At 38.6% G+C, this 72089-nt stretch overlaps 1 long non-coding RNA gene across 4 annotated transcripts; it reads left to right on the plus strand.

Annotated features, from left to right (window-relative positions):
- Nucleotides 1–26741: 26741 nt before the first annotated feature.
- LOC150060014 (uncharacterized) lies at nt 26742–52126 on the plus strand. 4 transcript variants are annotated; one of them, XR_016536422.1, is made up of 7 exons: nt 26748–26821; nt 33919–34030; nt 35618–35699; nt 36881–37104; nt 37783–38056; nt 39179–39349; nt 51222–52126. It is a non-coding gene; the product is annotated as an uncharacterized LOC150060014 (long non-coding RNA). The 4 variants fall into 4 exon arrangements; XR_016536424.1 differs by having other exon boundaries at nt 36881–37076; XR_016536425.1 differs by lacking the exon at nt 33919–34030.
- Nucleotides 52127–72089: the final 19963 nt, after the last annotated feature.

Below are 72089 nucleotides of genomic sequence, written 5' to 3' on the forward strand. Positions count from 1 at the left end.
ACTCTGTAGCTTTTGAAATTACAAATATATAGAGTGTGTGGCTTACTCATAGTAAAAAATATCATATAGCCTGGCAATATGACTTGCAAATAAGCCTGTTAGAAGAATTATCAGGTGTACACTAAGAAAAACATGTGAAACCTGAAAACTGTAGATGGCAGAAATTATCATTTCATATGGACTGCAAAAGAGGTTGGAAGATAGGTAACCTTATTGATGTTAATTCTTATTAGTATCTAAAATGTGAAGTTTTATTACTAGTAATATCTAAAGTATTAAGTTTTAGCCTCACTCTCTGTCTTTCTGTCTGTTTCTCTGTGTCTGTGTCTGTCTCTGTGTCTCTGTCTCTCTCTCTCTGTCTCTGTCTCTCTGTCTCTCTCTGTCTGTCTCTCTGTCTCTCTCTGTCTGTCTCTCTGTCTCTCTCTGTCTGTCTCTCTGTCTCTCTGTCTGTCTCTCTCTCTCTCTCTCTCTCTCTCTCTCTCTCTCTCTCTCTCTCTCTCTCTCTCTCTCTCTCTCTCTCTCTCTCCATATTAAGCCCCAATACAAGGGGCTTTGTTTACTTGTATTAGGGGATTGATGTCAGAGTTTCAACTTTCTAGTCAAGCATTCTACCATAAAAGCCACCCCAAAAACATCTGTTTCCCAATTGGGGAAATTTTAGAGCATTGTCTTCCTATCTCAATTTCCTGAGTAGTTGAGATTATACACATTCACCATCATGTCCATTTGGATTTTTGGTTTTGTTGGTGTTTGGTGTTACTAGGGATTAAACTCAGAACTTGCTATACAGTTGCTCTACCATCCAAGCCACATCTCTGGTCATTTTGCCTCAGTGAACTCTTTTTTAAATTAACATTAAATTCAAGTATTTTTTCCAAAAGTATTTCAATGTATAAATTTATGAGTACACTATCTCTTAAACAATGTCACCCTTCCCATGTTTTTCCTTCCATGGTCTATGTCAACCCCACCTTTCCCCACGTTACCAGCTTCCATTTTCAAGGACATAACTCTGATTTATCTTTCTGGGCTAATTCAATTCCTAGGAGCACCAAAACTAGGCAAGATCATATTAACATGCTTAGAGTATACTGAATTTCTTTTAGAATAAAATAATCAAATTAAGCTTCAGTAAGAGTTAAAATTTATAATGCATCCAATATAATAGAACATGCATCCATCTGGAACATGTTTTGAAATTTTTAATGAGTTTTAAACAAAATGCTCAACTTTAAAAAGTTCAGTGAAAATGGCTGAAGAGTTCCAGCTGTCATTTAGATTTAGCTATGTAATATCATGTATCCACATACAACAAACAAGCTAATATTCATGTATTTTTTTAATCAGTTCTGGGACTTGAATTTTCCCAAAGGCTAATGTTCTACCATTTGAGCCACAGCACCACTTCCAGCATTTTCTGTGTATGTGGTACCAAGGAATTGAACCCCAGGGCTTCATGCATGCTAGGCAAGCACTCTATCACTAAGGCCCCACTCCTGGCCCCAATACTGATGCATTTTAGGGGGCTGGAAAGGTTGGAAGACTCTACGGGGGGGGGGAAGGAAGATGGTGCCGAGACAATAGGGATGCTGCCTAGCTTTCTGTGACAAAAAGAGAGAACCAGGGAGTCCCACGAGCCAACTATCTAAAGAAATCCACAACAACAAACTCAAAAAGCAACGGAGAAGGACTCAAACTGGAAAAGAAATCCAGATAAAGCTCACATCCAACTTTCTCAAAGAATTCAGAACGCGAGGACCCCTCCCCCACCTCTCGCAGCCGGATCCAAGCCACGAAAGCCACTGAAAGCCGCGAAAAGCGGCAGCTGGCACCAGACCAAGCCGCGAAAAGCAGCTTGAGCGGGTGCCGGCTCCAAGAGGGGAAAGTGGCGGCAGGCACTAATCCACAAAAAGCGGCGGCAGTGGAGGGCGCCAGGCTGGGAGCCCAACAGCTGCAGAAACCAGCACAGAACCGCGCCATGGAACGGCGGAAGCAGCTGAACCCAGACGCGGAACCAGAACAGCAAGCAGCAGAACCCAGACGCAGAACACAGGCGTCGGCGGAGACCCGAGGGGAGTGAAAGACTCCCCACCACCATGGAGCACCCGCAGACGGATGCAGAGGCATGAGTAATACAGCGCGTCCCCAAACACATCAGGAAAGCGGAGCGGGTGTCAAGCAATAGAACTTAACTCAGACCCCAACACCCCGCCCGAGAAAGACTGGCGGGAGCAGGGGGGCAAGGAATTTAGAATCCTGTCCCTTCCCTCAACAGCCCCCTCCCTCAGGCCATTGACTGGAGATTGACAAGCGGGCTACCCATAAGACCCAGCACCCCACCAAGGGAGGCGGGGCTGTCCCAACTCCCACCCTCCCAACGGGTTCAACCCCCAGCCCTCTGACTGGAGACTGACAAGCAGGTGGACCCTAAGACTCAGCACCCCACCAGGGAAGGCGGAGCTGTCCCAGCTCCCACCCGCCCACCAGGCTCCTCTCCCAGGCCACTGGATCTGGAGAGTGGAGGGCGTTGGGACCCTGCCTTACAACAGTGGTTAGGGGGTGCGAGTAAATAGGAGCCTGCATCTGCTCCCCCTCAATTCTTGAGCGGGGCATCCTCCAGCTGGCATTCCTGAGCAAGACAGCACCGAGGGGCCCCCTACAGTCACAGACTCTGACAAAGCAGTGGAAACACAGCAGGGATCTGAAGGGCCCACCAGCAGCCAAGCTCCCCTTCTGAGAACCAAAAAGGCTCAGCTCTGCCCTTGGAGCCCACGTCCCCTGCTGGGCCCCGCCCCTGGGAACAGAGGGGTCTCCTGCTGGTCCTGCTGAGAGCTCCTGAAACTCTCAATCCCCAGACCCTTGGCTTGGGGCCACCCCTGGAAGCAGCACAGGAAAACGTCCGCCAACCGCGCTCAGACAGAAGCTCGCAGATCCATCCCATGGTCCACTGTGAGGCCACTGGTTGGGCTAAGAGCTAGTTGTGCAGAAACACATAAGTTTTATTCTAATACTTTCCAAACTTTGTACTCAAATACTCTACCTACTTACCCCCTGACCTCTCTCATTCTATTTTTCTATCTCTGGACCTCTGCTCGTCTTTCAACCCTTATACTGCATGGATCTACACTTGATGGCTGTTGAGCAACACTGTATATCTAGGTGTTTAATTATTCTCTAGGCTCAGAGGGACTTAAAGACAATAGAGATTGGATTGAGAGGCTTATTGTTTGGGGTATAAATCGCTTATCAGTGGATTATTAGACTGGTCGGTAACTGCAAAAAAGAAAGAGTGATGACACCAATCAAAACTTGTGAACATCTAGAGTCTGCCAGCTACAGAGGTCTAGGTTGGTTATATCTGAAAAACTATAATCATGTTTAATATTAATCTTGCTCCCATTTTCAAATGGGCAGAACAAGAAACTCAAGAAAAATGTCAAATCAAGAAACAACATCCCCCACCCCCCTCACCCAATGTAAACAGCCAATGGAACAGTCACTGGCAAACCTAGAGGAGAGTCTTCCAAGTGCTGTACAAATGCAATTGATAAACATCATTAATGAAAAATGTGAAAATATAAAGAAAGAGATAAGGGAGGAAGACATAGCTGAACAAGAGGAAATCATAAACAAGGCGATAAGTGAAAAAGAAGAAGCCATAAAGGAGGCCATAATAAAGGTTTTTCAAAGAAAGATGGATGAATTCATAGAATCCACAAATCAAAAGGTGACCGAACTCCAGCAAATGTTCAAAGAAAATAAAGCTACTGAGCTAACCACTCAAATGGAAATCAAGGAGCTAAAGAAATCCATACATGATCTAAAAGAAGAGATGCAAGGCATCAAAAATGAGCAATTAGAAGCAAGGGAGATGAAAAATTAAGTAGATAGCTTTGATAGCAGGTTAGACAATGCAGAGGAGAGAATTTCTGGGGCTGAAGATAATTTAGTTATTATAGAGAAAGAACAGAAAATGAATCAATCCAAATCTAGGAAAAATGAGAGAGCGCTTCAGGAGGTCCAAGATACAATTAGGAAGCCTAATTTAAGGCTAATTGGTATTGAGGAGGGTCTGGAGAAAGAGGTCAATGGTATTGGAAATATACTTCAGGGAATCATCTCAGAGAATTTCCCAAATATCCAGAAGGGCATACCCATCCAGATACAAGAAGCTTTTAGAACCCCAAACAGACCTGACCAGAAAAGAACATCCAACCGCCACGTCGTAATCCGAACTGGATCAGTAGAAACCAAAGAAAGGATCCTAAAGGCAGCCAGGGAAAAGGGTTCAGTAACCTATAAAGGAAAACCAATCAGAATAACCCCAGATTACTCAGCAGAGACCATGCAAGCAAGAAGTGACTGGAAGCATATATGTCATGCCCTTAAGTCAAATAACTACCAACCAAGAATACTGTACCCAGCTAAGCTCTCATTCATAACTGAGGGAACAATAAAAACATTCCATTCCAGGGAAAAGCTGCAACAATATGTCCCAACAAAACCAACACTACAGAGAATTCTGAAAGATGTTCTATACATAGAAAACCAAAATAAATGCAATATAGGGAAAGAAATGGCACCTAAACAGCATACCATCTAAGGACCACAAGAACTGTCAAGACACAGGCCCAAAAAAAAGCTTTTAAAAATGGTAGGACCTAATAAATATCTCTCAATCCTAACTCTCAATATCAATGGACTTAACTCTCCAATTAAACGGCATAGGCTGTCTAGTTGGATCAAAATGCAAGAACCATCGTTCTGCTGTCCTCAAGAGACACATCTTACCCAAAAAAACAAGCATCTTTTGAAAGTGAGAGGTTGGAATAAACTCTATCAAGCTAACGGCCCCCCAAAACAGGCTGGAGTTGCCATCCTTGTATCAGATAAAATAGACTTCAAACCAAAATTAGTAAGAAAAGACAAAGAAAGTTACTACATACTACTAAAGGGATCTTTCCTCCAGGAAGACATAACGATCCTAAATATTTACACACCCAATCCCGGAGCTCCAAACTTCATCAAGCAAACTTTACTTACACTGAAACCATGCATAGATCGAAACACAGTGATCGTCGGTGACTTTAACACACCACTCTCAGCTATGGACAGATCAACAAGGCAAAAACTCAACAGAGAAACCTTAGAACTGAACAACTATATAGACCAACTAGATCTAACAGACATCTGCAGAATATTCCACCCAGCAACAACACAATATACATTTTTCTCAACAGCACATGGAACATTTTACAAAATAGATCACATCTTAGGCCATGAAACAAACCTGGACAGACTCAGAAACACTGAAATTATTCCATGCACACTCTCAGACCACAAGGCATCAAACTGGAACTGAACACACATCTCCACCAACGAAAATCCTGTAACTCATGGAGACTGAACAACACATTGTTGAATCACCAATGGGTCATCGAAGAGATCAGAACAGAAATCCAACAGTTTATGAAATTTAACAGGAAGGAGCACACAAAATACCAACTCCTTTGGGACACAGCAAAGGCAGTACTCAGAGGAAAATTTACAGAGCTGAGTGCCTACAACAAGAAGTTGGAAAAATTGCAAACCGACAAGTTAATGTCTCACCTTAAGCTCCTGGAAAAAGAGCAACAAACCACCCTAATCCCAGTAGAAGACAGCAAATTATTAAAATCAAAGCAGAATTAAATGATTTGGAATCCAAAAAAACTATAGAAAGAATCAACAAAACAAGGAGTTGGTTCTTTGAAAGAATTAACAAAATTGACAAGCCCTTAGCAAATCTTACCAAAAAAAGAAGAGAGCATATTGAAATAAACAAAATCGCAGATGAAAATGGTAATATTACGACAGAAATTACCAAGATCCGGAATATCATGAGGGAATACTTCTCTAACCTTTACGCCAACAAATTTGAGAATCTAGATGAAATGGATGAATTCCTAGCCAATATTAACATACCCACACTGAACCAAGAAGAACTAAGCCAACTCAACAGGCCTATTTCAAGCTCTGAAATAGAAATGGCAATTAGAGAACTTCCACCTAAGAAAAGCCCAGGGCCAGATGGATTCACAGCTGAATTCTATAAGTTCTTCAAAGCAGAGCTCACACCAATACTCCTCAAGCTCTTCAACGAAATTGAAAATGAAGGTTCCTTACCAAACTCATTCTATGAAGCCAGTATAACCCTCATCCCCAAACCAGACAGAGATTTATCAAAGAAAGAGAACTATAGACCTATATCTTTGATGAACATCGATGCAAAACTTCTCAACAGAATACTGGCCAATCATCTACAACAACTCATCAAAAAAATTATACATTATGATCAAACTGGATTCATCACGGGGAGGCAAAGCTGGTTCAACATACACAAATCAATTAATATAATTCAACACATCAACAGGAGCAAGGACAAAAATCACATGATTGTCTCAATAGACGCGGAAAAGGCATTTGACAAGATCCAACACCCCTTTATGTTAAAAGCTCTGGAAAAACTAGGAATCCATGGAACATTCCTCAATGTAATAAAGGCTGTGTATGAGAAACCTACTGCCTAGTATTACACTTAATGGTGAAAATCTCAAGCCATTCCCTCTAAAATCAGGAACGAGACAAGGATGCCCACTCTCTCCACTCCTCTTTAACATAGTACTAGAATTTCTAGCCAGTGCAATAAGGCAATAAGCAAGCATATAGGGGATCCAAGTAGGGAAAGAGGAAATAAAAAATTATCCCTCTTTGCAGATGACATGATTCTGTATTTAAAGAATCCTATAGAGGGGCCGGGAGTTTGGCCTAGTGGTTAAAGTGCTTGCCTAGCATGCATGAAGACCCAGGTTCGATTCCTCGGTACCACATACATAGAAAAAAGCCGGAAGTGATGCTGAGGCTCAAGTGGTAGAGCTCTAGCCTTGAGAAAGTCCAAGGACAGTGCTCAGGCATTGTGCTCAAGCCGAGGACTGGCAAAAAAAAAAAAGAATCCTATAGACTCTACTCCCAAGCTCCTTGAGCTGATTCAAAGCTTTGGAAGAGTAGCAGGCTATAAAATCAACCCTCAAAAATCAACTGCCTTCCTTTACGCCAACAGTGAGAGGAACGAGGCAATAATCAGGAAAGAAACTCCTTTCACAATAGCCTCAAAGAAAATAAAGTACCTAGGAATTAGCTTAACTAAGAATGTAAAGGACCTTTTTGATGAAAACTTTAAAACCCTCAAAAAGGAAATTAAAGCAGAACTAAGGAAATGGAAAAACCTCCCATGCTCCTGGATTGGAAGAATCAACATTGTGAAAATGACAATCTTGCCAAGAGCTATCTACAAATTCAATGCAATACCCATCAACATCCCAATGTCATTCTTTAAAGAAATAGAAGAGGCAATCCAAAATTTCATATGGAATAATAAAAGACCCCGTATAGCAAAAACACTTCTTAGCAGAAAGAACAGTGCCGGAGGAATTTCAATTCCAAACTTTAGACTCTATTACAGAGCTATAATTCTCAAAACAGCTTGGTACTGGCACAGGAACAGGCCTGAAGACCAACGGAATAGAACTGAGGACCCAGATATTAAACCACAGACCTATGGCCACCTAATCTTTGACAAGGGAGCCAAAAAAATAGAATGGAAGAAAGACAGCCTCTTCAACAAGTTGTGCTGGCAGAACTGGTTAAGCACCTGCAGAAAACTAAAGGTGGATCCTTCTTTGTCACCTTGCACTAGAATTAACTCCAAATGGATCAAAGACCTGGAGGTAAAAGCTGACACACTGAAAACTTTACAGGAAGGAATAGGAGATACACTAGGCCTCCTTGGCACAGGTCAAAACTTTCTTAATAAGGACCAAGAATTACAACAAATCAGAGAAAGGCTAGATAAGTGGGACTGCATTAAACTGCAGAGCTTTTGTATGGCAAAGGACATAGCTAGTAAACTAATCAGGAAGCCTACAGAGTGGGAGAAGATCTTCACCAACCAAACAATGGACAAAGGCCTCATATCTAAAATATATCAACAACTCAAACAATTGAATCACTCCAAAACTAACCTCCAAAGTAACAACCATCCCATTAAAAAATGGGCCAAAGACTTAAAGAGAGTCTTCTGTGAAGAAGAAACAAAAATGACCTATAGACACATGAAGAAATGCTCAACATCTCTGGTCATAAAAGAAATGCAAATCAAAACAACTCTAAGATTCCACCTCACTCCAGTTAGAATGGCCAGGATCAGGAAAATGAATGACAACAGATGCTGGAGGGGATGTGACCAGGAAGGATCACTACTACACTGTTGGTGGGAGTGCAAACTCGTTCAACCACTATGGAAAGCAGTGTGGCAGTGCCTCAAAAGGCTAAACATAGAACTCCCCTATGACCCAGCAATTCCACTACTTGGCATTTACCCAACCATCCAGAAACAAGGACATACTAAACACACTAGCACAACAATGTTCATTGCAGCACTATTCACCATAGCAAAGATATGGAACCAACCTAGATGTCCCTCAGTTGATGAGTGGATCAACAAGTTGTGGTATTTGTACACAATGGAATTCTATGCTGCTGTCAGAAAGAATGACATCGCCCTAAATGTTAGGAAATGGAAAGACTTAGAAAAAATCATATTAAGTGAAGTAAGCCAGACTCAAAGGAATTTAGGCTCAATGGTTTCACTCATTCGTCATAATCAGTAGAAACCTTGGGCTCTACTAGCAGAGATTTGCAACAGAGCAAAATCTTGATACATAAGGCCATATAATGTGAAGCTAATTGAAAGGACCTCCAAGATATTGAAACAAAAGCCATATAATGAATGATTGTTGTCCTTAATGTACTATGTTGTCTCTCATCTCCTTTGCTGTCCCTTTGTTATCTCATATTGGTATAGTATCTCACTTTGTTATCTGATATATTGAATTTATTTGTATTTGGATATTTGAAGTTTGATAGGGAAGGGGGGAAAACCAAGACGGGTGGAGGGTGTGTGGGGGGGGAGGGAAATGTGTACCAAGACATGTGAAAGGGTATCAATGTATGTGAATTAATGCTCCTTCTGTCTGGCAAATATCATGTAACCCTTTTACTAATTACAATAAAAAAAAAGACTGTACAGGGTGGTCACGGCCAACGGCTTGTTTGGTTTTGAACCTGACAGTGTGTGTGTAAGCACACATAGGTACAAACTTTGTACTGGTAGAGAAGGATCTTACAAAAAAGGGAATCAATTGGTATCCAGTTAAGGTTCTTCTAATGCCTTCCACTCAATCCTCAATCAACTTTATCTTAGTATAAAGTTTTCAGAGTTTAATTTTAAATTTTATTAAAGTCAATTTAATTTGATAGAAAATGTATTAAATCTGAAGCCTGTAAATCACTTAGCCCAAAGACAAATTAAATTAGTCAAGATACACAGAAGCAGAAATCCAAGGAGAAGCATGCAGGAGAATGAACATGGAAGCCCCAGAGTGCATCTAAGGAATGTGAAGGTCTGACAGGAGCTTGCTTGCTTGCTTTCTGTTGTCTGTCTCTCTGTGTGTCTATTTCTCTTTGCACTTGCTGGACAGATGGTCCACCACTTGACCCAGACCTCCAGCACAACTTCTTTCCCTTTTCCTTTATTGGTATTTTGGAGTAGCGATAACAGATCTCTTCTTCCCCAAATGGTTTCAAACTTTACTCCTCTGGATCTCAGACCTCAGTAGTTAAAATTACAACTGTGATCTTGAGACATTCAAGTTATTTAGATTTTCAATGGTAGCAGTGTCAAGATGGTGTTGGTATTCTATATCTGAGTACAGCAGCATCTGTCTAATAGATCAGCCAATGCCAGGACCATGGCATCCTCCCCTTCAGAGGGAGAGAGGAGAATTATAATCAGAACTTTAACATGTTTGGAGTCCCATTTAATTGGAGCTCTGTATAGAGTAAAGCATACCTCATTGAAGAACTCAAGATTAGGACATTATTACTAAGTACAATATGCTAGAAAATGTTCAAGAAGAAAGAACCTTGTAGGTCTGAACCTCATTAATTCTAAGCCATACTCTTCATTATTGGCTATATTTTTCTATTTTCAGTCAATGCTCTTTATCACTAAAGTGATAGAAAGATGCAGAACTTTCTAATCATTGTTGGGATGAGGTGCATATTTAGATAATTACCCAAATCAAAGTTTTTCTGAACCTCTGGTAAACAAATGCTTCTTTTTAATTAAGAATGACAGGTTTACCTAAGAACCATCATATAAGAAAAACCTATTGTTTTAAGCTGTATTTTATTCTGTAGCTCATAAGTATAATTGGAGCTATAAGCTCTGTTTGTCTATTCATATGTTGTATAGTTTCCTAATATTGTAATTTAGAATTGTTCATTATTGTTTTTTCTTCACTGTTAAATCAATGACATACAATTATTTCTTTGTTTGTTTAGGACAGAGGTGGGGCTCGAACTCTGTGCCCCCAGCTCCTGCTTAGCTCCTCCATTCAAGTCTGACACTACCTCTTGAGCCAACAGCTACTTGCTGTCAAATTGCAATTAGAATTTGAAAGATGTTCCACACCTAGGCCCTCAGATCTCAACCTCCTGATTAGCTGGGATGACAGGCCCATTTCTGCCAGTGCCACATGATATTTAAATTTTATACAGTTTGCTTTGGTTCTCCTCTTTTACAGTGGCTCAGAGGCACAGAAATAAAGCTTCTGTTTTGGGTTTGTTTCATCTTTCTAAAGCTCCTATAAAGTGTCCAACTAAAAACAACATTTAAAATTCATCTACTTTAACTCTACCATCTGCTTTATCCCTATTTTCCATTCCCATCTTCTAGTTAAATCTTTAAAGAGAAAAAAAAAGAAAAACATCTTCAGCAAGAATGACTTATGCAAACTCACACTGAAAAACTGTAAATCTCTAATTAGAATTCTGTATGAGTATAATTTGCATCAGGGTAGCATAAAAGAATTTAAGTTTCCGTGGCAGCAATAGAAAATTTAAATTAAATCATTATCTTTAAACCCCCTTTCCCACCTCTATCTCTGCCAAATACCCCATCCAAATGTACTCACTATTTTAAACAGATCATGTCATTCTTAACCAAAGTTTCAGCATCAACTTCCTTCTACTCTTCTTATTTTTTTTCTGAGTATGCATTCATTCATTCATTTATTTTTATTGAAAGGGTGATGAGCAAGGTTTTTAAATTACATAAATGAGGCTATGAGTGCATTTGTTTTTGAAATTTAATTTTATTGTTCTTAATTAACTAATTTAGTTTTGTTATTATTTAATATTATTTTTATTACTTCTTGAGCACTGTTACCCATTCCCATGTTTTTCTCCCACTTTCCTTCCAGTGCCCCTCCCACACCTTCCCAAGCTCATTTCCAACATATTGTCTTATTTCTTCCTTTGTCCTTTCTCTCATCATCTTGTTTTTCCTCTTCCCTTCCATAATTCAAATAAACAAATGAATATATATATATATATATATATACACAATGCACCAGATGCCAGCGTCAGAAACAATGGCAACAAGGGATAAACCGTAAAGGAAAAAAGTAGAGGAAAGACATAACTGCACATAGTACTTCAAAAACAACCACAAAGATAAAACTCCTGGTTTCCATATCATGGAGTTCATTCCTCTTGCCATCATCATATATGGCCATATGTACATAGCTTTTGAGCTATGGTGATCCTCCACTAGGAACATCCTAGACATACTAATTGTTACAGTTGAGGGAAAGAATTGAGTTTATGTTATTTGGGTCTGGATTACTTCACTTAATATGATTTTTTTCCAAGTCTTTCCATTTCCTTACAAATGAGGTGATGCTGTTCTTTCTGACTGCAACATAGAATTCCATTGTGTATAAATACCACATCTTATTGATCCATTCATCTATTGAGGGGCATCTGGGGTGGTTCCATATCTTTGCTATGATAAATAGTGCTGCAAAAAATCATTGTGTTAGTGGCTTTAGTATGTCCTTTTTTCTGGACATTTGGGTAAATGCAAAGGAGTGGGATTGCTGAGTCATAGGGGAACTCTATGTTTAGCCTTTTGAGGAACTGCCATAGTGCTTTCCAGAGTGGCTGAATGAGTTTACACTCCCACCAACAGAGTAGTATGGCTCCCTCCTGGCCACATCCCCACCAGCATCTGTTGTTATGGTCATTCTAACTGTAGTTTCTATTTGAATATAATTATTACCTGTTATAGATAATAGAGTTTAGCTATATGAGAATGAAACAGAGAGACAAAGACAGAAAGAGAGAGTGAGTGAGAGAGAGAGAGAGAGAGAGAGAGAGAGAGAGAGAGAGACAGAGAGAGACAGAGAGACAGAGAGAGAGAGACAGAGACAGAGAGACAGAGACAGAGACAGAGACAGAGAAGCTCTATTGTTGTTATCATTAAGGAACAGCTTATTTTCGCTTAGAAGCAATAAGAGCAATTCTAAGGTTGAATGGTCTGCAGTACTCCAGACTGAGGAGGAGGCCAGGGACCCTGAGTGGGAACTGAGAGGCTGGGATGCCCTGTGGTGGTTTGTGTGTTCCACTGGAGATAGAGGCTTGACTCAGAATGCAGGATCATCACACCAGCTTGGCTGTTCTTTAAGAATGGATACTTCTCAGGCGAAAACAGCAGAGGCTTCAGGCTCTAAAGGTTTTTCAGATCTTCTTTTAATTCTAAGCAATAATGGGAATTTAATAATAGACACAATTTATTGCATTTAAAGTAAGTTTTCAAGAAAGAATGAAAGACTACATCAGAAAACAGAATAACTTTGGGAATATTGTAAGGTATCTATTCTCCCAGGGAAAACGCATGTAGAATTTTAATCAAAATTTTAAGAAAGGGAATGAAATGTTTCCTACTAAGCACAGATTCCATCTGTTTATATATGTTTATATATCATATATGTATTTATTCTCTATTATTAAAATAGTTAATGTATATATTTAAATGATGGTACTTAATTATGTGGCCTTCTAAGTCAATAATGATTTTAGCATGGTCAACTTTGGGAATTGTGATAATGGCTCTGTTTTGATTATTTCAAGTTCCTATTTCAGACAAGTAGAGTGGTTTCCTTGCTCCTCCCACAATGTGTCATGTCGTTCAGTCCTGGGCCTCCGTGGGTTAGCTCACAGTGAGAACCTCTAACAGAACAGCAGTCCAGCAGAATAATGGTGGTTGAGCCTGGAATAGAGTGTTACCTGCAATCCTACACTTGCAATTTGAAGCAGGAGCACTTCACCTCCAGTTAACCACCCAAAGCCAGAGGTCCTGCTTTGGCACAACTGGTAGAGCTTTAAGTAGAAAAGGCTACATGACAGAATCCAGGCCCCAAATTTAAACCCCAGTGATGCTACAAAAATATTTTTACAACACTGAGAATTTAAATGGTTGAGATAGATTGATAACATTGTTTTTTTTCTTGTTTCTTTGTGGCAGAAAAACAAAGAAGCACTATGAGAGGAAAGAAGGAAAACATGAGAAGAGCAAGCCCTCTAGAATAGCTGTGGGGCCTGTAGAAGGTAAAGACTTGGAACGGTAATTCCTCTGAATTTTCTATGATGAGGAAAAGCGTAATAGCAATGAAATTAATTATTATAACTAATAATATATTGTAGATCAAATAGCAAGTACAGCAAACACTATTAACTATAATTATAATACAATATTATCATAATTATCAGTAGTATACTTATATAGTTATAAATGTTATATAATTTTATGTTTTTCATATATAGAATATAGTGCATTATATATTATGCATAGTATTATATATTATTATACTTATAATATTAATAATTAATAATATGAATTTCATTGGTTGTAATTAATATCATAACATAGTATTGTTTTGCCAATTGCTTTAGTCACAGAATGGCTGGAGACATTACTTGTTTTCTACATGTTGAAGTTTTCAAGATACCTAAGGTAATAAGTCATGCAGTCACAGACCATCACCTTATAATTTAGTATAGTCAATTGATCATCCACACATGAGTATTTCTACATCAGTTCACATTTTCCCTGTAAGGAAACTTGGAAATCAATTAAATACAGTACCTTCATGTAAAGTGTAAAGCATTCAGCAATTTAGGAGCACCTCGTACCCGGACTTTATGCAAACACACGTTTCTATTGAAAAATTTAAAAATATATATTTTAAAAATAATTGGTTTAAAGTAGAAGATACATCTTCCAGAATGTATCACTCAAAAACATTATAAAATCTCTCTCATTGATTAACATGTATGAATGTGTACATACACATATATATGTATACCACATACATGTGATATCTTAGGGATAGTACTATAACCTAAAACATAAATTCTCTCTTATTAACAGTTTGTAGTTATTACCTTTAGTGATTTTTTTTTATTTTCAGCAAGGGCACATCACGTTGAATATTTTTCCCTTTTTTAACCTATGGTTTTCTCCAAATACTACTTTGTATAATTCACAAGATAGAGAAATAGGTTTTTTCCGCAACTGTCTATCCCGTTGTCCTCTAATCATGCCTGGCAGGAGCAAGGAACATTGTCTCAAGCCTCTCATGCTTCCTGCCAGGGAGGAAGAGGTTGGTTTGAGACCAGTGTGGGAGTAGAATGCTTCCAATCTCACCTCCACCAAAAACAGGCTTTGTAAGGCAGTGAGCTCCTGGCACCGCAGCTCCAGGTATGATCCTGGCCTGCCTCAACACAAAAACTAATGAAGGAAAAAGGCAGAAGCATGGCTTAAATGGTTGAACACTCACCCAGCAAGTTCAAATCCCCATAGAGCACAAAAAAGCACAGTTATTATGCAATAGAGATTTTGAAGCTCAGTCTGTGTCAGTGATGTTGCTCTTCAGCTAAGTGTGGGAGAATTACTTTCTGTTAACTATTTATCATTACTACTGTTGTTGCTGTTGGTGTCTTTAGTCCTCCCCTTTTTCTTCTTTCTAGTATTATTAGTCTATGATTGTTGAACATTGTGTTCAGTTCTCATAATTTACATCGAGTTGCCTTTTCCCTAGTGATTTGGACAATGCATTTGATATTTTCTGCTAATTTAATGATGTTCTGACAGATCCATTTCACCATTGCCCAACCTAGAAAACATTTTAAAAATTAAAATTCTGTATTAAATACTGCTTCTTCTCAACTGTCTCATTAAGAAATAATGAGTTCACAGATATGTGTGTAATACCATGCATGTTTATATATATATATATAATATATATATATAAAGATTTTGTTCTTCTGTCAACAATTCATTTGCAATAATTAGTATGGGTGTTTTTTCTAAGCTCTAAAGCCCTTACTTTTATACATAAAAGTTTCTTCTATCTCCTTCTGACTGCTGAAATGAGGTTTCTCCAGAGATATACAAGCCAAAGAAATTACATTTTCCTGATGTTTCAGAAATGTGGAAATTTTGGAAAGTTAATCTTGATAATAACTTGAGTTTCTTTAATTGGTCCCCAGCATATCTCCTTCCCTCATTAGCAGACGAGACGGCGCTCACTTACAGCATCATGAGGGCCAGGATCCCTGAGATGTGGGCTCTCCTTGACGTGCAGTGGAGAGCAACTTCATTATTCAAAGGCCTTTGAAGTTTCTCATCAGCTGTTCTGTCCAGAGAGCAGCACATCACACACATGAGGGCTTGTCTCCCCCCTCTTACTTTCTCTGTCTTTCCTTCTATCATCTAGCTCATTACTTTGTATTTGCATGAGAAAAACGCAGTCAGATCCAGCCACTCCAATTCAGGGATGTTTTCTGGAAGCATGGAGTAACCCTCACAATTCTACTACTGCATAGGCAGCTTCTGTTTCTTGTATGCCTCTCCTGTTTGCCGATGAGTGACTTAGAGTTGAATGGAATGTCCCACCAGCAATTAAAGGCACTGACCCCAGAAAGGGAGGTTCCCCCCAGGGACTGTTTATACAGACTCACCCTCACCAGGAAAAGTGACTGTCACTAAACCTTGTGACTCTGCTTGACAGACAATATTTTCATCTCAATAAATGATTGCTGAGTCACTTCCTCCACAAGTTTAACTGAGTATCTCTATCATCTGAACCCTGGATTGTCAGCAATTACTTTGATCTAATGAATAAAAGGTCAGGATTAATTAGAGACACAATTATAGAAATCCCTAAACACTTGAGAATTTTCTTTGAAAAGCTGATTTCCCTTGGTTTTTGTAAAGTCAGGATGGGCCTGCTTTAATCTTTCCTTTCTGATTTGTTTGCTGTAATTTATTTCTTTTTTCATTACCAATTCCTTTCCTTTCCTTTCCTTTCATAGTATTACAGAGATCTGACCTCAGCTCCTGGCTTCCATAGCTGTTGCTCTTCCACTTAAGCAACTCTCCAGTCCAGCTTTTTGCTGATTCTTTGCACAATAGACTCTCACATATATTTTGACAAGGCTGATCAGGAATTGTGACTGTCTGGATGTTGGTCTGTTTCGTATTAAAGCCTCAGCCATGGGCTCCCAGCTTATTACAACTGTTTACTCAGGGCCACAGCTAGTGAGGAAATACTGCTCATAATATGCTGACTTTATAATGTTAGTTTCTATCACAAGAGGCATTTATAGACATGGAATTTGGACATTATTTACAAGCATTGCTCCCTTTTCTTTCCAAAGATCATTATAATTTTAAAATAGGTACAATAATGTATTGCATGTTTTTATTCATTTTGTGATTGTTTTTCTAAGCTTCACATTTGGTAGGCAAGTGTTCTACTATTTGAGAAGTGGGTTTATTATTATTTTTGTCTTCATAGTTTTTCTGGGGGCTGGTCTTAGCCTCCTGTATCAGATCCCTGTGTAGATGAGATTATAAAAAGGTAATATATACATAGGTCAACATAAATATTGGTATTTTCGTTGATGTATTTTAGGAGGGGAGAATCACTAAAGTTTAACCTTTACTGGTCTCAAATCTCAGTCTTCCAACCAATTCTTTTTAGCTGGGATTACAGACATGTGACACCACGCCCAGGAAGGTATTTCAAGAATGACAGGATGAGTGAATAGCTGTTGACACATACCTGTTATCCCAACTGCTTAAGAGGTAGAGATAAACAAAGGACCACATGTAAAGGCCAGCATAGGCACAATGTTGACAAAGTATTTGTAGGACTCTCACCTGAACCCTTATAGGCCAGAAATCAGGAGAACCTATCAGAAAAATATGTTGGTAAGAAGAGGTTTGACTGGTAAAATACTGTTCTATCAGTCAAAATCTTTTTTTTGAAATCATCTCTCAGGCCATCAGGAAACCACAATGAGCATACGAGTACTTGATGTGATAAATCAGTTGATAAAGATGATAGGATTAGTATTCCATTATGTAGTTCACATCCATCAAATGGCATGGCTTGTACACAGCACAAACGAAAGACCTCCTTCTTCAATGGCTGGTATGCAAGCCACGAGTTGTTCCCGTTGTGTGGATGTCCCTCCAGCTCCCTTTGTGGCTTTCATTGCTGTAGACATCCTCTGCCGACAGAGCAGCCTACCGGCCGCCCTGCACCTAACACTCAGCCAGTGACCAAGGGCCAAATGTGTCCCGGGGACTTTCTAAGATGCTCTGGTTAAGTATCTCAACATACCCTGGAGGGATGTCTCTCCCCTGTGCGTATGAGTGAGTATGTATGTGAGTGAGTGCAAATGTGTACCAGTGTGTGTGAGAGTGAAAGAATGTGAATGTGTGAGTGTGTGTGTGTGAAGGTGTGAGTTTGTATGTGTGTGTGAGTGTGTGCGAGTGTGAATGTGTGAGTGTGAGTGTGAGTGAGTACAAGTGTGAGTGTGTGAATGTGTGTGGACCCTCATTCCCTACAACCCCAGGCAGAGGGAGCTTTTCCAGTGCAGTTTGTTAGGTAAGTACAAGATCCTATTAAAAGCTGGGATTCATATAAAACATTAATTTCAAGTATGAATTTTAAAAGAAGTTAAATACCTAAAAGAGACCATTAGCTTTTATGAAATGTATCAATCTTTTATGTACAAAACATAAATTAACCGAGACAGAATTCACATTCGAGCTAAGATCAATATGGAATCTTGGGTAATGTTAGATACGATTGTTCTATTGAAAATTAACAGCAGTGTCAAAAGAGAAGCTACAATGGACTTATTGGATTCAACAAATGTACTTATTTGTTCATAAAAATGACCTTGAATTATAAACAGTCTTTTTATTTCAGTTCACAAAAACAAAAAAAAAAAGTTTTAGAAAGGCAATGAGGATTTGTCTTCATTGACATAGAAATTCAGAGCCCAACATTTTCACAATTTACACGCAAAAGAAAATGTTAGGTTTACTGGAAGGCAATTTACCCAAATAATGTAGCACTATGTGGACAATTTATGAACTATGTCAATCCAATAAATAATTTTCTACAACACTATTATTGAATACCAATTTTTTGAAATGTCCTTCATCTTGCATCTGTTTTCCTAGAGGTTCCTTATCCAGAATTATGCTGATTCTCTCTCAAATACACACACATCCACACACACAAAAAAACAATATAAATGTAATGAATCAACAGGGTGTTGATGACTCCCGCCCTAGCTATTCAAGAGGCCCAAATTTGAGGATCCCAGCTCAGAGATAGCCCAGTCTGGAAAGTATGCAAGACTGAAAGACTGGTATATCCAATTAACCACTAAAAATCTGTAAGTTGCGTTGTGGTTCAAGTGGTAGAGCACCAGTCTGAAGTGGAAAAAGCTAAGTGTGAGTTGAAGACCCTTGGCTCAATCCTTAGAATCAGCATGGGTGCACACATGTACACACACACACACACACACACACACACACACACACACACACACACACACAAAATGAATCAATTAGAAGAGCTAGAGTTCGTATCTTTGTTTCTTCTTTGCATTTTCCCTTGCCTGATAGGTAACTTGCAGCTCTTCAGAGATGAGATCTTAGTTTACTGACAAAGTTGTCCTCTTCTACTTTGTTAGCTTAATTCACTCCATCTATTGACTTGTTTAAAGATTTATTGCAGATTTATCCTACTCAGTGCTATGGAGTGTGAGTGCATTTGTGTGTGTGTGTGTGTGTGTGAGAGAGAGAGAGAGAGAGAGAGAGAGAGAGAGAGAGAGAGAGAGAGAGAGAAAGAGAGAGAGAGAGAGAGAGAGAGAGAGAGGGAGAGAGAGAGGGAAAGAGAGAGAGAGAGAGGGAGAGAGAGAGGGAAAGAGAGAGAGAGGTAGAGAGAGAGGGAAAGAGAGAGAGAGAGAGAGAGAGAGAGAGAGAGAGAGAGAGAGAGAGAGAGAATTTTCACCTAGACATTACAAATGAAAAAGTCCCCCAAAAAAAAGAAAATGTCAAAATCCAAGAAAAGACCTTTCTCACAGCTCTTACTGTCTCAACAGATGGGTCCAATGAAATAACTTGTTCTTAATTGCTCCAATTTTTTTTCTATGTGAGCAGAAAATGTATTGCTGTAACTTAAGAAAAGTAAGAAGAATTCCAGGTCTCTTCCCAAATAGTTTTTACAAACCCAAACTTCCCCTAATGTCACAGTAAGTTCATAGCATCTTCTCTGAATACTGAAAGGTCTAATGACTGCAATTTTCCCAACAGTGTGGGAATATATCCCAAGGAACTTTGCTTTTCTTCCCATGATTTTGTCTCCACACCACTCTATATTTTACAGTCTCAGCGAGGCCAGTCTTGCAAATATATGTGGGGACAGATACAAGCATTCTTGGTCTTGCTGAAGAAGGAATTCAAAAGCAGAGTGCACGGATGATACATATAGCTGTGTTCACCAAAAAAGCACAGCTGGGGATGGTCTGCTTTCAGAGGACACCAGCCTGCTGAGGCCTTGAATTCTCAAGTTCCAGGATTTTATGATCAATGTGCATGTGAATAGGACATACATCAGTTAGCATGTTTTAGGAAAGGAGAACAACCACCTTGCAGAAGGCTGGCTAAGGAGATGACCTTACTTCAAGAGGCAGGAAGAACCAAGATGTCAATTCGTAAGATGATGCATCCAAAAACCAATAGCCATAATTACAGATTAGGAAAGTCTGTGCTTGAGCTTTGGACAGTTTTGTAGGATTTCTGCAAAAATTGACCATGATCAGTAGATTTTCAGGATTAACTGTGGTAGAATGGATCACAGGTCAGTAAAATCCAGGAGATGGGTAAGGTTATCACAGGGTAGTGACAAATTACTGCCTATTTCTTGTGGACCACTGTTGAATCCCCTCCTGTCTTCACCTCAAATTCCCCTGCTAGGGACATTTCAGTGCAACAATCTTTACTGCCACCTCTCATTACTAATGCCCAGTCTTCATTGGCTCATTGAAAATAAACGTGAAGTTTCAGTATCATGACTCCTTGCTTACTGAGATTGCTAAACAGAACTGCTAATTTCCTAATTTTCATTCACGTACATCTTTTTTTCATCCAGACTGCAGGGAAGCAAAGCTTAGTTTCGGTTGTGTCATTCAAGTGCGGAGATGTCTATCAGAGAGCAGTTACTCATCTCTTTCTTTTGTAGAATCATAGATTATCAAATTTGTGGGTCTCAGTATCTTACATCACAAGGATGATTAAAATCCGATAGAGACATCACAGGCTGCCTATGAAAAGGCATTAATGCCATTTATATAGTTTCTTCTTTGGTATCTTCAGTATAAATGTGATGTATTTGAGCTAAGGGGATTAAAAAACCTGAAATAGGTCATATTTCCTTAGTATGCACTCAATATAATTTATTATGGATAATTCTAGATTGTTTATTATCTTCACGTGGTTTCAGTGGGCTGTTCTGTCATTTGTGAACTAGCATGGAGATATAAACCTGACGGTCATCCTTTTAAGGTAGCATTAGGGTGACATGAACTTGGGTGTGGCAGAATACCAGCGTGATGGACATGTTGAACACTGGATTTCTCACAGTCCAAGGACCTGTCCACGTTATTGCTCTTCTTTTTCTTTGCTATGAGTTAGCTGTGCTTCCACCTGCTAGACTCATGAATCATTTATTCACTGAGCTCTTGGAGAAGTGCGAAGGAATGTAGCCTATGCACTGAACAGAACCACATAGCCAGAGCAAGTCTCCAGGATTTCAATTTCTATACTGGTTCATTTCTTTGCCAAATGTCTAACTATAGTAGACTGAACTAATACTCAATGGTGGCTTCAGTGTAATTTAATTTTTTAAATAAATTTAATTAGTATAGTTTTGCACATGACTGTATTTGATTTATGTCTCCGTGTGTTTTAGATTGGAAGCTGGGTGCTGGTGGCTCACGCCTGTAATCCTAGCAACTCAGGAGGCCAAGATCTGAGGATCAAACAGGAAAGTCCATAGGACAGGAAAGTCTATAAGACTCTAATCTCCAATTAATCAGAGACAAAGCTGGAAGTTGCATTATGGCTCAAGTAGTAGAGCACTGCATTGAGCACAAAGAAGCTTAGGGACAGTGCCCAGGCCCCACCCAGTTCAAGCTTCAAGACTGGCATAAAAGAAAAAATGAAATTGCCATAAAATAGTCATATTATTTTTTTAATTCGCTGATAAAATATTTTCAGATGTTGCCAAATAAATAATTGGAGCAGGTTTAATTTTTGAGAGGTAAAATTTTATTATAGGTCATGAAGCAGAAAGCTTATCTCAGAGGACTGAAAGACAAAAAAAATGCTGGGTGCTGGTGGTTCACATCTGTAACCTGAACTATTCAGAAGGCTGAGATGCGAGGATCAACATTCAAAGTCAGCCTGGGCAGGAAATTCTGTGAGACTCTTACCTCCACTTAGCCACCAGAAAGCCAAAAGTGGGACTGTGATTCAAATGATAGAACATCACAAAAAAATTCTTTCAAAAGAAGAAATAAAATTGGTAATTGGAAGAGCACATTATAATGTCATCGATACTTTCCGGAGAGAATGGCCTTTGAGCAGACACATGCAGAATGGCAACGAATTTGAGGGTAGACATGTTCTAAGTAAGTGGACAGTCCTGTATAAAAGCTACATTCAAACAGATGTGTCCTTTTGTCTGAGGCTTGGGGGAAAAGAAAAAGATTAAAACCAACACTTGACAGAAGAGGCCATATTAGAATCAAAATGGGAGGGAAGGACTGTGGCTTTTTCTCTGAACACAATAGGAAAAAATTATAGACTTTAACACAGCAATGAGATACAATGTGGAGAAAAGGCTGAGAAGGAGACAACAGCTCAATAATTGGTTGGAATTCTGATTTTAAATAATGGAAACTTGAATCTCCAGAAACTTTCCTCCATGCACCATAATTAGTTTTCAGGTGTTGGAGTATCCATGGAACCCTGGGTTCTGAAATGAAATCAGTCTAATATTTCCCTTCATTAAGTGCATCTTAACTGTTTCATGGAATTCCAGATCCTGCTTGGAAGGCCTCTGTTGCTGAGCAGTTCTCCTTGATAACACTTTTAGTAGCATTTGACTTGACTGATACAAATTTGACTCCCAGACTTCAAGCTGTATGTTACTTCAATTAATTCTTTTAAAGGCTGTTTTCTTTGACATTGATATTTTGGCATTACCATTTATCAACAATCATGAATTAGTAGATCTGATGTGTCTGTTTGCCAGTGAGTGCTTATTTTATTTAAATGACAGCAGCTCGATTCATAAGATGACTATTCCATTAAACAGTGTTGAAATCAACTAACAATTAGCCTTTTAGACAGAAGACATGATAATTTATTTCATCACGCTCATGAACTAGAGTTCTGCAGCGTTAACAACCTCTAATGACAGAAATGGTTATCGGTTCATTAGACAAATCACACGACCAGAAAAGGAAGCATAGCACAACATTTTTTCCCCTGCCTCAGTGTGATCAGAGACTCATGGAATAATTGCCTCGCTATGTACACCAACCCACAAATCAAACAACACCCATTAAGATATGAACAGATCACCTGCCATAGGGCTCCTGTGCAGTGGTGGAATGTTGGTTTTCAGTGGACGTAAGTCAAGTGCACTTGCACTGATTTGTGTATGTCTACTTATCCTGAGGCTTGAACTTGGGGCCCAGGCTCCATCCCTGAGTTTTTTTGTTCAAGGCTGGTACTCTACCACCTGGGCTACAACTCCACTTCTGGCTTTCAGCTGGTTGATTAGAGATGAGTCTCACAGGCTTTCCTACCAGCCTAGCTTTGACCTCTGAGCCTCAACTTTCAGTCTCCAGAGCAGCAGGCCAGGCATGAGGGCCTATGGTGATACCTCACTGCTCTGCAGTTTCCACACTGTTCGTAATTGATAGCCTGTTACCTCTGACTAGGAAAACATACTGCTGCACACATCTGCTTATTTTTAAACTAACATATTTTTGAGAACTAAAAGCAGCTAAAAAAAGCATATTCTGAATGATGTAATAGCATATTTTTAATTTTTTGAAGAAAAATGGGAGAGGGATAAGAAGTCAAATTGCTTCTGGATCAATCAACTAGGAGCAAATTTTGTTGATTTCATGAATAGTGGTAAAATAAGGATTTTTTTCCAGAACGTGGGGGTATAATATAAACTCCAAAGTATTTGGAGTTGAGCAATTATCATCAAAGCAATCTAAGCACATTTAATCATTACTCCTTCATGAAATCTATGGTCAGAGCTCACTAAATCTAGCTGATGATTGCAAAAATAAATATTATATAACCCTTATATCGGAACATCTAAATTACCCCACTGTTTAATGGGGGAAAACGGCAATGTGGTACTGTTCAAAAGTCACTACATATTTAAATAGAACTACTCACTCATTTGGAATGTCAGAATCAAGCAAGATTCAGCAATCAGAGAAAGCACTTGTGGTTCACATCTGTAATCCTGGCTACTCAGGAGGCTGGGGTCTGAAGACTGCAGCTCAAAACTAGCTCTAGCAGGAAAGTGTGAGAAATGTCATCTTCTATCTACTGCCAATAAACAAGTAGAGCTGTGTCTTCAGTCATGGAGTGCCAGCCTTGAACAAACAAGCTGGCCAGAAATTCAAGCCCCAGTGCTCAAACACACATACATGTTCTTGCATATGCACATGCATGCACACACACACACACACACACACACACGCCCTTATTAGAACAAGTGTTCTTTGTATTCTGTTTCTTTGTAAATATAGTTTTATGTATTACAAGGTTTTTTTATAGTCTAGTTATTGTCACTAAGATCTGATATTGTTCCCTCATAAAATATAACTAAAAGGGAAGTTTAGAATCTAGCTGTTGAGTCTGCATCAGGATGGTGGTACTGATCTTAAGGCAGTAAAATTATTTTAATTAAGTGATTTTTCTACCAACTATATGAAGTGTCTTCCACGCCCAATCAATTCTCTCCAACTTAATTACACAGAAAAGATAGTAATTAACTATAAGTACCCTCTTCAAGGACAACTGGTCTACCACACACAGCCTGCCCAAGAGCTGACAGGAGCTGTGTCATTTTCGTGTCACTATTGATGGCAGTGCCAAGGAGTGGTGGGTTTCAGAATCAGAGGAGTGGTAAAGCTGGCAGAAAGACTTTACCTGACTCAAGACGGAATGAGTCCTGATGGTTAAATGTCACTGTCCAATTATCCATTAGTACAATCTACTCATGTAATTATTACCAAATAAGAAAAGATACTGGGCAACTAGTAAATTTATTTTCTAAAGGAAAATCACTGTCATTAATACTTCTCTTTTCCCTTTGAGAGGAACCACACACTACGAATCTGCCCACAATCTTCTAATTCTACAAAAGCGAAATTCTTAACCAAATATTAACTCTGTTTTTGCTTACCGTAATGCCTGAATTTATTGACTAACAAAAAGTTTACAATATAAATAAATTCTGTTAGCACAAGCTTGCTAAATACTACTGATCTTGCTAGGACTCAGTAAGGCATGTCAAAAACAGCTTCTTGTTTTTCTAGAAGAAAAATAACTTAATGGAAACAATTCTCTAACTTATAGATAAAGCATTATTAGGTAAGAATTTTATTTTAATGTATTTATTTATTTTTTCAACCCAGAGCTGGAACTCAAGGCCTGGGCATGTTCTTTGAGCTTCTTTTGCTCAAGGTTAGCACTCTACCATTTGAGCCACCATGTTGATCCCAGTGCTTTCTGCTTTCTGCTTGCTGGGTAAACATCCTACCACAAAGCCACATTCTAAGCCCCTACCTAAGTATTTTAAAATAGCTATTGTAAATACAGGAAGAGTATGAAGAAAAATAGGTGTGTGTGTGTGTGTGTGTGTGTGTGTGTTTATATTCTTATAATTGAGAAAATATTTCAAAAGAAATGAAATATGTATGAGAATTCTAATTAGTATAGAAAATTTTAAATAAATGCATATAAAGGATCTTAAGGATCCTAATTAGTTTAGAAATGGCAATCTTCTTTCTTATTATCTTTAAGTAGTTGAACAAAGAGATGCCATTTAACAAAGCAATTACAAACACAATGCATCTTGAGGTGTGGAACCCCTTCAAATTCTCATTTCCCTTTGACCCACACATTCCTTTACATTTCTCAATTTTGTGACATATACAGAATTGTGGTACATGAATTGTTCATTGCATTCTCTCTTCCCTTCCCCCCTTCATTGTCTGCAACTCTTCTCTTGGCTCCCACGCTGAAAGTACTCATTTCCTGGTGCTTATTTTGTTGGGTTCTGCCGCAGTCTCTTAAAAATATTGTACTGTTTGAGATTTCCATGGCATCTATTATAATTCCATCAATTCCTTTGGAATTGCTGGCTTACCACCCAGCCGCATTTACTTATACATAAATAGGCACATTCTATGTACTACTAATGAGAGAACTATACAACCTCCTGCTCTGTGTCTGTGTTTCTTCACTTACTCTAATTCTTTCCAAGTCTTTTCATTTCCTTACAAATTGCACAATATCATTCTTTCTAATGGATGAGTTAACATGGCAATACTGCCCAAAGCAATTTACAAACCCAGTGCAATTCCCATCAAAGTCCCAACAACATTCTTAACATTCTTCAGTAAGACAGAGAAGCCAATCTGAAATTTTCTGTGGAATAACCAAAGAGCCAAAACAGCAAGAGCAGCCCTCAGCAGGCAGAGCAAGGCTGGAGGAATAACAATTCCAACTACAAACACTATGACAGAGCCATTCTAAGGGCAACAGCTGGCACAAGAACAAACCTGAGGACAAATAGACAGACAGGAGACCCAGAAATGAGCCCACAGGCCTATAGCCACTTAATATTTGGCTAGGGATCCAAAAACACGGGATGGAAGAAAGAAAGCCTCCTCAACGAAGAGTGCTGGCACAATCGGTTATACACACGCAGAAAACTGAAGTTGGATCCTATGGATCACACCGCACAAGAATAAATTCCAAATGGATCAGAAACCTCAATGTGGGACTGGAAAGGGCTAGGGAGAAGCACAGAGCTCCTGGGCACAGGATGAAACAAATGTTCTAAATAAATTCCCAGAACCCCAGCAACTCAAAGAACAGCTTCATAAGCGGTATTACATCACATTGAAAAGAACCCCTGATCAGTGACTTCTCTAGCTATGTTGAAATGCTAATTTTTCCTCTGGAGGAGGGCGGGAGAGGTCACAGAGTAGGAGGAACGAGGGTGAAGTGGGAGGGCACAGAGTGGGAGGAATGAGGTGAAAAGTGCAGCAGTAGAGCACACTGGACACTGGCAGAAGTGAACTATGCACCCCGTGGGTGGAGATGGGGAGAACTGGGAAAGAATGGGGAACAGATGACACTGAAAGGAGGTATTCTTATTACCTGACATCTATGTGGAAGGTAACCCTGCTGTATATTATCTCTACAACAATAATTGTAAAAGAATTTTAAAAAGAATAATTGCTGATTTTTCCACTGTGTGTGTGTGCGTGTGTGTGTGTTGGGGGTGGGAGTTCAATTCTTCTTTAGAGATACCACCAGTCTGGGCTCTTCCCCTAAGTGAACACCCAATTGTAACAATTTTAGCCACACACACACACACACACACACACACACACACACAACCTAAGAAAATTCACACAGCATGGGACATGCAAGTGTTCAATAATAACATACTACTTTTTAAAAATCATACTAGTATACCATTTACAGACAACTTTGTGAATATACAGACATATGTTAGTGTGGAGTAAGTCAATAGAACAAGATTTTGTAATTACAAAAACTCAACATGCCAGGCTTTCTGGGGAAATGGAGTCAATGACAGGCATATGAATCCACGCCTGCCTACACAATCATAGAAAACAGAGCAGGTGAGCTAGAATTACAAATCATACCTACCACTGCACACAGGTGTGCGGTATATTTTCCACCCGCATGCAATTCAGAGCTTTGCAGATCCCTATTTTGTAACTGTGTGGAAGTTGCCATGAGAACCATCGGGAAAGCAGGAAATTTCAAACCAAAAATTACAGGCTAGACAATGCAGTATGACAGAAAACAGCACATTTTCCCTTTACCATAGATATTTTTTTCTGAGAAAATGGAAGTAAACAGATTGTTGTTTTCATAAGAATTAAGCATTAAATTGAGGAGAATAAGTACATTACAGCTTCGAATTTCAGAAACACAAACTGTGGGAGGTGTGTATATAGAGACAGACAGAGAAAAGGGAAGAGAGAAAGGATAGAGTAAAAGCAGTGTCCTAAAAATGATAACATTTGTTATTGGTGTGTGTTTAATTGTACACATCGATTATATATATAACCCTTTAGGAAATATTACAACTGTGTCTTTGAATCTGAGGCATTATCATTTTCTCATTTTCTCCAATCAAAACAAAAGCCTACACACACACACACATACACACACACACACACACACACACATGCGCGCGTGCGCGCGTAGATGGCTTGATCGTCAGGTATACCTCTGGAGTATTTTTATAGGACAGGTTTCCAAACATAGAATCATGATCTTATACATACATAAACAGACATATTGTAAAATACAGAATGGGCATTTTAACATACTTTAAGTAATGACACTTGTAAAAATGTTACACAGTTCAAAGAATCCAAAATAATCCAGCTAATGTAAGGAATCTAGTGATCCAGAAACAGAATCTGTCCAAGCATTGATTGCAATGTGATTTTTAACAGCATATTACTTTTAAAATGGCTAAAAGTGTTGTTTCAAATATCATTAAATATGCACAAGCACTTGTGTAATCAATCATTATATACTAATTTAACACTTGACCCACACTTCTCCTTTGGCTTTCTGCTGCCTAATTGGAGATAGACTCTTTCAGGCTTTCCTGCCAGGGCTGCCTTCAAAACTCAATCCTTACATCTCAGCTTCCTGAGTACTAGACAGGCACAAGCCACCAGTGCCTGGCTTTATGGTTAATCTTGACTCAACTAATCCGTGTTTATTCTCAGGGTTGGGTTCTTTTGTCTATTGCCCTAAATCTTTTATTGATTGCCCTTTATTTTGCCATGGAAAGCCAACCTTGCTTTCTTAAATTTTAGTTTAAAAAGATATATTAGTCATGACTTAATTCACTTAAACAATTCTAAGGTACATTTTATCACATTATCCAGATGTATAACAAAATTAATTACAGTAAGCTTCATTAAAATGAGACACATTTATAGAATTAAGTTTTAACTGAAGTATGAGTTGAAGCTTAGCTTATGTGCACATCATTATCTCTCATATAGTTTTTTTTTGAATTGGTTTAGTTGAGAAGAAGCCAATGTATGAGTCATATATTTAAACCCAAGTTCTCAAACATTATAGGTTAAAGACATAAGATTTTTCATCATTTAATTTTAGATATCAAAACATAAAAAGCTTTTATGTAGAATCGAACATTGCTACCTGGGATAGGTCCTTAATTCATAATACCTAAATAACTTTTTATGGATATAACCTTTTGATATTGCTTGTCAAATTAGCTTGTAAGGTTTTTAATTTCATGGAGCTATTACACAGTACCCTTAAGATGATAGCCTTTCTCTCCAGCAATGTTCACAACTTCTGAATGCATTTGATAGTTACTAAATACAGTGGTATTAATGGGACAACCTCATATTCAAAGTATGGAGAGCTTAGCATTAAGCTTCATGCTATCCAGCACAGCAGTTATCTTTGCTTTGTTCTATGTTTAGAAAAAAATAGGCTTTTGTAAATGAAGACCAAAGATGCTAATCACAATAACTTAAAATGAGACCAAACCTTAAACTTGCAGATTTTTATCCAATAGATTCCTGCTTCTCTCTTTTCAAAATCAAGATCATCTTCAATCATTTATACAATAGCATAACCTGTAATAACTTCATAAACAGTTTGTTTCCAATTTATATTCCCAAGGTAAACTTTATTTGACTTGATAGAATTTTCAACTGTTGTCTGTTGCTGGTGGCTCACGCCTGTCATCCCAGTTACTCAGGAGTCTGAGACTTGTGGATCATGGTTCAAAGCCAGCCTAATTGTTACAGTATTTCACCTTGTTATCTGATATATTGTATATATGTGTATTTGATTATTTGAAATCGGATAGGGAGGGGGGAAAACAAGATGAGGGGCGGGGATGGGGGGAGGGAAATGGGGACCAAGACATGAGAAAGGGTATCAATGTTTGTGAAGTAATGCACCTTCTGTCTGGTGAATATAATGTAACCCTTCTATTAATTACAATAAAATATATGAAAAAAAGAAAGACTTTGAAACTTTTATCTCCATTTTATCACTAAAAAACAGTAGTGGTGGCTTAAAGTAATACAGCACTATCCTTGGGTAAAAAAATGTTCAGGGATAGTTCCCAGGCCCCAAGTTTAAACCCCACAACCAACACCAACAACACAAAAATAATAACACATTTAAATAGAAATAATATTCACAGATCACCATCATTTATCAAAATACTAAAGTCCCTGTCACTGAATATTTTCAATTTAAAAGCCATTTATCACAGCAACAGTGTCATATAATGCTTATATCTGTATTTACTTTATTACACTAATTGCAATTTCAAAATTCATTTCCTTTTGTAAATAGAAGACATTTATTTTAGAAGGGAGATTATATACATATAACCATATATAATTTTTATTACTTTTAAGTAGTAATAAAAGGGGCTCCAATTCAATATCCAAGTTTGTGAGGACCAGGCATATTGATCAATGTAAGACAGAATGCATTGAAAAGAATTCCTTGGCAGGACAAAATCTCATTCTTGTTGGGGGTCACATGGGTGTGATTGCAATCACGTTCATGGATAATCACTGGCATATGTCAGAGAAATTTTTACTTTCTTACTTAGTAAAGCACATTGGGTCCAAGTCTTTTAAAGAGACTATATTGAGTGGCTCACGCCTGTAATCCTAGCTACTCAATAGGCTGAGATCTGAGGATCATAGTTCAAAGCCAGCCGGGCCACAAAAGGACCTGTGACTCTTATCTCCAGTTAACCACTAGAAAAGGGGAAGTGGGGCTTGGCTCAAGGGTAGGATGGTAGCCTTGAGCTGAAAAGCTCAGGGACAGCACCCAGGCCTGGAATTCAAGCCCCATGATCCACAAAAAGTAATCAATTAATTAATTAATTAAAAAAAATTATATTGTGGGCACAGCACAAATATATCATGAGGCATGTGTGTAGCAGGTATTAAACATAAAATTATTTCTGCAATATCCTCTAGGTATTATTGCTCTATTTGCTCAGGACCTTGTAATTATCAGTGTTTTCTAATTTAGTTATGTTGTAAGAATTTCTTAGATATTTAACATATTATTTCAGTGAGTCATAGGCAAAATGATATTATTTTTTAATATGATATTACTGATGAGTAGCTGTACATGGGGTTTCAACAAGTCTGCTTCTTCAGTGTACCCCTATCCCCTCCATCTTACCCTGCCTCACTCGGGCCCTCAATGTATTTCATTTCACATTCACATGTATACAAAACAAAATCTTTCTTTCTTTCTTTCTTTTTTTTTTTGAGTCCTCGGGCTTGAACTTTGGGCCTGGGCATTGTCCTTGAGCCCTTCAGCTCAAGGCTACTGACCTACTCCTGGAGCCACGGCGCAACTTCTGATTTTCTAGTGGTTAGTTGGAAATAAAGGTCTCAGGGTCTTTAGTGCCAGGGCTGGCTTTGAACCTCAATCCTCAGATTTCAGCCTCCTGAGTAACCAGGATTACAGGTGTGAGCCACCGCGCTCTGCTCAAAGAAATCTTATATACAACAACAAATTAACTTCAGATTTATTTCACCAACTTGAAAATACTTGAGGAATATATACAATATGACCATCACTTAATAAAAAATAAAATTAAAAGTAATAAATCAAAATATCAACACAATAAACTTGCTAAAGTTTAAGATAAACCTAGGAAATGAAAATGGTCTTACATTACATATAAATACTGATATAACATTAAATAATACTTAATTTTTGAGTATTTGCATTATTCCAAATGTCAGGAACAAGAGACATTAGAATGAAATGCAATATATTAGTTCTATCATTTTTCTGAAAAGTTAATCATAGAAACCCAAAGGTTTAAGGTTAATCTGCAATTTTAAACAAACAACAGAAATAATGAAAATAAAATAAATAGCAAAACAGGAAACAACACATGTGCTAAATCATGTAGAAATTAATCTATATGTCATAACCAATCTATTAACTAACGTTAATCGATAACTAATATTTGCTTAAAAATGTCCCAAGTTATAGATTAACGTTAGTTAATAGATTGGTTATGACTTACCTGGTTTTATTACTTGTGTTCTGAGAGTGACAGGAAAGAATGACTGTGGTGTGTGCTGGCGTTGCTCTCCACTCTGGGTTTTGCTTGGCTTTTCCCCTCAAGGATGGTACTCTACTACTTAAACCATAGGTTCAATTCAAGCTTTTTGCTGATTCACTGGCAAAACAAGTCTCTCAGATTTATCTACCCATCCTCTATCCCCAGATCTCAGCCTCTTAGGCAGCTAGGGTTTCCGGCCTAAGGTCCCGAGGCCTGGGTGTCACTTCGTTTTGCAATGTCTATTGACAGAGGTGCAGCCAGGCTACTTGCTCAGTACAGACCCAGGTTCTCCTCTTGGTGAGATGGGGTAAAGGGAGATTTAATGAAGGAGGAAACTCAAACCATCAGAAAAGCATTTCTTGAGAGGTGAGAGAAGAACCAGAGTGGAGCTCTCTTTCCAAGGCCAGGGCTTTGAGTATCTCAGGGCCTCATCTAACGCCTGCCACAAACAGACTAATTTGATGACCTTGAAAAATTGCATTAAATGACTTAAGAGTTTCACAACTACCAGAAAATGGCTTGAATTAATTGCTCTTTAACATCCGTGCTGGCTCTAAACACTTAACCATAATATAGATTTAAAGTAAAATCACTTAGGTTCAGGAGGTTAATTTACATTAATAATACTGTTCATCTCCACTCAATGACATGTTTATATGATTATCTTAAGTGCCATTTGAAGTGCAGGTAAGGAGACTAGAAAAATAACAGTATTTGGGGCTGAATATTATCATGATTTTTGATTTTCTACCTCAATGTTTTCATTTTATGTATTCATATTCAAGATTCAAAAGAGCACTTACCATAATATCACATGGTATATTAATTCTATCACAATTTTACCTCATGCTGAATATTGTGCTACACGCCTACAGTCCCAGCTACTTGAGAGAAAAAGAGAGAAGGATTGTAATATCAGCGAAAGCTCAGCAAAGTTAGGAAAATTCTTTCTCAGAGCAAAAAATAAACTAAGGACAGTCGTGATGGCTCCATTGCTGAAGAGGCTCTGAGTTGAGTCTTAGATACTAAAACAACAAACCCTGTCATGAAATAAATTAACATCCTATCATTCTTGCTTCAGAAGAATGTACTTGTTACTTGTTTCATAAATGGACAACCTAGATCATTATATTAGAACAGAAAATATTTCAAATACCATGTATGACATGGGATACAGTCTAATTTCACAGTTATATTCCAGTTACATTCACTTACATAAAACCTCAGACAAAACTACTAGAAAAATAAGTTAAATACATTGAAATTCTTATTGAAATGAACCTGAAGATACATTTTTAAAGCAAGCCTGAAAGCCACACATTGTACAGACACCACAAGAGCCAAGTTATTCTTACTTTAATAAAACTTTGGTTTCAGAATTGGCTAGGTCATTCTGATAGTCTGACATTAACAAGAACAAATGCAAATAAGAAAACATATCGAATATGTGTCTACTGTTGCCTCAAGAAAAGAAGACAGAATTCACAGCGGCTGAATCACAGTAAGACACTTTCAACATAAAAATACCAGAAAATATAACAATTAGTTTTTTTTTCTCTTTTTATTATTTAAAAGCTGTATTTCATCTTTGAATAGACATACAGAAGCATTTTAATTCACTGTGTGAGTTTATGAGGACATGCATCTTTTTTATTGTTTTGTTATTTTTTTTCTTTTTTATTGTAATTAGTAAAAGGGTTACATGATATTTGCCAGATAGAAGGTGCATTAATTCACATACATTGATACCCTTTCACATGTCTTGGTACCCATTTCCCTCCCCCCCACACCTCCCTCCCGTCTTGGTTTTCCCCCCTTCCCTATCAAATTTCAAATATCCAAATACAAATAAATTCAATATATCAGGTAACAAAGTGAGATACTATACCAATATGAGATAACCAAGGGATAGCAAAGGAGATGAGAGACAACATAGTACATTAAGGACAACAATTTCTTAATCAGTGTCACCCTCACTTCCCCCCCCTCATTGTTCTCACCATCTCTTCCAGCCCTATCCTTCCCTTAGGCTTGCTGGCTCCTTCATGTGTGTTCATTGAGTATCCTGGCTTCATTCCCTTTCCCTCCTCTCTCCATTCCCCTGGCCCTCCCCTTTCAGGGTCCAGACTTCTATATTCATTTGGTTGGTCTATGAGTTTTTCTAATGAATTACACCATTGGAATTCTGATGCAAAAGCTAAAGCTAATACCTCACTTCTGCTACTACAATTGTGAGTATTTGCTTGCAGCCTCACATGTGTTTATTTGAACATTTATATATCATTTATGGCTTCCACATAAGAGATAAAACATATGTCTTTGTTTTGGGGGGCCTAATTTACTTAATAAATTTTTCAGGTCCACCCATTACTTTGAAAATGATACAGCCTTTTTTTTTTCAGTTGGATGAATAAAATTCTATTGGGTATATATACTATATTGTCAGGGCTCTTTTGTCCATTGAGGGGTACCTGGCTGATTCCATACCCTGGCTATGGTAAATAACATCACAATAAACACGGCTATGCTAGTGACTTTACAGTATCTTGCCTTTTGAACTTTTGGAAAAATGCTTAAGTTTGGTACTACTGGATCACAGGGAAGTTCTATGTTTAGCCTGTTGAGGAATTTCCATCCTACTTCCCAGAGTGACTGGACAAGTTTACATTCCCAATAACCATGTCATAGGATTCCCCTTTGGACCCACCTCCACCTGTATCTGTTGTTTGTGTTCATTATGATTGTCCATCTAACTGGGGTTAGCTGGAATCTCAGTGCTGTTTCGATTTCCATTTTCTTCATTGCCCAGTGATGTTGAGCATTTCTTCATGTTTCTATAACCATTTTTACTTCTAGTTTGTGAATTCTCTGTTCAGTTCATTTGCCCAGCAATAATTGGATGTTGATTAATTAAGGGTTTGCTTGTGGAACTGTCAGGCCATGATGTGACTTAGAGCTAGCAAAGGCCTCTCCACTCCTGCAGGCTGTTGCTACTGGTTACGTATGTCTTTGTCATACACATATATCTTAGATGCAATCCCATTTGTCAATTTTCATTTTGAGTTGTTGAGACCCCAAAACTTTCTTCAAAAAGTTCCTGTTGGTTATGCAATATTCTAATAGTTTTCCTATGCCTTTACTTATAGTAAATACTTAAGTATTTAAATTTACATTATTGGGGATTCAAAACAAAATCTTTTGTTTGAAATGATTATTACATGAATGTAATTGTACGTGGCAATTTTAACTATTTTTGTCTTATAAAAAGATACACAGAGACTCCATGGAAAGAAAATAATGTTGTGACTTTAAAGTTCCTACCAAACTTTAAGTTAAAAAAAAGAATAATAAAGTATTATCCAGTCAGAGGTTGATTTTGCAGAGCAAACTCAATTTTAAAAGTTATTTGGATTTTCACCTTATAATGGAAAATATTTTCCTAGTTTGTATTTAAAGTAATATGTTGAAGGATTTGGAGGCAATTTCAAAAAGATAAATTCCAAAAATGGCAGTGATGATATCTTTGAAAAATTTGTATGGACATTTAGATTAGTACTTCAAATGTTGCAAGGATATTTGAGCACATAATTTCCAGGAGGCTTCGTAAACGTTGGTTTCATTGCTTCATATTAAAAAATGTTCCAGAAAACATTTACATGCTTGCTTTTTATAAAAAGGAGTATCTCCCCAAATTAGTAGACATCTCATGTGAAGCAGTAATTATATGTAGAATAGAATAAAAGGATACATTTATGTTTTCCTAACACCATGTTCGAAAAGATGTCAATTTGTATTTCCTGTCTAATCTGTTTTTATAGGCTCTTGAAAACTTTTCTTGTTCTGCTTGGCTTCAAACCAAGAACCTACAGGGCTCAGCATTCTGAGAAGATAAGATTATATGTAAGAGCCACTGCTGTATGGCAAAGATTACATTTCTCGTCTCACGGGAATAGCACTTATCCATCAAGACAGATTCTAGATTTCTTAAAAAAGACATTGTACACTATTTGAACTAAAAATTAGGAACTGATAACCTGTAAAAATATTTTTCTTTCTTCTCAAGCTGTTGAATATTTAATGTGATTTAAAAGTCATGGTCAAAGTTTTAATCTGTTTTATTGTGTTTTTATGAATTCTAATTTGTTAGATGGTTCGTTGATTTCTTTTCCACTACAACAGGTCAATAATGAACACAGAATTTGAAATATTCTGTAGTTGTTTAATGAACATTATGTTGTCCAGATGTAATTGTGTGGTGTTCATGCAGGTGAATTCCCCCCAGAAGTTCGAATTCCCCCAACACTTGTAATGAGGGGAAGATGAGCAAAGGAGAAGCAGCATATCCCCTTATGTAATAAGGACTCAAAAGGCACGATGTATTTGATAGTCCTGTTTAGCTGAAACAAGTTCAGAAACTTTGCTCGGGTTTATTGGCTCATATCTGTCATCCTATCTACTCAGGAGTCTGAGATCTGAAGACCACAATTCAAAGCTAGTCTAGGCACTAAAGTCTGTGAGATTCTTATCTCCAATGAACCACCAGAAAACTGGAAGTGGCGCTGTGGCTCAAATGGTAGAGTGCTAGCCTTGAGCTGAAAAGCTCAGGGAAAGTGCCCAAGCCCCACAATTCAAGGCTCACAACTGACATAAGACAAGAGAGAGAGAGAGAGAGAGAGAGAGAGAGAGAGAGAGAGAGAGAGAGAGAGAGAGAGAGAGAGAGAGAGGGAGGGAGGGAGGGAGGGAGGGAGGGAGGGAGGGAGGGAGGGAGGGAGGGAGGGAGGGAGGAGAGAGAGAGAGAGAGAGAGAGAGAGAGAGAGAGAGAGAGAGAGAGAGAGAGAGAGAAGGAAGGAAGGAAGGAAGGAAGGAAGGAAGGAAGGAAGGAAGGAAGGAAGGCAGGCAAGCAAGCGAGAAGGAAGTCCTTTGTGATGCTTTACTGAGGAAGTGGATGGTGAGTATCTATATTGTTTACATTCATATTATCTTGAAGTGTTTCTTCACAAGTTTCACTTCAACACGTCAATTAATGAGAACAAGGCAATTATCATCAATGTCACGCACCTCCCTCCACCTTGCCCTCACAGGACCCAACTCCCTTTCCACAGGAAGATATGGAATAATTTGCCTGTGAGGATTCAGTAGAAAACACTCGCATGACCACATTCCTCACTGCTCTGTTTGCCTGAGCCAAAGTAAGGAAACAACCCGGACGCCCTTCAGATAACACACAGATTCCAGACAATGGATGAACGTGGAAAGAATTTGGCCCAGAAGACCAAAGTATGTGTGTTTTCTCTCATGCTTTTAGGTAAATCTATCTATCTGTCTGTCTGTCTGTCTATCTATCTATCCATCTATCTACATATATGTTTATATAAGGTCATCTATCATTCTTACTAAAGTATGGTGTATTCAGGGGAGGGTTGTAATGATGTAAGAATTGTAAACAACAAACAGTCTTACAAAATAAATCAGGGGAAGCTGGATTAGAGGATTCTCCTACCATTTTTTTCGGCCTTTTACTTTGCAATCCTCACTTGCATGCAAACTTGCACAGCCTAAATGAGAAAATACCCATGCGGCTATTTCTTGTAGAAGATAAATATATATGCCTACTCCCCTTAGGGTATAAATTTACACTTCTACTCAAAACCTGCTCATCCTCTTTATAACAAGTTGATTATTTTAGAACACTTTAATATAAACTCTTGACCTTTAGAAATCTAGATTTTGGAAAAAATCCCAGATGTGCATACAATTAGTGCCCAATATGGAATGTTTTGTGTTTGCCAGATCACTAATTAAATTCCCGCACACAACGCTTTTTCTTCTTGAAAGACAACATTTAGCAAATGATCTTGTAATTATGCAAACAAGGTATGGCACGAATTTAGCCCTGTGCTGCCTCGGGAGCCGTTGCCTTGCTGCCCAGGCTCTCCACGAGCCCAGGTCTTTCCTAAGTCACCATTTCGGCTCTATTTTCTAGTGTGCTGTATGTTACGGATTTAAAATAGTTATAACCAACAGAGATTCCGAGCTGTCTCGCATGGTGAAGAGAAACGACTGTCTTTGGCCTTTCTTTCCTTTAACGGGCCTGGAGCCTGACTGGACGTGGATGCTGGGCTGGCCAGGACCGAAGCCCAGGGACTGAAGAGAAGGAGGCTGAACGCGCCTCCACCGCGGTTGCCCCCCAAACCCCACGCTTGGCACCGGGCCTGCCCTGGGAGGACAGCGTCAAGCCATGGACTCGTGGAGCGCAGGTATTGTTAGGGGACATCTTCAGCATCGCCTGTTGGAGGAGCTGAATCACGAGAGGACATTGGGGCTGGGGAAGAGGGCTGGGCAGCGGGGGCAGCGGGGGGTTGTGAGGACAAATCAGAGCCCCGACAAACTTCTAGCTGAACAGCTAGACTGAACAGCTAGGGATTGCTAGGCTGCTGGACTGCTGGACTGAGGGACTGACGGACTGATGGACTGCTGGACTGATTCTGTGATCCCACCCCAGTTCTGACAGCAGGCCTTGCCTCAGAAGGGGCTCTTGTGAGAGGGTCAATTCTCCTCATTCCCAGCTCCTCAGAAACCATTCTGGGTCCTATGCCTGCTAACAGGGAGAAGGAATGAGGAAGTCCACAGCTCGGATCCAAACACAGCATCTGGGAAACTCTGGGTATTTAAATTGTGAAAGCCACCTATTACGTTCTTTGAGCCTTGTGAAATAAAGAAGGTGGAAGATGCTACAAGACTGGCAATGCCAGTAGATGGAAGAACTGACAGATGTACAGAGAGACATGCAAATATATATATATATGTATGTATGTGCATATATACATATGTGCATATGTGCATATACATTTAAGGATGCATACATATATACATGTATGCCTAAATGTACATATATGCATATCTATAGAAATACATCAAAATCAACATATATAACTAAGACATAACTTGCAAGATATTTTGATACATTTCTTTTTAATTTAACTATATTGTAAAGGTGATGTACAGAAGGTACACAGTTCCATAAGTCAAGTAATGAGTACATGTCTAGCTGAAAAGTGTTGCCCCCTCCCCCATTTTCTCCTGCTTTCCCTCTGCTCTACCCTCTCCCCCCCCCCCCCCCCGCCCCAAGATGTAAGTATCATGTAAACAGTGTCCCGTGAGTTTGGCTGTTGCACTGGTTCACCCTCATTTCAATGTTTCTGACTCCTCTTCCCTTCCTCAAATGAGATACACTATGCACTTATTGAGCCTTACTAAGCCTCAACATTAAACAAAAATATATTCAGATGCAGAATGTGGAGCTCCTCACAGCACAGTGTTCTGAATGGCGATACTATGTTCTCAGTCATATTTTCAAACTCCCATGGTTCGTGTCCTAGAAGGGGAGATGGGTGTTTGCCTGAGGACCAGGAGATGGGAAGAGATGAGGATGCAGAGACCTTGATCAGTGGCACCAGATTAGAGCCACAGGGGAGAATAAAGTTCTGTGGAGCTGCTGTGTGCCAGGCGCCTGCATAACCAGCAAAGGACTCCATACCTCAAAGGTGGAGGTGAGTATTTTCAGGTTTTCCACTGAAGAGCAGATAGGCCTGGGTGCCCCTGACTCCAGCCTGTAATCCAAGCCACTCCAAATGCTGATCAATGAGGACTAAAGTCTGAGGCCACCTCAAGCAACAGAACCGTCTCTGTGACTGTCATCAGGAAGTATCCAGCAAACAACTGCAAGTGGAGATATGGCTGGATAGATAGAGCACCACCTTGAGTGAAACAAAGCCAAGTGGAAGTGCCAAGCTCTGAGCTCAAACCCCAGCACCAACACAAACATATGAACAAATAAACACATTGCTTTTGCTGCTATTATGCAATCTTTTCACACTTTTGTCATTCCTAATTTTCAAAGGTCTACTGTTATATTACATAAACCACTTACCCAAAGCTGTTGAGTGGAAGTAAAACTCATGACCATTCTAATGAGGAGAAGGCAATTGGCTTTCCTTGCCACTGGAGAAGTTCTTGAGGGACTTCTAATCTACAGAAGCTTCAAAAATGCTGACAAAACCTAAACTGGAGTACAAAGCTAGCCCAAAGGAGGGAAAGAGGCAAGAGAGCAAAAGATGTGCGCTTTTTTATTCGTTGTATGTGAAGAATGCATTAAAGTCAGAGAGAGCTTGAACAAAAGCAAGGCCTGACGGGGTTTTCTATGGCTGGTAGGATATAGGGTGGAAAGCATTGTTCTGATCCTCACAGGGAGGTCACACACTGCAAACACATGTGCAGAATGTACACTGCAAGCCAGACTTAGAAAATGCACTGCCACTTTGCTTTTTAGGGCATTTCCCTGTGTTTCTTCTAATTAGGGATTATATGCCCTTTGCTGTAGAAATATTCTAGGTTACGGTTAGAAATACTGATATTAAGCTCGGCACCAGTGGCTCATACCTATAATTCTAGCTACACAGGAGGGTGAGATCTGATGATCGTGGTTCATAGATAGCCTGGGCCCTAAAGTCGGTGAGACTCTTATTTCCCATTAACCACCAGAGAATCGGTGCTGTGGCTCAAAGTGGTAAAGCGATGATCTTGAGCTGAGGAGCTCAGGGATAGTGCCCAGGCCCAGGAGTGACAAGAAAATGCTGATTATTTTCATAAAGTTAGAAATGCTAGTTGTTTCAATATAATTAGGGTTAGAAATACTGGTTATTTCCATATTTTACGATGTGCTACAGAGTCACCAAACCTTACTGCTTCATAATTAGGCAATTAAAAGTATTCTCTATGCTGACTAGAACAAATCTTATCAAATGAGTCAAGACAACATCAGAGACACAAATGGCACACATTCTTCCTGACATGCAGAAGTTAGTTCTACATCACACTGGGATGTGACAAATTATGCATGATTCTAGATACTCACATAAACTGAGACCAAAGGAGAATAGTCTTAGGTGAGTCAAAGGGGCAATACCAAAGCGCTTCCTCATATTTATATAAAATGATATACGTAATATAACAAACTTCAAAGATACAGAAACAAAGGAATTTTTCTTAATTTGTTTTTCTGATGGCTATGTATTCTTTACCTTGTATGTTGTGTATTCATGCACACATCTGTGGGAGGGAAAGGATCCAAAACCGGAGGAGAAAGGGTAAAAATGTACAGCAGTGGAGTGCACTGGACATGGATGAGTGAAAACTTTACAACTCCTGGGAGGAGATGTGAGTAAGGGAATGGGAGAGAATGAGGGACACATGATACTGTGTGAGAGTAAATGTACTTATTACCTGATGTATGTGAATGTAGCCCTCTGTATAACACCGTTAAACAAAAAAGTGACTTTATTAAAGTATTCTTTCGAACCATTCACATACTGAGGGGCATCAGGGTTGGTTCCACATCTTAGCTATGGTAAATAGTGCTGCGATGTACACTGTTGTGCTAGTGGATTTAGTATGCCATTGTTTCTGGACATTTGGGTAAATGCTCAGGAATGGAATTGCTGGGTCATGGGGCGTTCTATGTTTAGTCTTTTGAGGAACTGCCATACTGTTTTCCATAGTGGTTGAAAGAGTTTGCACTCCCACCAACAGTGTAGTAGTGATCCCTTCTGGCCACATCCCCACCAGCATCTGTTGTTATTAGATTTCTTCATCATGGCCATTCTAACTGGAGTGAGGTGGAATTTCAGAGTTGTTTTGATTTGCATTTCTTTTATGGCCAGAGATGTGGAGCATTTCTTCATGTATCTATAGGCCATTCTTATTTCTTCTTAAGAGAAGTCTCTCTAAGACTTTGGCCCATCTTTTAATAGGATGGTTGTTTCTTTGGAGATTAATTTGGGAGTGATTCAATTTTTTTGAGCTGTTGATATATTTTAGATATGAGGCCTTTGTCTGTTGTATGGTTAGTGAAGATCTTCTCCCACTCTGTGGGCTTTCTATTTAACTTGCCAGCTATGTCCTTTGCCCTACAGAAGCTCTGCAGTTTAATGAAGTCCCATTTGTCCAACCTTTCTTTGATTTGTTATGTTTCTGGACATTTATTAAGAAAGTTTCAGCCTGGGCCAAGGAACCCTAGTATATCTCTTATTTCTTCCTGTAAATTTTTAGACTGTTTGCTTTCTCCTCAAAGACTTTGATCCATTTGGAATTAATTGTGGTGCAGGCAGACACAGAGGGATCCAACTTAATTTTCTACAGTTGTGTAGCCAATTCTACCAGTGTTGACTTTGGTACCTGGTATATTGTATATACATTCATTTTTCATTTGAAATTAGGAAGGGAAGAGGAAAAACATAATGATTGGTAAGAGGTGGGAGGTGACAAAATGGGAGAAAAGCATGGAAAGGTGTATCAATGTACCCCTACCCAATGAATGGAATTATAACCCCTCTATACATCATTCAACAATAAAATAAAATTAGAAAAAAGAATTCCCCATGCTGATGAGTTTGGTTCATACTTGTAATCCCTATTACTTAGAAGGCTAAGATCTGAGAATAAAAACAGAGCTGTGGCTCAATTGACATAATCCGACCTCGAACCAAATGTTAAGGGATAATGCCCAGGTTTGAGTTTAAATCACATACACACACACACACACATAGCAGAAAGAAAAGAAAAAGAAAGAACATAAAGTAGAAAAGAATAAAGAAAAGCACTAAACACTATCAAAAATATTAATTATTACAAAATCTAGAGTGGTTTAAGATTCTTGAAAAATTGATATGTGAATTAAATGAATAAAATATATTTTAATAAAGTCAATGATAATTTTAAAACACTTGTAAATGTTATTGATAAAGAGATCACACAATGAACTTCTCACAAATGAATAATTACTATTATTGAATGAAAACAGAACAAGTAGATGTAGAAATAGTTAAAGGAAAGATAAAAGTGAAATGAACACTTGAATGTATTCAATAGAACAACATGAGTTTCAAATACTTTTAAAACTAAAATCAAAGCTATTACTGATAAGATCTGTTCCCTTAAAACCGCAATGCCACAAAAGGCCTAGAATAGTATCTGTGCATTATTAATGGTCAAAATGAATGCTGCTGAGGCAGGTATTCTTCGCATAAAAAGACAGATTAAAATCAAGGTCAGTGTCACATTTTCTATTATATAATTGGCTAAGATGGAAAAGGAAGCATTGGTATTGCTCTGAGTGTTTGAAAGTGCAGTATTTGATCAGTTAATGATTTGTTTAATTATTTTCATTGGTCCACATACAATTCACTTAAATGTCAAAATGCAGTGTTTATATATATGTATGTTTAAATTTTTTTGCTGTTGCATATCCATCTTTGTGTTCATTACGTTTTATTTGTTTTAAGTTTAATGGATAGCTTCTTTTCTTTTCTTTTTAAATCGTTAATATAAAGTAGTTGTACGAAGTGGCTACCATTCCAGAAGAGAGGTCTTGAGCACAATGCTTTGGATTGTAGGTCTGAGTCACCAGCGCCAAGCATTACTGGTGTCTTCTGTGCAATCAATTATTCTAATTAATTTCTATGTAACTAAAACTTTAATTAACTTTCTAGTTAAAATTGTTAATTAGGAGAATCTTAATCGTAAATGAACATGCACATTAAAAACAGAATTTTACATCTATGCTATATTTATATATGCTTTAAATATTTGGAAATGTACACTTTTGCAGATCTTTATGTGTTTACTGTCCTCAATGATTAAACTGTTGGAATAAATTAGATAGTGCCATGGTGGATCCTAACTAATTCTAACTACTCAGGATGGAGGGAAGTCCTGGAGACTCTTACAACTAAATAACTACCAAAATGCCAGAAGTAACATTGTAGCTCAATAACAGAGTAACAGCCTTGAGGAAAATGGCTTATGAGCAACAGCCCTGAGTTCAAGCTCCAGTACCACCACTCACAACACAGTAAGAAAGAGATTTATCATTATGCTTAGTAGGCTAATGTTATTATCCTGGATGAAGTCGTACACTAAAATTATGAACTCTAAGACACACACACACACACATGTATATATATATATATATATATATATATGAGGCAATGCATTTGTTTTGAAGTTGACTATTTTGAGGATATGAAAGTAGGTTTGTAGAATGTAGAGTTTATTTCAATTACTTTCTGAGTGGTTGTCATGTGTATTAGTAATTGAAATGACTGTAACAGATAGAACACTTGGTATCTTGTGACTGCTCAAAGATCTGAAGAAATAGACTTTGCTATATATCTTAGCCAGCTGTGAGCTATAACAAATGACAAGTTCCTGATTAATAAAATTATAAAAGATTTACAAAAGGAATGCATTTGTTTTATAGTCATTTGCTTTTTAAATCTTTTGTTTTCTCTCTATCTGAAGAGAATATTTCAATTAAAAAAATTATGACATTGATAAAAAGCAAATTTATTGCATGTTATTCTAATTCTTCAATTATTCCCTTTATATTATTTTCCTATCACCTTGGAAAATATTGTTAATAAAAATACATTACTAACAGTGTGTTCGTCCTTGAACATTGACTCTTTTATACAAAAGGAATAATTAAAAATAATATTCATATTACACATTCCCCATGCTCTAAGTACACTATTTTCCCCTATAAAATTCACTGTTTTTTATTTTTAATCAAGAGTTCTTATCATTGTACTAAATTTCCTGCATTTTCTACTTTAATGGCATAGGGTCAGCATGTAGCTGTCCTGACGGCATCAGCTCAAGTTCTTTCCCAGCAATAGCAGCTATTTATTGCAGACTTCATTTTCATTATTAGCTTGAAGGGAACACAGATGAAAATATCAATTTTAAGTGATCAAACTGCAGATAAAAACAATGCCAGAAAACACAGCAAATCTACCTGCAATGCCAGTGGCATTTAGGAAAATAAGCTAAATCAGTAAAATATTACTGAAGAATGGAGCAAGATAAGAAGCTATCTGAATGTAATCATTTAATTGTCCAAAAAAGGTCCCAGACCCAGTAGCAACTGCTATTAGACTCATCCATAGGAGATCTCCTTGATATATCACGTTGACACATTAATAAAGGGAAGCATTGTATGCTGAATTTTATGTTGAAATGTAGATATGGCTTCACAGGAGACTCATTGCAAAGAATGCTTCTGTTTATTTCCCAAACAGCAGTGATTGCTATAAAAATTCTAGTATTTCATTCAGCTTCAGAAATAATTGGATGTTTGCTGTGTTTGTAAAGATGAAGGCAGTTTAGAGAGTACTCAAAAAATTAAACACAGAATGAAACTAAGATCCAGGAATTCCACAATTGGGCATGTATTCAAAAGTGACAAGTTAGGATTCAGTAAAGCCACTTGGACATTCAAGTTCCTGGCTGTTCCATTCACCATAGCCCATGTTGCCTGGGAATATAAGGGAAAGCAGGCATCCTTAGCCTCTCTGGGTCTGGTTACTTCACTTCACATAATATTTCTCAGGTCTTTCCGGAGATTTTTGAAAGAGACTTTGGAGCCCGGTGGACCAGGAAGAAGCATGTAATGGCATCTGTTTTCAACCCACTCCATTTCCCTCTATAATATGGTGCCTTTGTATAAGTAGAGAACGTTCTCTCTGGAGCTTTAGATTTGCCAGGCAGCAGTCTCTCTTAGTTGAGATTTCAAGTAAACTTCTGGCATAGGCAAGAATGATTACACATCCAAATGTACATTTATGTGATCTTTCAAAAATATGCAGCTGCAAACATTCACAGAGTTATATTAGGATTGATCTTTCTGAAGTAGAGGAAAATAGCGCAAAGCACAAGCTCAGCGCACTATTTCCAACTTTTCCAACCTTATTTTACAGTCTGACTTCCAGTGACCAGGAAGATACTTCAATAATCCTGGAGTTAAAAATACATAATTGTGGGGTGATCAAAGGTTGTTATTGTAGTTTAGTTTAATATAAACAATAAAGCATCTCAGATAATCTAATAAATGTGAACTTCTATTTTAATTTTACCAGTTGCAGTTATATGTACTTCTAACGGAGAGGTTAATTATTAAATAGACACACCAAAATTTAAAAAATCTCAGATAATTCTCATTTTAATTTTCAAATATAGAAAGGATGATATAGATCAGAACTCTGGATACATTAACCATCACTTAATTTCTTTATGAATATATTTCAAGCCAAAATTTGTATAGAAATACTAATGAAATATACAAATACTAATGAAATATAGAAACATTAATGAAATGTAGGCTTAATGGGATGGAAAATTAGTCAGAATTATGAACTATTTTAAATAACACACATAATTATAATTTCATATCACAGAATTATAAAGTTCTACTTCAAATGACCTAGTTTTAGTGGTGAAGAACAAGGATAATAGAGTTGTATAAAAATAAATTGCCAATATGCACCTAATGAAAGGGCCTATCAACCTCCTGTAGCCACAGATACTTATGCTACAAATGATAGAAAGATAGTTCATACTTTTTTTCTTGAGACTGGCTTTCTATCTTAAGTTTTAGCTTCCTGGAAGAGGTTCTTTCTGCCCAGCAGGTCTGGGGAAGGGGCAGCCAGGGGCCTAGAGAAGCCTTCATAGTCCTGGCTGCACCAGTGCCCAGAAGAACCCACATGGCCACCAAAGTGCAAAAGCTGCAAAAAGAAGGGGGAGCGAGGCAGCAGAGTGCATGGACAATCCGATAGGACTCCCAGCCCCTTGTTGCTATTTCCAGGCATCTGGTTAGATATGGCCCACCCTCCATATAAATTCTAAAATAAGCATGTTATGGGCTGAGTTGATTTAATAATAATTTGGCAAGCAAAATTATATATGAAAGTTTAATTGCTTGTTTCAGTTATCTGGATATTTTAATAATAAATATCATTGATCATTAAAATTATAAATATAATAAATTATCTGAAGAGATCATGCCTTCTTCCAAAAATATGGCATGCTGCAAAAGAAAAATCCTCACTGAATTTAGGTGGATCATTTTGCTCTAGATAAAATAATGTTCTTCCTCTTTCAAGAAAATGAGAGTAATATAAACCACTCATATTTCCTATGTGAACGGACTTTATAGCATGGCAACAATGTTCTTCTTGAATCTTTTTATTTCCATTTGATCCATCAGTTTTTTCTGCATTCTTGTCTTTTAGTAGGCAATTGCTATAATCTGTAAAATTTAGAAAGAATATTACATCATGACTTATCCTAGATCCAGAAGAATATGACATGGTGAGTTATTCTACAACAGCTACATTGCTCATTCTAGGCAATGAAGAATGCGTTCCACGATGATAAAGATTAGAGCTTTCCTAGTGCTTCCTCCAACACAGGGACCCCCTGCTGTCACAGAAGCTCTCAGCTGTCACGGAGCTTCTCCTTGAGGGACACCCAGAAAAGTACAGGGAGAATCAGGACTTGTAAAGAAATCCAAGTGGTACAAGCACTGTGTTTACATGCGCAATATGTCAATCAAGATATATATATATATATATATATATATATATATGAACAGTAAAGTGTTGGTCACATGTATATCCCAGCAGTAGATAGATAGATAGATAGATAGATAGATAGATAGATACTAAATACCTATGTGTGTGCATGCATACATATACATATATGCATATATAAAGATGCCTCTACATTCAGCACACTTTCTCTAGCCCATGTGTGTGTGCTAAGTAAAACATTACATGAGAAAAATCATTATGTATCCACATGCAGAACATGAATGTGTCTTTTATTGTTTTGAAGGTATCAAGTCAGCTTTTCATTATGTAGACAAAGAAGCAATTTTCAAAGCTTCCAGTGATGTTTGCTAGTAAAGCATTTTCTAACAGAGAAAGGGTGACTACAGGCACACACCAAGACAGCATCTGAGAGCTAGCACTTTCTACAAAGCTAGGATTTAATAATATATGAAATCATACACACAATACATATATCAGTACACACCTTACTGGCAAATATGTACTTTAAATGTTATAGTATACATATACACAGATGTGTAATATATAATATGCATGCATGCATGTATGCACATCAACAGATAACTATATATGTAGATGTGTACACACACAAGTGTGTATCTATATCTATACATATAGATCATCAGCTGTATAGGAATACTATATATATATATATACTGTATTGTTGATATATCAATAAAAATTGTGTATCTATGTCTATATACACACATATATTCTCTATATTTTCTGGATATATATTATTTTTCAAAATGTAAAACTTAAAAGATAACATTAATTCAAATTCTGTTTCCAATGACAGTCTATGCAGGATGCCTGAGGGAGTGCTGCTCAGAGTATTCTCTGCGTGGAACAGGCTCCTAATGCATCTTGAAATGCTATGCTCCACTCTTTAAGGACCAGTGGAGTGCAAATTTCCCCCAGGTAATGTTGTTTCGAAGAATGATGACAGTCCTCACTAACTCCAAGACCAGGATTAAGTAAAAGCTCTCCAGTTTTAGACAAGAGAAAGGTAATTGAAGCATAGTACTTGGGGAAATGGAATAATGGAGACCAAGAGCAAATAACATAGCCTGACGGCCCCGTGGCTGAGCACCCTCTCTAATCAGAATTGATGACTGCATAATTCCATGCACGACTGACCTGGCTTCTTGTCTGCAAGCTCATGTCCTTGGGTCCTTGGTGCCTTAAAGAGATGTGTGTAACAAACATGTGTGTAACAAACGGAAAGAGTGGGTTTGTAGGGCAGGCAAATACTGTCAAATGCATTGTGTACATCAAGACTTGATTACATGGGGAAAATGTGATGGATGAATTTCAAAAGAGCAAATACCAAAAGAAGTGATGGTAATGTGGAATGCTATAAACAAAGAAACTTCTATGTGTGCCGATACTTAGGCTTTTGCTCACATTTTTGTGCTCTTTTTTCATATATTTTTACTGTAATTAATAGAAGAATTACATGATATTTGCCAGATAGATGGTGCATAAATTCCCATACATTGATACACTTTCACATGTCTTGGTCCCCATTTCCCTTCCCCCCACCCCCAACCCTCATCGTGTTTTCCCCCCTTCCCTATCCAATTTCAGATAATCAAATACAAATATATCCAATATATCAGGTAACAAAGTGAGATACTATAACAATATGAGATAACCAAGGGACAGCAAAAGAGATGAGAGATAACATAGTACCTTAAGAACAACAATCATTCATTATATGGCTTATGTTTCTATATCCTAGAGCTCCTTTCATTTAGCATCATACTATATGGCCTTTTGTATCAAGGTTTTACTCTATTACAAATCTCTGCTAGAGAGCCCAAGGTTTCTACTGATTATGACAAATGAGGGAAACCATTGAGACTAAGTTCCTTTGAGTCTGGCTTACTTCACTTAATATGATCTTTTCTAAGTCTTTCCATTTCCTAACAAATGGGGGAATGTCATTCTTTCTGACAGCAGCATAGAATTCCATTGTGTACAAATATCACAACTTGTTGATCCACTCATCAACTGAGGGACGTCGAGGTTGGTTCCATATTTTTGCTATGGTGAATAGTGCTGCAATGAACATTGTTGTAGTGGTGGATGTAGTATGTCCTTGTTTCTGGATAATTGGGTAAATGCCTACTAGTGGAATTGCTGGGTCATAGGGGAGCTCTAGTTTAGTCTTTTGAGGAACTGCCATACTGCTTTCCATAGTAGTTGAACGAGTTTGCACTCCCACCAACAGTACAGTAGTGATCCCTCCTGGCCACATCCCCTCCAGGATCTGTTGTTATTAGTTTTCTTGATCCTGGCCATTCTAACTGGAGTGAGGTGGAATCTTAGTGTTGTTTTGATTTACATTTCTTTTATGACCAGAGATGTTGAGCATTTCTTCATGTGGCTATAGGCCATTTTTGTTTCTTCTTCAGAGAAGACTCTCTTTAAGTCTTTGGTCCATCTTTTAATGGGATGGTTGTTACTTGGGAGATTAGTTTTGGAGTGATTCAATTTTTTGAGCTGTTGATATATTTTAGATATGAGGCCTTCTTCCATTGTATGGTTGATGAATATCTTCTTCCATTCTGTAGGCTTCCTATTTAATTTACTAGCTATGTCCTTTGCCATACAAAAGCTCTGCCGTTTAATGCAGTCCCACTTATCCAGCCTTTCTCTGATTTGTTGTGATTCTTGGTCCTTATTAAGAAAGTTTCAACCTGTGTCAAGGAGATCTAGTGTATCTCCTATTCTTTCTTGTAAAGTTTTCAGTGTGTCAGGTTTTACCTCCAGGTCTCTGATCCATTTGGAGTTAATTCTAGTGCAGGGTTAAAAAGAAGGATCCAACTTTAGTTTTCTGCAGGTGTTTAACCAGTTCTGCCAGCACAACTTGTTGAAGAGGCTATCTTTCTTCCATTCTATATTTTGGCTCCCTTGTCAAAGATTAGGTGGCCATAGGTCTGTGGTTTAATATTTCAGTCTTCAGTTCTATTCCATTGGTCTTCAGGCCTGTTCTTCTGCGAGTACCAAGCTGTTTTGATAATTATAGCTCTGTAATAGAGTCTAAAGTTTGGAATTGAAATTCCTCCAGCGCTGTTCTTTCTGCTAAGAAGTGTTTTTGCTATATGGGATCTTTTATTATTCCATATGAAATTTTAGATTGCCTCTTCTATTTCTTTAAAGAATGACATTGGGATATTGATGGGTATTGCATTGAATTTGTAGAGAGCCCTTGGCAAGATTATCATTTTCACGATATTGATTCTTCCAATCCAGGAGCATGGGAGGTTTTTCCATTTCCTCAGTACTGCTTTAATTTCCTTTTTCAGGATTTTGAAGCTTTCATCTAAAAGGTCCTTTACATTCTTAGTTAAAGTAATTCCTGGGTATTTTATTTTCTTTGAGGCTATTGCAAAAGGAGCTGCTTTCCTGAACGTTGACTCATTCCTATTAATGTTGGCATAGAGGAAGGCAGTTGATTTTTAGGATTAATTTTATACCCTGTTACCCTTCCAAAGTTTGAATCAGCTCAAAGAGCTTGGGAGTAGAGTCTATAGGATTCTTTAAATACAGAATCATGTCATCTGCAAAGAGGGATAGTTTTACTTCCTCTTTCCCTACTTGGATCCCCTTTATGCTTGCTTCTTGCCTTATTGCACTGGCTAGGAATTCTAATACTATGTTAAAGAGGAGTGGAGAGAGTGGGCATCCTTGTCTCGTTCCTGATTTTAGAGGGAATGGCTTTAGCTTTTGGCCATTAAGTATAATACTAGCTGTGGGTTTGTCATACACAGCCTTTATTATATTGAGGAATGTTCCATGGATTCCTAGTTTCTCCAGAGCTTTTAACATAAAGGGGTGTTGGATCTTGTCAAATGCCTTTTCTACATTCATTGAGACAATCATGTGATTTTTGTCCTTGCTCCTGTTGATGTGGTGAATTATATTAATTGATTTGCATATGTTGAACTAGCTTTGTCTCCCTGTGATGAAACCTGTTTGATCTGCGTGAGCCCAGAGCCGACACCCAGCCGTGCATGGAGCTGCCAGCTTCATGGAACCGGAGAATCCAGCAATTTGTATGTACCTCTGAGGAGAACTTTCCACTTCTGCTCCTGGAATGGCATTGGGAGTGAGTCCCTCCTCCACCAGCTGAGAGCAGTGCCATCTTGACTGCTGGCAAGGACCCAGGCCAAAGCAATTGGAGCCTGAAAGGTGTTGCTGACATCGCCATCTTTCTAACTGGCAAAGGATTTCCCAGAGATCCCTTAGCCAGAAATCCGACCCCAGCGCTGCTGAAGTCCATCCCCTGCACCGACCACAGACCTGGTAAACAAAGCCGCCCGCGGATCTTTCAACTTTGTTCTACCCAACAAGTAATCTCATCTGAAAAACCACAAAGCCAAATCACAAGAGAAAAAGACTTTGTGAAGTGTTTAGATCCCGAATTTAGTGGAGACACAAGTTTCCTATCCTGCCCCCCCACCCAAAAAAAGAAACCTGAAGAATACCCATTTTTTATTTTTTTACCCCATTTCATTTGCATTTTTAAATGAATGTTCTTATTTTTCTCTTTGCCATTTAACCTACACTTTTTTTCTAATGTTATGATTCATTCCTTTTTTTTCCTATTTTTCTTTTTTTCTCCTCTCTTTTCCCACAATCCTGCTGTCACTGTGGTCATTCCTAGAAACACAGTGACAGCTCTGGGTACAGTCTGAATAAAAACGATATCCATATTGATACAGTCACCTGCTTTATAAACTCCTGGTTCTCAACCCTAGTATCTCTTGGGTAAGAACTCAGAACAGTGAGGAATCTCCCCCCACCTTTTCTTTCTTTTTTTCTTTTTTTCTTTTTCTTTTTGTTTGTGTGTGTGTGTGTGTATGTGTGTGTGTGTGTGTGTGTGTGTTCTGTTTTCTTTTATTTTGTTAATGTTTTGGTTTTTTTTCCTTTTTTTCTTTCTAAAATTGGTATCATTGAAATCCCCTATATCAACCTCTCTCTTTTCTCTATATATTCTTCTTATTACTCTTGTTATTTTGATAAGTTTTATCTACGTTCATCTAAACTTTCTACACAAATACTCTACCTGTCTATCACCTTAGGTCAGTTATCCTTACATGATACCCCGTTCTTCATTACTATAATATTCTTACACTCCTGTATTATTCTTTTCCTAACTCCCTTGTCGTCTTTCATATTATTTTTCTATCTCTGGTCCTCTGTTCATCCTTCAACTCTTATAATGCATGGATCTACATTTGATGGTTGTTGAGCAAAGCTATGTATCTAGGTGTTCAATTATACTCTAGTTCCAGAGGGACTTAAATACAATAGAGATTGGATTGAGGGGCTTATTGTTTTGGTCATAAATTGGTCATCTGTGATTGTATTAGATTTGTATGTAAGTGTACAAAAAGAAAGAGAGAGTGTTATTACCAATCTAAAAGAGCTAATATCTATTGTCAGCCTAATAAAAAGGTCTAGGTTGGTTATATCTGAAAAATTATGATGTTGTTTAGTATTTATCTTGCTCCCATCCTTAAATGGGCAGGACAAGAAACTCAAGAAAAATATCAAATCAATGAATAGCATCTCCCACCCAACATAAACAGACAATGGAGCAGTCAGTGGCAAATCTAGAGGAGAGCCTTCCAAGTGCTATACAAATGCAACTGATAAACATCCTTAATGGAAAATGTGAAAACATAAAGAAAGAGATAAGGGAGGGAGCCACAGCTAAACAAGAGGAAACCATAAACAAGGTGATATATGAAAAAGGGGAAGCAATAAAGGAGGCCATAATAAATGTTTTTCAAAGAAAAATGGACAAATTCATAGAATCCACAAACAAAAAGGTGACTGAACTCCAACAAATGTCCAAAGAGAATAAAGCTGCTGAGCTAACCACTCAAATGGAAATCAAGGAGCTAAAGAAATTCATACATGATCTAAAACAAGAAATGCAAGGCATCAAAAATGAGCAATTAGAAGCAAGGGAGATGAAGAATAAAGTAGATAGCTTTGATAGCAGCTTAAACAAGGCAGAAGAAAGAATTTCCGGAGTTGAAGACAATTTAGTTGTTACAGAAAAAGAAGAGAAAATGACTCAATTCAAATCTAAGAAATATGAGAAAACACTACAGGAGGTCCAAGATACAATTAGGAAGCCTAATTTAAGGTTAATTGGTATTGAGGAGGGTCTGGAGAAAGAGGCCAATGATATTGGAAATATACTTCAGGGAATCATCTCAGAGAACTTCCCAAATATCCAGAAGGGCAGGCCCATCCAGATACAAGAAGCTTTTAGAACTCCAAACAGACCTGACCAGAAAAGGACATCCCACTGCCACATTATAATCCGAACTGGATCAGTAGAAACCAAAGACAGGATCCTAAAAGCAGCCAGGGTGAAGAGAACAATCACCTATAAAGGCGAACAATCAGAATAACCCCAGATTTCTCAGCAGAGACCATGCAAGCAAGAGATTTAACGATATATGCCATACCCTGAAGTCAAATAACTACCATCCAAGAATACTATACCCAGCTAAGCTCTCATTCATAACTGAGGGAACAATAAAAACATTCCATTCCAAGGAAAAGCGTCAACATTATGTAGCAACAAAACCAAAATTACAGAAAATTCTCAAAGATGTTCTACACATAGAAAACCAACACATGTGTAATAGAGAAAGACATGGCACCTAAAACTCATAACATCTAAGTACCACAAAAACTATCAAGACACAGGCCCTAATGAAAGCTTGTAAAAATTGTAGGAACTAATAAATATTTCTCAATCCTGACTCTCAATATCAATGGACCTAACTCTCCAATTAAATGACATAGATTATCTAGTTGGATCAAAAAACAAGATCCATCACTCTGCTGTGTTCAAGAGACACATCTTAGCCAAAAAAACAAACACCTTTTGAAAATGAGAGGTTGGAATAAACTCTATCAAGCTAACGGCCCCCATAAACAGGCTGGAGTTGCCATCCTCATATCAGATAAAATAGACTTCAAACTAAAATTAGTGAGAAAAGACAAAGAAGGTTACTACATACTACTAAAGGGATTGAACGATCCTAAATATCTACACACTCAATCCTGGAGCTCCGAACTTCATCAAGCTAACTTTCTGGAACCATACACAGTGATTGTTGGTGATTTTAACACACCACTCTCACCTATGGGCAGATCAACAAGGCAAAAACTCAACAGAGAAACCTTAGAACTGAACAAATACATAGACCAACTAGATCTAACAGACATCTTCAGATTATTCCACTCAGCAACAACACAATATACATTTTTTTCAGCAGCACATGGAACATTTTCCAAAATAGACCATATCTTAGGCCATAAAATAAACCTGGACAGATTCAGAAACACTGAAATTATTCCCTGCATGCTCTCAGACCACAAAGGCATCAAATTGTAACTGAACACACATCTCCACCAACGAAAACCCTGTAACTCATGGAGATTGAACAACACATTGTTGAATCACCAATGGATCATCGAAGAGATCAAAACAGAAATCCAACAATTTATGAAATTTAACAAAAAGGAGCACACAAAATATCAGCTCCTTTGGGACACGGCAAAGGCATTACTCAGAGGAAAATTTATAGCTCTGAGTGCCTACAGTAACAAATTGGAAAAATCACAAACCAACAATTTAATGTGTCACCGTAAGCTCTTGGAAAAAGAGCAACAAACCAACCATAATCCCACTTGAAGGAAGCAAATTATTAAAATCAAAGCATAATTAAATGGTTTGGAATCCAAAATAACTATAGATAGAATCAACAAAACAAGGAATTGGTTCTTTGAAAGAATTAACAAAATTGACAAACTCTTAGCAAATCTTACCAAAAAAGAAGGGAGCATACCGAAATAAACAAAATCACAGACGAAAATGGTAAAAATCACGACAGAAATTTCCAAGATCCAGAATATCATGAGGGAATACTTCTCAAACCTTTATGCCAAGAACTTTGAGAATCTAGAAGAAATGGATGAATTTCTAGCCAATATTAACATACCCACCCTGCACCAAGAAGAATTAACCCAATTCAACAGGCCTATTTCAAGCTCTGCAATAGAAATGGCAATAAGAGAACTTCCACCTAAGAAAAGCCCAGGGCCAGATGGATTCACAGCTGAATTTTATAAGGTCTTCAAAGCAGAGCTCATACCAATACTCCTCAAGCTCTTCAATGAAATTGAAAATGATGGTTCTTTACCAAACTCATTCTATGAAGCCAGTATAACCCTCATCCCCAAACCAGACAGAGATTCATCAAAGAAAGAGAACTATAGACCTATTTCTTTGATGAACATCGATGCAAAACTTCTCAACAAAATACTGGCCAACCGTCTACAACAACTCATTTTGGTGCTCTTGCTTGACTTTTTTGCTCAATATTTATTTATTTATTTATTTATTTATTTATTTATTTATTTATTTATTTATTTATTTTTGCTGGCAAACTGGTGATAGGAATTTCATAGATATGTCTCCCTGGGCTGGCTTTGAACCATGATCTAAGCAGCTGAGCCTCCTCAGGTGTTGGGGTTATAGGCCTAAGCCCCTAGTACCTGTCTAATGCAGGGAGGATTTTAGTGAAACAAGAGAAAGAAAAGCTTTATAATGGAACAGGCATTTTGCTGAGAAATAAGCAAACAAGCTGACTATGCAATCAAAAGAAGTGTATGTTTTGAATGTGTAGCCCTCCCCAGGGGAGGATTGCTCGAAACAGAACCCAACGGTCCTGAGTATTTCTGTTTCAAACTAGCATTCATTTGTCTACAATTTTATCAGTTAAAACCTTGAAAACAATAAAGAAATCATAAGGCAATTGTGCTCACAGTCATTAGAACACAAAAGAATGTTGAGTAAGGTCTTAAATTCAGTGTGTATCAGTTTATTCTGATAAGCTCTAAGTCACCAATGGACATTTAAAATAACTGACATTCTGGGGTTTACATGTGGTTTTCTGAACATGACAGATAATTTTTTTTTTACTTTTCTTCCCAAGTTGCATTTAATGTTGTAATTCCTATGTGGCCACTTTCCTATCTAAATTTGCATTGAACTACAAAACACATTAGGCATTTTTAAATAATTTATTGAATGTGTCTCTCTGAACAGGCTGTGTTATGCTGTGATACACAAGACAAAATCTCAGATTAACACCACAGACATTTGGTTCTGGCTCACAGAAAATCACTTGCAATTCTGCAGGAAGCTGAGAGGAAAATTTCCTCTGCTGCATCACTCAGTATTTTCAGCTGCTTCAATTTATTGAACCTCTGTTTGTAACCCCCTCCGCTGGGCATTCAGAGCACAAGGCCCCCAAATTCCATGCTTTTATTCTGAAGTGATACTCACCAGCTCTTCCCCCACTTTTCCTTAAAAGAAGCTTCAAGAACCATCACTCCATACTATGAAAGGTACTTTTTGTTTACTTTTTTTTGTGCCAATACTGGAGCCCCAACATATGGCCTGGGCACTAACCCTTAGCTTTTATACTCCGGGCTGTCACTCTACCACTGGATTTACAGCTCTACTTCTGAATGGTTATGTGGAGATGGGAGTCTCATACAGCAATCCTCAGATCTCAACCTCTCGAGTAGCCCCAGACAATACATCTTTTACTAATTGCAATAAAAATAAACAGATCCTTCGACTGAACACACATCTTCAATGTGCAACTGAAAAACTTGTACAGGAATCCATGTTTCCCACAAGCAAAGGTAACTGCTTCGCAAATAGGACTCTAAGAAGTTAGAAAATGTAAACTGCAATTGAGAAATGGGATGTCATGGAAGTTCACATCTTCAACACAACGGAAGAAGCAATGAGCATGATGAAGAACAAAACTGACTGAATGGGCAAAAATCTTCCCAAGTATTCCTGTAAGAAGAGTGATACCCAGAATATATACGGAAGGCAAGCAACTTATAATAACTAAGTGATCCCACATAAATGCCCCTCAAAGAACAAGCATGTGTGAAAGACTTTCTTTCTAAGGTAAAGTATTACCAATGCAGGGAGAGGGGGAGGATCAGGAGAAAAGGGTTCCTCTGCAATATTTAATGAGAAACTACACGAGGCTGGAGCAATGGTGGCTCACACCTGTCATCCTCAGAAGATGAGATCTAGGATCCTGGTAGAAAGCCAGTTTTCCAGTTCTGGAAAAAAAAATATCTGTCTGACTCTTAATTCCATTTAAGCAGCCAAATGCCAGAAGCAGAGCTGTGGCTCACGTGATAGAGTGGAAGCCTTGAGCACAAAAGCTAAACAAGAGCATTTGCTCTGAGTTCAAGCCTCGGTCCCCAAACACACAAAAAGCCAAAGAAACTCCACAAAGTAAGATGAGAATTCCCACAGCTTCCTCTGCGGTCAACGTGCAATAGAGACACCTGCACACTCCTCAAGCAATGGAACCAGCGTGTCTGCATCCAAGCAGCTGATGGGATAAAGAACAAACTGCATAGGGACACACTGAGTTGCTGAAGTACAAAGGACAATGGAATCCTAGACTTTGCAGGAGAAACAACGGCACGGAGCACACCTTGATGGGGAAATTAGTCAGACAGCCATATGTGGAAGAAACAAGGAAACAAACAAAAGTACCTGAAACTTGGAAATAGAAGACTGACCACTAGGGCCTAGAACCAGTTTCCTCCTGTTCTCATCCTCCAGGAGCCAGGTAACTAGGGGACCAGGGGGCTGCAGACAGGGAGGGAGAATAGTCAGAGTAGAGGGTAGAATGAACAGTCAGGTTACCATCGATGAATCGTTGGGAATAGTGCAGTGAAACACATTAGAATTAATACATGCTAATACAAACCTACTCGTAGTTCTATCAGAATATTACTTTAGACTATAGAAATTGCTCTTTCACTCTTTCTATCACTTGAGATGACTAGAAGGAAACCATTGAACCAAATCCTCACTCAAATTAACAGTCTAATATAGAACTTTTCAGCTATTTTTGAAGTAATCTGGAAAGTCTTTGAAATAAGAATATTTTGCATAATATTCTTCATTTCATTGAGCAATGATATGTTACACAATTCATAATTTTTCTCACAATAACTTCAAACTCTATGGCTCATGACCAATTTGTCATTGGAAATGTCACATCCATATAAGTGTAGAAAACATCAGATCGATTATTGAATCAGAAAGTCCCCCAATTCCACACATCAGCTGAGACCCCCCCATCTCTTCCAGGTTTCTCTCCTTATTCTTCTGCCATAGTGGTCTTCACTTTATTTAAAAGGACATGGATTTAAAATGCTCATGTTTGATTAGCTGTACTTAATCATATTTCTTTATTCTCTCAAATGCTTCATTTACTCAGACTGTGGACACATTGTCAATATTTATGTGTGTGTAATTATTTGGGTGTTTGAGTCTCTTTGTACACCCCCTCTCCCTCTCTCTGTCCCACTTTCCCCTCCTGTCCTTTCACCCTCCCACGCTCTCTCCCTGTCTCCTCTGTTTGAGGATTAGTTAAAGAGCAAAAATGCTGCATATCCCAGGTGATTTCCCAACATTCTGATGTCAAAGTAAATCTTTCCTTCAAAAGAAACACCAAGACACACCTAGATACATGCTTATATTATTTTCCTATATGTTTTCTTAGCATCTGCTAGGATTATTAGGTATTTCATTGTGCCCTGCTCCTATGCTGTATGCCTGGATTTCACAGCCCTCCAGCACCTCCCTCCCCTTCTCAAAGCAAGCTCAGCAGACTCCCTGCTTCTACTTCCTGGAAGGCAAATGTGCACATGCATGCACACATACACATGTACACACACACATGCACAGGATCACACACATCATTTAATCAGTGGTTTCTTCCCACTTCTCCAATCCTCTGTAGCCCCTGTCATTCCACAAATTTCTGTGAGTTTCTCCTTTTTTCTAATTATCACTCACAGATGCAATGTATGTTCTAAAGATGTCATTTTAGCAACCTTTAAAAACAATTCGACATTTTGTATGATGTATACGCAAAATATTCTTTTCATCTTCCTACTTTAAGAATTCTTCTAAGCCTTCTTAAATTTTTTCAGTGAGATTAAATTTCCTGAAGATTGTGTCTGTGACTGGAATGTACCCGAAGAATCAGAGAAATGGGACGATTAGATTTTTACCTCACTATATACTCAGACCTCATTGTTTCTTCTTACAAGGGGATTTTTATCTCTATTTAGACCCTCTTAAGGAGTGTTATATCCTAAGGAAATTTCTGCTGCCTATTCTCAACCATCATTTCTCCCTTCCTAAAGGGAAGGAAAAATTTCTGCATCACTGCAGGTTAGCACATTGTTCTTAGAGGATTTTCAGTGAGAGTGTTGTCCACAATGTAGGAGTGGCTGCTTATGCAAGAATCTGCTGATGGGCTCTGATCACAAGCTTCCGACCTGACCAAAAATAAATAAATGTATTCCTAAATTCAAATGTCATGGGGCAAAAATACAGTAGGTACATGGTTTTAAAGAAAGAACTGCTCCTATACAAACATTTGCAAGGGTTCTTAGAACACAGCAATGCATTTCTTTAGAAAAATCACATTAAGTCCTTGAAACTTAAAGCAACTTTCAAAGATACTAAACATATTTTTAATCCTTGGAGACTAAGTTTCTATCATTCTGTTAAACATCCCATTTGATAAACACAGCAATTTTATGGTTTTTTTTTATATAAATGTGGTCAGATATCAACTCTTTAGTGCTACTATAGTCTTTTAAGTAAATTTATCTCATAAGATTTCTGTTTTTTCATTAATTTGTTTATTCATTTCTTCCAATAGGATATTCAGTTTATCTGAGTTACAAAATATTCTTAGTTCTTCCACTTGAAAACTATCCATTTCTGAACATTCATTATCATAAAAATATCATTTCTCTATTTTTTATTGTAATTAATAAAAGGGTTGCATTATATTCACCAGATAGAAGGTGCATTGCTTCACAAACATTGATAATCTTTCTCAAGTTTTGGTCCCCATTTCCCTCCCCCACTCCCACACCATTTCTCTGTTCTTATAAAAATGTTTTTTTTCCATTTAGATATGTGTTAAAGCTAGTGCTTTCCTGAGCTTTTCTTTGAATATCAAATTACTTTGCTATTTTCAGAATTTTTTTACATACATTTGAAATTAGGTTAATTGCCTCCCTCTAAGAAGTTAGGCTTATACATAAATTCTATATGAGTATATAGGAACTAATATGGCTGTTAATCTTTCCAAAATAAATATTTCTTTTTCTTAATTACTTTAATTTGGAAATGCAAAAAATGGGCTACAGTTGCGTAATTTATGTGTTATTTATGTAACTAAATAAACATAATTCAATTCTTATGGATTTGAGTTTGTTTTCCCCTTTAGCCTACAAAAAGATTTATACCTTGGTCTTAAACATATGTGAATCTTGTTAATATGCATGTAGGTATATTTGATCATGTGAGCACACAACTACATAACACAGAGACATATAGGTGTGTGATCTCTACATGTAGACACAGGACAATGATGTGGTGGTGAGCCTTGCCCCTAGCCCGTATTGCTGGTACTGTGATTGCAAGAATAACATCATGATGTCAGTTTTCCTTCTAAGGTCCTATAGGCTCTGTTCAGAATATGGCTGTCACTGTGCTTGGGGACAGTGACAATCATGAGGAGTGAACCTTTGATCTGTCATCCGGTGCTGAGCTTTGAGTCATTATGCAAGGAAAGGTGAAAAGTGCAAGTTTAGTAAGACAGTGAAGTCGGGTGTGTTTCTGTTCTGGTTTCCTGGGCTGAGGTGTCTGTGGGGTGTCTGTTTAGGGATCCCCTTGGGGAGGATCAGGGCTGGAGCTGGCAAGGACTGTGCAGGGCCTGTGCTTGCTGCAGAGGCAGGACAGAAACAATAGGGACATGATGTGAGAGGGTGGGGGCTGGGCCAGGGAGGACAGCCCCTAATAAAATAATCAGTGACCACTGCAAAGCAAGGAAATTCTGTGTATTTTAAACAAAATCTAGGTATTATGAATTTGTTTGTGTGCGCATGTGTATATGTATGCTGGCACTAGGGCTTGAACTCAGGGACTGGATGACTGCCTTTAGCAATTTCTTCTACACTAGTGCTCTACCAATTGAACCACCTCACTCCACTTCCAGCTTAGTGGTGTTAAAGATAAGCCTGTTGCTCTTTTATCTTCGTCTTATGCTCTTTAACTGATTCCCACTTTGGATTTGAACCCTGAACCTTAAATACCAATCTCCAGAATAGTTTAGGATTACAAGTATGAGCCACAGTTGCTTGGCTTGAATCCTAGATTTTTTTGTGCATTTTTTATCATATTAGTAAATACTATTTGTTCTAAGCAAGGAGTTTAATACATTTCCCTATATGAATGTAATGTACCTTAAGCATATCAAGATTATTAAGTAAATGCATACAACCCCACATAACCACACATAAAATGATCTGTTTAAATGTTTGATTTCAATGTCTTTCAGCATAATAAAATATAAACATTTTTAAGTCTACTAACTATAGTTCTCTCCTATAGTGTAAAAGTCACAATAATCTGTGGACCACGCATCTTCACAATTTATATATTTAAGGAATTTCAAGTAGGTAACTCAGTGGAGGAAAGCCTGTGACAATGGTTTAAGGAGAACTCAGTTCAAGTGAGCTTTGATGGTCTCAGTTTGGTTTCTGTAACACACCTAAAAAGAGCATAGCTCTGAGGTGGCATTTTCACTACATCAGGCTGGCTACCACCGGACCCCGCCTGGCAGACTCTGCCCAGCCCACCATTATCACTGACATTCAGGTCAACAGGGTCAGGCCACCTGCCAGAGGGGGTCACCAGAGCTGGGATTGGAAGGACACCAAAAATCACTGATTTTGTGTCATAGTCTTTATCAACTGACACTCTTAAAAAGTCTTACCATTTTAAATTATCTTTAAGTCATTACACAAAGGGTTTCAACCCATCCTGTCATTTGATCAGGGCAAGGCATCTTTTTTTTTTTTTTTTTTTTTTTTTTTTGCCAGTCGTGGGCTTGAGCTCAGGGCCTGAGCACTGTCCTTGGACTTTCTCAAGGCTAGAGGTCTACCAATTGAGCCTCAGCACCACTTCCGGCTTTTTTTTTCTATGTATGTGGTACCGAGGAATCGAACCCGGGTCTTCATGCATGCTAGGCAAGCACTTTAACCACTAGGCCAAACTCCCGGCCCCAGGGCAAGGCATCTTATCAATGTCATTCAGTGTATCATTCTCTTCCATTCCTCCCATCTCCACCAGTCCCCTCCAGTTTCCAGGCAAACAAACCATTTAATACAATGGCTTAGGGAATACTGGAGCTAGAATCCATACCCACTTTCTTTAAAAATAAAAAGATTGTGCCAATATTAGGCCCTGAATTCAGGGCCTTATGCTCCTGTTTGAATTTTTGCTCAAGCTTCGAATTCTACAGCTTGGGGCACAATATCACCTTTGGCTTCCTGCTGGCTCACAGGGCTTCCCTGGATTTGTCTTCAGGGGATGACTCTGAACTGTATTTTTCAGACTCCTGAGCAGAAGCAACTACATGTGTGAGCCACCAGCACCAGGCTAAAATTCTATCTTGTAAATCATAGCTCACTTCCTCACAATAACTGTCACCTTGTACATGCTGAGTGGGAACTATACACAAATAAACAGGAGATATGGAATAATCATAGCAGAAATGCCAAACCTGGAGTCTTGTGGTTGAGGATCCTTCATTGCAGCTTTTCCACATATTTCAGTTGCACATTTATACATGCCGTCCTTCTGAGTTTTGTGCTACACCCATCGATTTCAAATCATTTCCAGCCAGTTAAATGTGGTTCCATCTCTGTCTCAATGCAGGTGACATCTCTCTGCATAGTGAAGAGGGAAACTTCATCAATGTAAATCACCTACAATATTTTTATGTGAAAGAATGAAATCTTGACATCCTCTTAATAACGAAAGCCTCAGCCAAAGTAACCCCAACACTTTAAGGCAGAAGTGCTGCATCAGATTCACTCAAATATTCTTTGCAACTCTATCTGGGGCATCTCCTTTTATATGACAATTAGAGTTGAGTGTGATGAAGATGGGACCTAACATACTTTAAAATACCCTGCATCTATCCCTGGCATGGGTCTCACATAATTACATAATTTCTGTGATTGCATTATGCAATGCCCTTGACTCCTCTGTCACTTGATTTAATTCAGTGGGATGCATTTGTGATTTCTAGCCAGACCACTTCCCGATCATTAGCAACACTCTGCAGTACTCTTAAGGCTTCACATCTCTGGCCATGGCATGTGTTCTCCAGGCCCTGGACCTGCATGACATCTGTCTTGTTAGATTCCACATTTGTTACATGGGACTTATCTGCCCATATCCCTAGTGTACGAACACTTCAGATGCTCTGGAAATTACGTGACCAGGTGTATCTGCACAAATCTGCGGAGATGTGGGATGATTCTGGGCATGCCAGAATCTGAGGAGATGTGCATGAGTTTACACGTGTGTGGAGATGTGGGGTGCGTGCACATGTGTGTGGAGACTTGCAGAGGAAGAAAGCTGGGAGAATGTGTCGAGAACTTCTGTTTCCTTTCCAGTTGCATGTGTCAATGTATAAAACCAGCACTTTGGACTGCAGCCTTATGTGGAGATAAAGCTATGGAGTATGATAGGAGGGGCTTTGGGAAGATTAAGTGCATTAAATTTCAAGACAGTAAATAAAATTGAAGCTGACGGCTCACACAGGCAATCCTGATGACCTCAGGAGGACATGGTTCAAGGTCATTTCAGGCAGAAAAGTCCAGGAGACTTTTCTCCCTGAAGTCTACAGCAAGAATCTGGACTGCAAGCTTGGCTTGTGTGGTGGAGCACAATTTGAACCTTGTACTAAGGAGAGGATTTTAAGTAAAGCTCAATTAAGTAGGGTCATTAGTTATTAATATTTTGTCACTAAGGATGTAAAGCAAATCTAATTCAGAAAGACGAATAGTACTTATTTTCTACTGAATGTAGACTCTAGATTAATAATTTTAAAATGACCTAAACATAGAAGAGGCCAGGAAGTCAAAAGTGGGGAAAAAGATATAGTGTGTGTGTGTGTGTGTGTGTGTGTGTGTGTGTGTGTATACTTGTGTGCCTTTACTGGTGCTTGAACTCAGCTCAGGTGCTGCTTCTTAGTGGGCTATGAAGGCTGGTGCCTACCACTTAGTCACAGCTTCACTTCTTGCTTTTAATGGTTGATTGGAGCTAAGAGTCTTATAGACTTCCCTGGCTGAGCTGACTTTGAACCAAAACCCTGAGATCACAGCTTCCTGAGACACTAGGAGTGGGGGTGTGAGCCACCAGCACCTGGCTGAAACATGGATTGTTATCAGAGCAGGACATATGCTGCTGTGAAACCCATGGCGACGTTCAAAGAGTATGCTTGAGTAGCTAGAAACTTTTTTTAAAGTCTGAAATTAAGGTAAGCACTATTGGTCACTCTTGTAAATCTCAGTTACTTACAAGGATAAGATCTGAGGATCGCCATTCAAAGCCAGGCCAGGCAAGAAAGTCTGTAAGACTCTTATCTTCATTAATCACCAAAAAAAAGCCACAGGTAGAGATATGGATCAAGTAATAGAATACTATCCTTGAACAAATATCACTCAGAGAAAGTGCCCAGTCCATGAGTTCAAGCCTCAGGACCACACCAAAAAAAAAGAAAATGAAAACAAAAAAAAATCCAAACAACACACACACATACACACACACACACACACACACACACACACAGACATACACGCACATGCACACATACATATACATAAAATCCACAAGACTGTAACTACCAAGTATTGATGAGGATGTAAAGAAGGAAACACATGCTTTCCGTGAGATTAAAATATTCTTCAAATAGTTAATATATTTTGTAAAAAATGTGGTATATATATACAATGGAATTCTACATAGCCAACATACAAGATAAAATAATGGCATTCGCAGGGAAGTGGGTGAATCTAGAGCAAATCATGTTGAGTGAGACAAGTCAAGACCTAAGGAACAAAAGGCGCATGGTATCCTTAATATGTGGCTATTAAATCCAAAGACTACAAGAGCGAGGACTCAATAACTGAGTACCCAATGCTATGGACATTGTAATGGAAATATAAACATAACTATATAGACATAAAAACCTATGACTCTATAGACATAATGTTTTATTTCATAAATTAATATGTTTCTATGACATACAAGCCCTTAGCCTTATTTTGATTAAGTTTTAAATACTAAGTCCCGGTGATTGTAAATAGAGATTCCGTTCTTGAACACTTGTTTGTTAAACTTGTCATTTAAAATATGATGTAAAAATCAATGTAAATAAATTTTTAATAAAATATATATACATAAATGTGCATGTAATGGGTGTAGTTGTATGTGCATTTAATAGTTGTATTTGTGTACATATGTACATGCATGTAAATGTAATTTTTAAGTGTGATTTAAACAATTTTTAGTACAAATTAAGGTATATCCTTTTTCTGCTACCCAAAGACATTGTCAATACATCAAGGCATCATTTAGCAGAATACATTCTAATTTTTTTCCCTTTCAAACATTGCCAGTGACATATTTCCCAGGGAGAGAAAAACCATAGGCCTATTAAAAACTTTAAATATATTTTCCAAAACAATAAGGGCTTGGACATACATATTACTACTGCAAAACCTTACATTTTCACATGCATACTTAACTCATAATAGGGTTAATTTCCAGGCTCTTTTCTCAAAGATGGTATGACTCACAGAAACATGACGGCATTTCAGTGCTGTAACTGTAAAAACCTAGGGAAATCTCTCTACACCTGATGGGCTTATTGTGCAAATCCAGGACCTCTAGGAAAAGAAATAGGAAAGCAAATTCTGCATTGTTTTTAATCACATTTAATCTAAATAGCAGATTTTACTATCTCAAAATACTTGTAGGACAGACCAAGACAAGGCACAGCACACCTGTCATCCTTGCTGCCCAAAAGGCTGAGGACTTCACGCTGCAACACTAGTAAAAAAGAAAAATGAAACCAAAGAATTTGTGGGGAATGGGACTCGCATTCTACACTAAATTGAAAGAGCAGTATTAAAACTTACGTGATGCCTCGTTGTCAGTGGCTCCTGCTTGTGATCTTAGTAACTCAGGATGCAGAGATCTGAGGAGCCTGGCTGAAGTTGGCCAGGCACAAAAATCAATGACTCTTATCCCCAATCAATGAGAAGAAGTTGGAAATGCAGTTGTGGCTCAAGTGGTAGAGCGCCAGCCTTGAGTGGAAAACTAAGAGCTTGAGGCCCCAGATTCAAGCCCCAGTAGTGACATAAAGTAATACAAGACAAAGAAACAATAAAAATGGGTGTTCAGGAAAAGCATGATGCATTGTAATAGCATATTTATCGCATGAGATGGTTACAAAATCCATATGTACCACTCCAAATGCTATATATGTTTGCATTTTTAAAATATGCCCAGCATAGAACAAAATATATAAATACAATAGCAAAATATATAAATGCAATTGCCAGGGGGCTGGTGTTTCAGGCCTGCAATCCCAGGGACACAGGAGACTGAGATCGTAGTTTGAAGCCAACTAAGACAGGAAAGTCTGTAAGATTCCTATCTCCAGGTAAGGAGAAAAATGTATGACATTGAGCTTGCTTTGAGTAAGAACAGCCAAGAGCAAACACGAGGCCTTCAGTTCAAGTCTTAGTACTAGAATAAAAGTGATAAAAAAATTCCAATATTTTAATTTTTGCAGCCTTCCATATTTGTGCTTGAACTCGGCCTGGGTGCTGTCTCTGAGCTCTTCAGCTCAAGGCTACCAGCCTACAGCTGGAGCCACAGCATCACTTCTACTTTCCTAGTGGTTAATTGGAGATAAGAGTCTCACGGACTTTAATGCTCGGGCTGGCTTTTAACTGAGACCCTCAGATCTTAGCCTCTTGGGAAATTAGGATTACAGACATGAGCCACTGTGCCCATCTTTTTACATCACTTTTCTTAAATTTATCAAGATTACTCTCTGCATTGAAAAAGTTGTCATAAATATAAGATTTGATCAATTGCATTAAAATTGATATAATATCCAACATGCACATATAAAGATGATCAAGAATTCATATAATATGCTCAAAATTATCATCTCATTTAAATTCTGGCCAACAACACTGCTTGCTTCCCCAGAGCACAATCTATGCCTAGAGATAATTGCCAGGTCATCTATTTCCCTAATCAGATGCAATATTAAAACATTTTGATTACTTTGTTCTCCTGTCCTGTTTAATGGACCAGAAGTACTAAGCAATGAGGCAGGGATCCACTGGCTCAGTAAATTCTAGATTGATTGGTTGATTAATTGATTGATGAGTCAATAGTTCCAGTTGAATTTCACAGAGTTCTAGAAATATGCATTTGAGAGGAACGTGAAAATTAGTTTGATCTCTCCCTGCCCAAAATACAATTCAGACGGATGTATCCCCAAGAATATAGTCTCCAAAATAAAATTTGACATCTGATGCCAGATACGGTTGTTCACATCTGTAATCCTGATTATTCAGGAGGCTGATATCTGAGGATCGAGGTTCAAAGCCAGCCCGGGAACTAAAGTCTGTGAGACCCTTATCTCTAATTAACCACAAGAAAACTGAAAGGGGGCTGTGTCTCCAGGGGTAGGGTGGTAGCCTTGAGCTGAAGAGCTTAGGGACAGCGCACAGGTCCAAAGTTCAAGCCCCATGGCACACACACACAAAAAATTGACACCTGAATTAATAATCACGTTGGTGTTATAGTCAAATAATTCCTTATAGTTTAAAAATTATATTGTACTGGTACTTATATGTTAGTCATCGCTGAAGAAATACTTACGATTTTTTTTGTATGTGCTCAGACTGAGGTTTGAACTCAGGACCTCGTGCTCTCTCATAGGTTTTTGTTGAAAGCAGGGGTGACACTTTTTCACTCAAGCACACTTCCACTTTCAGCTTTTCTGGTAATTTGAGATAAGAGTGTCTAGTACTGGTTTGCCCAGGCTGGCTTCACACCACAATCCTTAGATGTCAGCCATTGGTGTAGCTAGGGTTCCAGACATGAGTCACTGACACCCAGCTCATGCAATCATTTAAAATATTATATTTTATTTACATAAAGTAGTAAAGAGAGGGGGGAGGAAGATGGCGCCAAGACAATAGAGACTCCTGCCTAGCTCTCTCTCACAAAAAGAGAGAACCAGGGAGTCCCACGAATCAATTACCTTATGAAATCCACAACAACAAACTCAAGAAGCAACGGAAAAGGACCCAAACCGGAAAAGAAATCCAGATAAAGCTCACATCCAACTTTCTCAAAGAATTCGGAACGCGAGGACCTCTCCCCCACCGCACCAGCTCTGAGCCAAAAAAAGCAGTGGTGGAGGGGGCAGCGGAGGGAGCCAGGCCAGGCAGCGCCGGGCCGGGCAACCGGGTCAGCGAGCCATAGAAGCAGCGGAACCCAGACGCGGACCACAAGCGGCGGCGGAGATCCGAGGGGAGTGAAGGATTCTCCAACACCGTGCAGCACCCATAGACGAACACAGAGGCGTGAGTACTGCAGCGGGCCCCCAAACACAGAGCAGATGCCAAACCATAGAACTTAACACAGACCCCTCCACCCCGCCTGAGAAGAGCAGGATAAGGAGGGCAAGGAATTTAGAATCCTGTCCCTTCCCTCAACAGCCCCCTCCCCCAGGCCGATGACTGGAGATTGACAGGCAGGAGGCACTAAGACCCAGCACCCCACCAAGGGAGGCGGAGGTGTCCCAGTCCCCATCCGCCCACCAGGTTCCTCTCCCAGGCCTCTGACTGGAGACTGACAGGCGGGCTACGCCAAGACCCAGCACCCCACCAGGGGAGGCGGGGGTGTCCCAGCTCCCACCCGCCCACCTGGTTCCTCTCCCAGGCCACTGGGTCTGGAGAGTGAGGAGCACTGTGTCCCTGCCTTACAACAGCGGGTGGGGTGTACAGGACAATAGGAGCCAGCATCTGTCCCCCTCAAATCTGGAGCCGGGCATTCTCCAGCTGGGAATCCTCAGCGAGATAGCACCAAGGGGCCCCCCACAGTCACAGACTCTCTGACAAAGCAGCAGGGATCTGAAGGGCCGATCAGCAGCCTAGCTAGACTTCTGAGAATCAGAAAGGCGCGGCTCTGCCCTTGGAGCACATGTCCTCACCTGGGCCCTGCCCCTGGGAACAGCTGCAGGTCCCCCTGAGAGCCCCTAGAAACTCCCAAACCCCAGACCCTTGGCCGGGGCCCGCCCCTAGAAGCAGCACAGGAAAACCAACCATCCGCCAGCACGCTGAGACCGAAGCTCGCAGATTCATCCCACGGCCCACTGTGAGGTCACTGGCTGGGCTGAGAGCTAGTCCTACAGCAGCACACAGCCTCTGGGAATCGACAGAACACCTACAAAAACGGCAAACTCTGACATAGTCAGCAGAGGAATCAATTTGGCTGAGAACCACAGGTATTCACATATTCCCAGAACCACGGTCCCAATCCAAGCAAAGACCGCTACCTACTGACCACAGAGCGAACTACAACAACAGTTCTTGATGCCGAGGAGAGCTCAAAGAAGAATTATAACATACATAAATAATCAAAGTCCCACGCAAAGCCCAAAAGGCAACAAGAGCGAAAGGACGAGAGAGATGTCACCATCCCAAGAAATGACACCTGAAGAGACATGAAACATGACCCTATTCAAGGAGATGATTGTGAACATGACTAAAAAGATCAAAACAGAATTACAAAAACAATTCCAGGAACATAAGCAGGAAATCTCCAAAGAGCTCCTCAAATTCAAAAGAGAAATGGAAGAAAAGATTAATGCCCTCAGAGCAGACATGATCAGCTCAGCGTCCACACTTCAAGCAAAAATGGAGGCATTAAGCAGCAGATTGACGGAGATGGAGAATAGAACATCAGAAATGGAAGACAAAACACAAGAGCTGGAACCGCCACCTTGGAAAAATCAGTCAGAATCTACCAGAGAGAGCTCCAGGAACTGGCAGATTCAGCAAAGAAGTCTAATCTTCATATAATAGGGATTGAGGAGGGGGCTGGATTCCAGGACAAAGGTATGCAACCTTTATTCACCAAAATCATAGCAGAGAACTTCCCAAACTTCAAAAGGGAAAATACATTATTGAAGGTTTCAGGACCCCAAGCAGGCAAGATCCTAGAAGGAACTCACCTACACATATCATAGTAAAGACATTAGACCCGAATACCAAGGAATTGATCTTAAATGCTGCAAAAACAAAGAAGGAGCTATATTATAATGGGAAGAACATTCGAATTACAGCAGATCTTTCCACACAAACCCTAAATGCAAGAAAAGCTTGGAAAAACATCATTGATGTCCTGAAGACCTCCAACTGCCAACCCAGACTGATATATCCAACAAAACTAGCATTTACATTTGAGGGAGAAACAAGAATATTTCACTCCAAAGAGAAGCTTTATGAATACGTGCACACTAAACCAGCATTACAACGAATACTAATCAACCGAGAACAAATTGTAGAACATCAAGAACCCCATCAAGAAGCAAACATCTATAATTCACTAAACACAAAAGGGGAAAAAAGAGAAAGAAACTTAGAAGTAAAAATAAATAACAACAATGGACACTGATCACTTCTCCATAATCTCCCTAAATGTGAACGGGCTGAACAATCCAATCAAAAGACACAGAGCAGCAGACTGGATTAAGAAATACCACCCATCCATATGTTGCCTCCAAGAGACCCACCTCACTGCCAAAGACAGAAACAAATTCCAAGTGAAAGGCTGGAAATGAATTTTCCACTGCAATGCACCATGCAAAAAAGCAGGAGTAGCAATCTTAATCTCCAACAAAATTAACTTCTCAGTAAAATCTGTACACAAAGATAGAGACGGCCATTATATATTAGTAAAGGGTACAATCCATGCCCATAAGATTACAAGTATAAACATCTACTCCCCCAACACGGGAGCACCCAAATTCGTCAAACAAACTCTTTTAGAACTACAGAACAAGATAGACTCAAACACAATCATTGTCGGTGACCTCAATACTCCACTCTCAACAAATGACAGGTCAACTCAACAAAAGTTAACCAAAGACACCATCGACTTAAATTACACCATAGCCCAGCTGGGCTTAACAGATATACACAGTCTTCCACCCAACGGCAAAACTTTTTACATTTTTCTCAGCAACACATGGAACACACTCCAAAATAGATCATATAGTAGTTCATACAGAAAACTTAAGCAGATACAAGAAGTCTGATATAATCCCATGCATCCTATCAGACCACAGTGGAGTCAGACTAATTCTGAACAATGCAGTCAAAGTCAAAAAAGATTCAATCACATGGAAACTGAACAACACACTTCTGAATAATCCCTGGGTAACAGATCAGATCAGAAATGAAATTAAAAACTTCCTTGAATGTAATGACAATCAATAAACATCACAAAGAAACTTATCGGACACAGCAAAGGCAGTTCTAAGAGGCAAATTTATCGCACTACGAGCGCATATTAAAAGACAGAGGAAGAGCACGTAAATAACCTTAAAAAAAACTGAAACACCTAGAGGAGCAAGAAAAAGTTAATTCTAAAACAGCTAGAAGGACAGAAATAACAAAAATAAAATCAGAAATTTCAGAGATTAAAATAAGTTCTACTATACACAAAATTGATAAATCAAAAAGTTGATTCTTT

The sequence above is a fragment of the Megascapheus bottae genome, chromosome 8, assembly GCF_031878675.1.
Source record: "Megascapheus bottae isolate mThoBot1 chromosome 8, mThoBot2.hap1, whole genome shotgun sequence".
NCBI classification, from domain to species: Eukaryota; Metazoa; Chordata; class Mammalia; order Rodentia; family Geomyidae; genus Megascapheus; species Megascapheus bottae.